Source organism: Nerophis lumbriciformis, linkage group LG34 (genome assembly GCF_033978685.3).
Source record: "Nerophis lumbriciformis linkage group LG34, RoL_Nlum_v2.1, whole genome shotgun sequence".
NCBI lineage: Eukaryota > Metazoa > Chordata > Actinopteri > Syngnathiformes > Syngnathidae > Nerophis > Nerophis lumbriciformis.
The window spans coordinates 11,152,146-11,224,234 of record NC_084581.2 but is presented as its reverse complement, the minus strand read 5'-3'; the positions used below and the strand labels follow the sequence as shown (position 1 = coordinate 11,224,234).

The 72,089-nt window shown below is 41.0% G+C and overlaps 2 protein-coding genes across 4 annotated transcripts in view; both read right to left on the bottom strand.

Moving 5' to 3' along the window:
- phip (pleckstrin homology domain interacting protein) overlaps window positions 1–25,801 on the bottom strand; it is a 49,803-nt gene extending 24,002 nt beyond the window's left edge. The window contains exons 1-15 of the mRNA XM_061929808.2: window positions 25,059–25,801; window positions 24,882–24,940; window positions 24,766–24,795; window positions 24,586–24,645; window positions 21,051–21,201; window positions 20,879–20,977; window positions 18,465–18,625; window positions 4,152–4,373; window positions 3,958–4,058; window positions 3,732–3,802; window positions 3,546–3,646; window positions 3,102–3,142; window positions 2,672–2,770; window positions 2,300–2,456; window positions 123–257 (exon numbers count right to left, since the gene is read on the bottom strand). Of these exons, the coding sequence (XP_061785792.1) occupies window positions 123–257; window positions 2,300–2,456; window positions 2,672–2,770; window positions 3,102–3,142; window positions 3,546–3,646; window positions 3,732–3,802; window positions 3,958–4,058; window positions 4,152–4,373; window positions 18,465–18,625; window positions 20,879–20,977; window positions 21,051–21,201; window positions 24,586–24,645; window positions 24,766–24,795; window positions 24,882–24,940; window positions 25,059–25,098 (1,527 nt within the window). The 5' untranslated portion in view covers window positions 25,099–25,801. The remainder of the gene's footprint in view (window positions 1–122; window positions 258–2,299; window positions 2,457–2,671; window positions 2,771–3,101; window positions 3,143–3,545; window positions 3,647–3,731; window positions 3,803–3,957; window positions 4,059–4,151; window positions 4,374–18,464; window positions 18,626–20,878; window positions 20,978–21,050; window positions 21,202–24,585; window positions 24,646–24,765; window positions 24,796–24,881; window positions 24,941–25,058) is intronic.
- Window positions 25,802–49,485: 23,684 nt separating this feature from the next.
- hmgn3 (high mobility group nucleosomal binding domain 3) lies at window positions 49,486–70,243 on the bottom strand. 3 transcript variants are annotated; one of them, XM_061929087.1, is made up of 7 exons: window positions 70,053–70,238; window positions 66,916–66,966; window positions 66,665–66,694; window positions 64,544–64,594; window positions 59,041–59,139; window positions 58,827–58,926; window positions 49,486–50,125 (listed from the first exon to the last, which is right to left on the bottom strand). In XM_061929087.1, exons 1-7 carry the CDS (start codon window positions 70,065–70,067, stop codon window positions 50,118–50,120), a joined length of 354 nt encoding a protein of 117 aa, XP_061785071.1. In that variant the 5' UTR covers window positions 70,068–70,238; the 3' UTR covers window positions 49,486–50,117. The 3 variants fall into 3 exon arrangements, with proteins under 3 accessions (XP_061785071.1, XP_061785072.1, XP_061785073.1); XM_061929088.1 differs by lacking the exon at window positions 66,665–66,694 and having other exon boundaries at window positions 70,053–70,243; XM_061929089.1 differs by lacking the exon at window positions 58,827–58,926 and having other exon boundaries at window positions 70,053–70,234.
- Window positions 70,244–72,089: the final 1,846 nt, after the last annotated feature.

Sequence of the window (72,089 nt, the reverse complement as noted above, 5' to 3'; positions counted from 1 at the left end):
GCAGCTGAGATAGGCTCCAGCAACCCCAGCTATCCCAAAAGGGACAAGCGGTAGAAAATGGATGGATGAATGGATGGAAGAAGAACAAAGGCAAATCTCTTTAGGCGGGTTGGCGAACTCACCATGTTGAAATAGGAGCGTATCTTGACTCCTCTGGCCAGGTCCCACACGATGCAATTCCCGTCATGCCCCGCTGAGAAAAGGATCCTGGGATCAAAGGGGTGCGGCTCCAGGACAAACACCTCGTCCTCGTGACCCTGTCGGGGTGAAAAAACAAAATTTAGACGCCAAAGAGGCAAGCTTCAAGCAAAACATCCCTGTGTCTGTGCGTCCTTGAATGCACCACTGGAGCATTTTTACTTGACAACAATGTGACAGCACAGGTAATGTATCATTTATCACAAATTGAGCAAATTTTGTGTATCACAGCTTATTAGGAAATATCTATTCATGTAGGGCTGGTCCAAAAAAAGATTGGAAAAAAAAAAAGATTTTAATCTCGATTAACACATGTATGCAATCCCATTTCTAAAAGTGGACGATTATCCACATGCTACATTATAAACAAATGCAACACCACCGATGCCTCCTCTCTCAACCAATGGTAAAGCGTCTTTAAAACACACAAGTCTGTTGCTGCCGCCTGCCGCATAGCGGAAAATAAAAATTATGCAGAGGAACTACTGTGTTGAAGAAAATGAAACAAATGAAAACACCAGTGGTAATTATGGATGGGCACTGAAACTCTGTTGCTTAAAGGCACCTATACCACCGTGTAAGTGCAGAATGGCAAAACTATACAACTATACCCGCAATCCTGTACAATGCAATGCTAGACCCACAAAAATTCCAGTAGACATAGAGAGATAGCAGCATTTTTTTTCTAATGTTATGCTGAATAGCAAGAATTGCAATGAGCAAAGTTCCTACTGCTCACTCTAAGTGAATTACCATTTGAATGCTTTTATTTTTTTGTATTCATAAAGTTCATTAGTTCAATAAACATTGCTTGAAAAATTGTGCTAGAGAATCATAATCTCAATTCTGAGCAAAAATAATTGCAATTCGCATTTTTGCCAAAATCATGCAGCCCTATAATAAACATAAACTTTATTATTTGTTTGTGTTACAAAATGAGTAAAGGAAGTGAACATATTGCGAGCAAATGCTATGAAATAGAAAAGGGGTAATACTAAATACGCTGTTTTTCCTATTCTCATTTGTGAAATGTAAAATTGTAAATATGTAATGTACCACATTGTAACTATATGCATGTTCAAAATATACTAATACCATAACCATTATCAGGCAAGTAAATACAGTGGTTGCCTGCGTATTTGAGATTAATTTTAAACAAACTAGCACTTTATTTGTGGGGGGAAACCCACCTATTTGTGTTTTTCTCAGGAAATATCCCGGTTTTTATGTTTTTTTTTGTTTTGTTTTTAGAAAACCCATCTCATTCACCCCCCTTAGTCTCTAACAACTTAAAAGGAAGTGATAGTACAGCAATAAAATATACAGCATATTATTAAATTATCCTATATCTACGTAACGAGGGGACATAGGTGTAAGAATGCGACGGTCTGCGTGGTTGTGGCAGCCGTAGCTCTGCAGCGAAGTAAACAAGTTACCGTAATGTATGATCTGAGCTTGTTACTAGCATTTCAACAGTCAAGAAATGTGGTTTATGTAGATGCGGCATTGAAAGAACACCATCATTTCCGACTCCTAACCAAGAGGAACCAGCAGCATGTGGAGCCCCATACCACCATTATCGCCTTTTAGAGGTAGATAGAGGTAGCGTCACAGGAGACAGAAGCGCGGTTGTAGTGCTAGCCGGGCCACGAGGCTAAAGACTAGAAGACCGTGGCTCCATTTACACTGGACACCAAATCGGATTTCTTTGCCCTCAAGTGACACACACCGGATATGTTTTTTGCCAGTCTAAAGTCACCAAAGTGCTTTAAATCTGATATTTTCGCATCAGATTTGGGCCACAGAAGAAGGTAGTCCGAATCCATTTGGAATCTGATCTTTTCAAATGTGACCGCAGTCTAAACAACCTGTTTGCGACTTTTACGTCATCTTTGGTCAAGCTACAACACCGAACCCCGACACATACATGTAATTGGCTGCGTTCCTGTTCTGTTTCCCTGTTCATTGTTTGTCTAGTCTTGAACGGAATTGTGCTATAAATCTGCATTTTCCCCCCGAGGATCAATAAAGTATCTATCTATCTATCTATCTATCTATCTTAGTTTGGGTTGCCATCATGTTGATGTGCTTAAACACATACCATCAAGATGTGGACAAGGTTTCCGCTGATGGAATTCCACACCTTCAGTGTCAAATTGTTGGCTGCCGTTATCACCGTACCGTCGTGGCAATCCCACGCCACCATGGTGACTTTCAGCTTGGTCACCTTGTCTTCCAGCGGAGGTGGGTTGTACTTCCTGAAGGAGACATTACGAATACTATTAAAACCATTTGGCCTCGCCTGCTGTAAATTTATAACTAGAAGAGCAGTCACTCAAAAACATGTTTTTTTTCTTGAGCTTAAAGTTTTATGTGCACTTTTAACAGAAACAGACATATAGACACAGGTGCGCACACCTACCCCTATTTGCAATTCCTGCATAGCAGAAAATGCAGAATTTGACTGACATACCCTGGCAATTTGGTCTGCATGTCCAGCAGAATGCTCCTCCAGCCCTGCGGATGCAGCTGCCAAATTCGCGCTGTGCCATCCCGACTGCCACTCACAAACCTGAAAAGAAACAAACACACACATTCACGCAGCAGCCACACCACTAACACAACTGTTTATAGTTGTATTTACACACAAGCTCACAAGCTCATCAAATCTAAACACAGACCTTAAACCACTCTTCTTGCAAAAGTATAAATCTAAACTTAGCCGGTGTGCATGATGGAGGTGCTTGAGTATCCCATGTTTGTGTCATGTAGGAGCTCTTGAGTATAGGTGACACTTCTGCTGACACCTTCGAGTCAGTTGTTGCAACACCCAACGACCTCGTAATTTAAAAAAACTGCAGCGTGTACTCAAAACTAACAAGTCACAAGCCGCACAAACTTACCGGTCACTGCAGTGTGAAAACTGGATGCTGTCAACTTTGTCCTAATTCACAAAAATACAGAAAAAAACGTCTTGCTCAAGTGGTGATGAAATATGACATACATCAGTACCTCAGCTTTCATTAGTAAGCCGGTCCAAAGGGTCAGATGAAAAATAAATTGTACGAAAACTGAAGCAAGTTTTCCTACAAAAAATATTGTACATCGTTTTATACCCCAGGCCCATTTAACCGTATGATAACGAAGATGGTATATGAAAACCATGGGAAAATGTTGGTAAGAGTTTGAAATTAAATTTGAATTACCGGTATACAACATGTGGGGTGTACGAAAACCGAGGTACCACTGAATTAATAACTTACGACTTTAGAAATAACTTGCTGATAGTCGCTATAGGACTTGATATGCTAGTCGAACTTAAAATTCCACTTTAAATGCTGACTCACTGTATGGGACTCCAGCTCTGAGATCTTCTCGGGTTGTCCTGAACCAAAGTAGTAGACCCTGATAATGTGGTCAGTGCTTCCCGTGGCCAGGAACATTCCACCTGCACATAACAGGACATAATTGGGCATGTAGTACTAGCATTGTTCTTCTATTTTAGGTCATGGTGGCTTGAAAGTCAGCATCACCTGCACTGAAGGACGAGCACATCATCTGGACGCCGGGTCTGGAACGCTCTGTGAATTTACTGGGCCTCTGACTGCATACATGAACAGAAAGACAACTTATTTTCATTGTCTTTCTTAATGAACAACAGTTAATTTGCTACAATATCACATATAATTGTCAAAGAACAGGACAAATAACTACATTCCAAAAAAAGTGTGCAATCGTTCATGTGCAGCTGTATCTCACCCAAACTTGAGTGTGCGTGCATCCCACTGCCAGAAACAGATGGTGCCATCAGCACCCGTGGAGGACAGGTAGCGCTTGGAGCCGCTACACAAAGGAGAAAACTGCAAACACAACCATTTTAAGGTGTATGTGCTTTGTTATAATAAATCAGTGGTTTGGAATTAAATACACTCCTACAGTTAGGCACGCCTCACCTGCAGCGAGGTGATGGACGCCGCATGGCCCTCCAGGACGGCCAAAGGCGCGCACGTCTGCAAGCACCACACTCGGATGGTTTTGTCACAGGATCCAGCGGCGATCATTGTGTTTTCGTAGCTGACCGCCATGTCGGAGATCTCGGCGGCGTGGCCCCGGAGCGTCGCCAGCAGACGCCCGTCATCTGTCCCCCAGATCTTCACCAGACAATCATCGGAGCCCTGAAGGGGAAGAAGTCAGTATGGTGACTTTGAAAGAATAACCTGTTTTTACCTAATAGATGCATTCACTGATTGATTATTTTTGTACCCTTTTGACAATGTAATCAAAAGCTAGAGGGTACCAAAATTTGTTGGTGTTGACCCATCGTCGTGGTACACATTCACAATTTTCAGCAATGGAAAAATGTATCTGTTAAAAAGAGTAACAGTACATACCTTTTTTGGTACCCTTTTCCACCTTTGAAAAGGGGTGTCTCATTACAGCTTTTTTTACTTCTGATACAATATCGATAATAGTCTACAGAAATATTGATCCAAGAGATCAGCATCAATCATACATATCTTTATTATTTTGTAGTGTGGAATGTTATAAAAGGTTTGATCAAGTGAAATTACTCAAACAAAGAACAATGAAAACACTAACTTGTTTGTTATTAATGATCTGGAACAATGTTCCCGCTAATTTTCATGTGTGTGAGCAAAGGTACAAACTCCCCGAGCATTCAGTGGACCACATGTGTGCAAACAGCATACCTGTCCCAAGCTTGACATCATAGCAAGTTAAATGTTCTATTATTACAATCAAATGACATCTGACATCTCCATTACATTATTTTATAAGTGATTTGGCCCACTAACAATGAAAATAACAATAAGAATCTTCGTTTTCATGAGCTATGAAGTAGTATTCTATGTGCGGGTGGGGGTCCTAATTTGGAAATAATGTGTACCCTTTTCAGAGATCACATTGAGCATTTAGTTCTTTTCAAACCAATCACATGTTGCACAATGAAATGTGTGCTGTAGCACAAGCCCATAATGAAGTGTATGAAGTGTACATTTCTGTAACTTTCTGTCAAAAAATTACGTAATTACAGTGTTTATTAGCATTTCTGTAATCTAGTAACGGCATTTCATGATTAATATCCATAAATTAACATTCTTAATAAATGACAGTAGAATACGCACATGTGATTGGCGACTGTGAGTGTACAGTACTTGTTTGTTTCCTCATAATAAGAGTTATAAGTATTGCACTTTCTTAACTCTGCTGCACTGTTGGCTTTAAACTAACTAGCAAAACAGCGACACATGCATAACATGCTGTTAATGACATTTAATGGCTGGGTGTGAGCTGCATCATAGCGTAATGACCTGGCATTTATAGTTTGTGTGGTGTTGGAGTGGTCTGACTTTTTGTGCGGCCATAATTGCATCAGTAGCTATGGCTCAGTCCAAATACTCCTCATTTATCAATGTAGAAAGAATAAACAGCACAGCCACATACAGTAATACAGGTTTTTAATTGTTTATTTTGTGTTTTCGCAGGTCATGAGCTTTGGGTTATGACCGAAAAGACAAAATCACGGGTACAAGCAGCCGAAATGAGTTTCCTCCGTCGAATGGCAGGGTGAGAAGCTTTGTCATTCTAGAGGAGCTAAGAGTGAAGCCGCTGCTCCTCCACATCTAGAGGAGCCAGATGAGGTGGTTCGTGCATCTGTTCATCATGCCCCCCGAACGCCTCCCTCGGGATGTATTTAGGTAGCGTTTGACTGGTAGGGGAACACGGGGAAGTCCAAGGACTTGGTGGAGAGACTATGTCTCCCGGCTGGCCTGGAAAACTCCTTGGGATTTCCCGGGAAGAGCTGGACAAGGTAGTTGGGGAGAGGGCAGTCTGGGCTTCTCTGTTTAGGCTGCTGCCCCCGCGACCCAACTTCGGATAAGCGGAAGATGATGGATGGATGTTTTTACCGCTCATTACAACAAGCCAGCAGCGCGGTTGAAGCTACTTTGTTTTTTGCCTCATCAGTAAGGTAACATCATTCATGTTTTTGAACAGTCTGTAGGTTACAGTCACCCGTTGCCATAGGTGTGTGTCTGGAAACACTTTGGGAGTTCAACATGTAACGGCGTAACTATTGGATGCATTGTTTTGAAGGGGACACGCGTTAATGATTCGCTTCAAAAACGACAACAAAAAGGATGTTTGTTGTTTTTTTCTTGATGTAGACAGACGAAAGAAAAAAAATCTCAACCGGGGCCAAACATTTTATGCGATGGTATCTTGAACGTAGACAAACATTTGTCCTATCTGCTTTACGTCACTGCATGCAAACGACAAGGGTTGATGACATAGCAAAACTCAAGCAATGTCCAAATGCCAATGGTCGTATTTTTAACACATCGCCATAGCACTAAATTCAAAAGCTAAGGAGCAGGGTTAAGAAGAAGGGGGAAGGGGAAAGAGGGAGAATTCGGACTGAACCTAAGTCTATTGAGTGCGACTGTTGGCGCAAGTGAGAGAAAGAGAGCGGCTGCAGTTGTCTTACGCTGTCTTTAAGTTAAAGAGGAGTGGTAATTGTTTTATGTCGACACCGAGTGGTCACGATTGTTCTTTAAATTAAGCTCACGACACAGACACTGTATATCTTACCGCAAGCCTTTACGTGCACTGCCTAAAAATCCTTGATTCGCGTCGAAGGCAACACAGACCGCAAAGCTGTGATCAGTCAGCTATTGAACAGGCTATCCGAGCACAGGAAAGCAGACTTTATGCTTTAAATACACAAATTATTTTAGGAAATAAAGCAACAGCGATTGAACATTTGCATGCAAACTAATAGTGTACCCAATTCCTTTGTGCGCTCTAAAAACAATGAATGTGTTTTTTCAGCTTGTGTTTCGTCCAAAAAGTGTCACACAAACAACACTATTTTTACTATTATTGCCCATCTTGTGCTAACAACATGTTCAGTTCTGACACATATTCTTTTTCTTGAAAACACGTCTTTTTCTCTACACACACTTCCTCATTCTCTGTCAATATCTTTCAATCACAAATTATTTCGGGGGAACGCTGAACAATAACACAACACATTAACTTACAGATTCACCCCTGCATGTTGTTAATTTACAATGGTTAATAGCCGCAACTTGTTCAGAAGTTGCACAGTCCATCCTCACGAACGTATTTTCCTCTGGTTTATAAGCTAAACGTCCATTAAAAGTAAACTAATGATTCTGAATGATTATTTCCACTGTCGACAGAGTTGGCGATGTTGTGGTTGTCATCACTCTTCACTAGAAGGTAAATATCTAGTTGTAACAGCTGCCGTTGCTTTCTGATCACACTGCTCCTTAGTGTTTTGGAAGAGAATTACAAGTCCTGCACCACCCTCCACCACAGAACTATAAATCAAACAAGAAGCCATCACAGAGGACGCAAGCTACGTGACGTGAGAGTATATTTCAGCCTTAAGTTGAATGTCATGATATATGTAAGTAATATCCAATTATAATGATTTGATACTAGATTAACAAATGTGCTGTACTGTGATATTGTTCAACTAGAATAGTCCATTGGAAATTTTGATTGGCGTGCTATCTGTGCCCTGAACCTCTGGCCGGGGGTCGCCGGAAGCCGCCGTACTTATTAGATGGTGCCCAGTGTCTGAATGCGTGAGTTTTAGGTGTAAATGTACAAAATGAGCCACAGAGTTAGCCTAAAACAGTAGCATGTTTACATAAAAATGTTAACACTTAGCAAGTGTGCTAACGATAGCATGATAACAGTCAGCAGGTTTCATATACCAAGTTATACGACCAAAAAGTGTATGGCTGTGGAAATAGAAAAAAAAGTGTAAAAAATAGATGAAAAAGTTAGCATGCATATGTTAGCTTGCTAGCATGCAATCATTTGCATGCTAACAGTTAACAAGTGTCACAAATCAAGTTATATGACTCTGGGCTAAACGGTAGCAAAAGTAGCTCAAAAAGTTATCATGCTAATGGTAACAGGCTAGCATGCTAACGTTAACATGCTAACAGTGAACAAGTGTCACATACCAAGTTATATGACTAAGGTGTATGGCTGGGGAATTAGAGAAAAAAAAAGTACATTTAGCAAAAAAAAAGTTAACACTTGAATGTTAGCATGTTAACGTTTGCGTGCTAACCATTTACAAGTGCCACGTACCAAGTTATTTGACTCTGGGGTAAACGGTTGCAAAACAAGCTCAAAAAGTTAGCATGCTAATTGTAGCATGCTAGCAAGGTAACGGTAGCATGCTATCAGTTAGCATGTGTCACATACCAAGTTATATGACTGTAAGGTGTATGGCTGTCTAAGTAAAGAAAAAACAAAGTTAGCAAAAAAAGGTGGCACGTTCATATTAGTATGCTTGCATGCTAACAGTTAACAAGTGGTACATATGAAATGATATGACTCTAGGGTAAACGGTTGCAAAATTAGCTAAAATAATGTAGCACTTTATGTTAGCATGTTAGAATGCTAACGTAAACATGCATACAGTTAGCATGTTTCAAATACCAAGTTATAAGACTGTAAGGTGTATGGCTGCGGAATTGGACAAAAAAATGTGTAACATTTGCACTTTAATGTTAGCGTGCTAGCATGCTAACATTAGCACGCTAAAAGTTAACATGTCACATTCCAAGTTATATGACTAAGTTATATGGCTGCGGAATTACACAAAAAAGTTTAGTATTAGCTGGAAACGTAGCCATGCTAATGTTAGCATTCTAGCATGCTAACGTTAAGAAGCTAGCACATGACTGGGTAAGAAGAAATACCAAAATGCAGTATTTGTTGGTGTAGACATAGAAAGTAGCAAGACTAAGACTAAGACTGAGATACCTGAAGGGAGGGGCTGTCACGTGACTTCATAGGACTTCATGTAATTAGATGAACCTGCCACTATTACACAATGACAGCAGTTTATGTAGGATTTGTTGAAAAACGTCAATGCCGAACAATGTCTGATTGTGGGCAAACGCTTGGAGATATGAACTTTTCGTAAAAACCGTGAGAGCCTCAAGGCTTTGAGGATCGCTCCTGTGTTGTCAGATTTCCGATAAGTGGAGAAATGGCCGAGTTAGAGCGAGTAGGAAAATAAGACATTTTGTGTTTTTTGGCGCCGACATCTAACATAGGCATCAATGAGAGATTCAGCTGACTTTCTTGGCTTTGAGGGCCAACAGAAGCCAAATGGGACACATGACCTCCATAAAAGTGACATTTTCTGAGAGAAGACATGTGTGTTAACGTTTTCACCGAAACACATGACAGTGGCATAACATATGTGGCCGTGAGGACATTTTCACCAAAAGAAAAGCCCATTTTCGGGGCTTCCACACTCTAGTAAATTAGAGACTGAAATCGTGGGTATCCCAACACCATATAAATAATGTCCTGTGATGTCCCTCAGGGCTCGATGCTTGGACCAATCCTGTTTTCAGTGAATGTCCTACCCATGCAACACATTTAAAAATATATATAATATATCGTATCATCTTTATGCTGATGATACACAAATCAATGTCCTTCTAAAAAGGAAAAGTGACACATTGTTCAAAATCACTTTTCAATTGTCTTGACGACATAAAAGCATGGTTGGCAGTAAACTTCTTAAATTTAAATGAGAACAAGACGGAAGTAATTTTTTTGACTCAAAAGTAAACCAGAATGTTCACCCCAGTGACCTGGTGCCTTATTTTAAACACAGTGTCACAAATCTTGGTTTTAAGTTGGACAATGATTTTTAAATTGGAACAGCAGATTAACTGTTGTACACTCCAGTTTTTATCATCTAAAACTTTAAGCAAAATTTAGAACAAATGTTTTATCTTTTAACGACTTTGAGCGAGTAAACTAGTTTTTTATTTTATCACTTTTGGAATACTGCAACTCCCTCTATTGCTCGATCGCAGTTACTCCAAAATGTTGCTGCTCGCCTTTTAACTGGCACTAAAAAACATGAGCATATTACCCCCATTTTAGCTTCCCTTCACTGGCTCCCAGTTCATCTTAGAATTTATTTTAAAATGTTATTGTTTGTTTTTAAATCTCTTAATGGATTAGCGCCACAATATATGTCAGACCTTTTACAAATCTACACCCCAACAAGGTCTCTGAGGTCAGCTGATCAGTTGAGGTAGAACTATCACGTGTTATGTTATCTAACATCTTTAACAATCTGCATTAATTTGTAACAGTCTACTTTTTCTTTTAAGATGTCGAAGTTTAGCGTATTAAACATTTTGACATCATTAAAACATACATTTCAAAACCATACCAAAATGTTTGTCATGGCCTGGATTGAAACCCAAGACCTTCTGCTATGCAGAGCAAATACTAATGACATCCGCCACGGAGCCACCTGAAGTGTTTACACAAAATGTGTGTTAATATTCTAATCAGTGACAGCGCATGACATGGCTAGGAATACGTTTGGGGTAAAAATTGTAAATTAAGCGCCTTGTCATTCAATAACTTACATATTCATGTGCTTCTTCACGCAAAACACCACCCCCCCATACTACTACCTCAATTTTTTTTTCAAAAGACGCCTGCTTCCGGCGCTACATTTAAAGGGGAACTGCACTTTTTGGGGGAATTTTGCCTATTGTTATCATTTTGCCTATTGTTCACAATTATTATGAAAGACATGACGACAGATGGATTTTTTTGCAATGCTTTCAAAATTTTTAATAAATGTAAATAAAAGTCCAATAGGAGGTTCTCTATTTCACCCATTACATCTAATAAATACCCATTTAAAAAGTGCCAACAATACTCTATTTACATTTGGTGATTTGAATATTAACTAAGTATTAGTGATACTGTTATTATAAGCGCTAATGCAGACAAACTACTTATAGCGGCGACGTGATCACTGCCGTTTGTGCCTTTATTTACATTATCGAGTGGTCTGCTGCTTCTTCGCTTTCCTGCACCTTGGTAGTTTATTTTAGATCATAAATCATGCCTTTCACCTGGAAAGTAGATGGCTGAGGATGTAATCCGGCCAAGTTGGTACACTTTGACAGCCATTTAGGCCCCGGAACTGGCGAGAATGACACAAAAAGATGTTTGGTCCCCCGACCCCCCACCTCGTTTCTTTGCGAGGATTCATCTAAATGGGAATGAATCTTAGAAGTCAGCATCCCAACGACAGCAGACATTGTACAGTAAGTGATGTTTTACTATGTTTGTTGGCTCTCATGAAATCTGCAGTGAGTAATCAGCGATGAGGAAAAAAAAAAAGCAAATGTCGTGATGCGTTTTTTAAATTAATGTGCCGCGTATGCTTAAAATTATCAAAACACGTAAATATTATAAATGTGCCTGTTACTACATTGGATATATACATACAATTATATAGTGTATATACAACCCTAATGCAGGTGTTTGGATGTTTTTAAGGGCTTTTTAGGCAGAATTGCGCAGAACCCACGTGTTCCATTGCAAGCAGACTTTGGAAAACATTTATTTAATATTTAGAATACATTAAAATAAATACAAACCCCAAAACCAGTGAAGTTGGCACGTTGTGTAAATCGTATATAAAAACAGAATACAATGTTTTGCAAATCCTTTTCAACCTATATTCAATTGAATAGACTGCAAAGACAAGATACTTAACGTTTGAACTGGAAAACGTGGCTATTGTTTGCAATTAGCTCATTTGGAATGTTCCAAAAAAGTGAAGTGAAGTGAATTACATTTATATAGCGCTTTTTCTCAAGTGACTCAAAGCGCTTTACATTGTGAAACACAATATCTAAGTTACATTTAAACCAGTGTGGGTGGCACTGGGAGCAGGTGGGTAAAGTGTCTTGCCCAAGGACACAACAGCAGTGACTAGGATGGCGGAAGCGGGGATCGAACCTGCAACCCTGAAGTTGCTGGCACGGCCGCTCTACCAACCGAGCTATACCGCTAAAAAGCTGGCACAAGTTGCAAAAAAGACTGAGAAAGTTGAGGAATGCTCATCTAACACTTATTTGGAAAATCTAACAGGTGAACAGGCTAATTGGGAAAAGGTGGGTGCCATGATTGGGTATAAACGCAGCTTCCATGAAATGCTCAGTCATTCACAAACAAGGATGGGGCGAGGGTCACCACTTTGTGAACATGTCCGTAAGAAAATTGTCCAACAGTTTAAGAACAACATTTCTCAACAAGCTATTGCAAATAATTTAGGGATATCATTATCTAAGGTCTGTAATATCCTCAAAAGGTTCAGAGAATCTGGAGAAATCTCTGCATGTAACACTGAATGCCTTTGACCTTGGATCTCTAAATCAGTACTGCATCAAAAAACAACATCAGTGCGTAAAGGCTACATCTATAAGTGAAAGTTAAAACTCTACTATGCAAAGCGAAAGCCATTTATAAACAACACTCAGAAACGATGCCAGCTTTGCTGGGCCCGAGCTCATCTAAGATGGACTGATGCAAAGTGGAAAAGTGTTCTGTGATCTGATGAGTCCACATTTCAAACAGTTTTTTGGAAACTGTGGACGTCGTGTCCTCCGGAACAAAGAGGAAAAGAACCACCCGGATTGTTATAGGCGCAAAGTTCAAAAGCCAGCATCTGTGTTGGTATGGGGGTGTATTAATGCCCAAGGCATGGGTAACTTACACATGTGTGAAGGCACCATTAATGCTGAAAGGTACATACAGGTTTTGGAGCAACATATGTTACCATCCAAGCAACGTTATCATGGACGCCCCTGCTTATTTCAGCAAGACAATGCCAAGCCACGTGTTAGAACAGCATGGCTTCATAGTCAAAGAGTGCTGGTGCTCGACTGGCCTGCCTGTAGTCCAGACCTGTCTCCCATTGAAAATGTGTGGCGCAATATGAAGTGTAAAATACGACAACGGAGACCCCGGACTGTTGAACAACTTAAGCTGTACATCAAGCAAGAATGGGAAAGAATTCCACCTGAAAAGCTTCAAAAATTGGTCTCCTCAGTTACCAAAACGAAATGTTGTTAAAAGGAAAGGCCATGTAACACAGTGGTAACAATGCCCTTGTGCCAACTTTTTTGCAAAGTGTTGCTGGCATTAAATTCTAAGTTAATGATTACTTGCAAAATAAAAATGAAGTTTCTCAGTTTGACCATTAAATATCTTGTCTTTGCAGTGTATTCCATTGAATATAAGTTGAAAAGGATTTGCAAATTATTGTATTCTGTTTGTATTTACAAATTACACAACGTGCCAACTTCACTAGTTTTGGGTTTTGTAAAATCCATCGTCATGTCTCTCATAATGATTGTGAACGAAAGACAAAATTCCAAAAAAAAGTGCAGTTCTCCTACAACAGTCCATCCAGCTGCTCCAACGTGGCCTTTCCAGTCATAATGAACCCCCAGGCCACATTTAAAGTCATAACACACTAATCATTACCACAATCAATCACTTATCCAAACCTGCTTTGTACATGCTCATTGATCACACACTAATTGAATGTCGCTTCTTGTAAAACACTCATCATGTCTGCCATCGCGGCAACCACCCACTTACACAGGCGAAAATAAATAAATACATATGATCTTGTGCAAAAGAATGTGGAGAATGTGAGGGAGACATTGGATGAATCTTAATTCTGGCATTTAGGCAGCGCCTGTAATAAAGTATGTTCTCCCGTTATGATGAGAGCTAGCAGGGAGAGAAGGCAGGGTGAAGGATGGGGGAGACAAGGTATTGGAACAAAGGAGTCGACGGAGGGCAAAAAACACGGCAAGAATGAGCACAGGAAGTGTACGAACATAAAGGGAGATAAAAGAGAAGTCAATCTAATGCCACCCTAACCCCTATCTACCTTCTTACCTGTGTGAAGTTGCCTCCCACCCCCCACCTTGTCCAAAATTCCCTAAACTTGTCCCAAACATTTGTGCTACAAAATGTTTTGTTTGTGCCGTTACGGTTTTTAAGTTATTCTAAAATACATTTTCTGACTAGTGATGTCATGCAGCCCCTCCACCTTGTCCAAATCACCACAAACGTGTCCCATTATTTTGTGCTACAAAACTTTTAGGTCTAAGTATTGTAGTTTTTCAGTTATTAACGTTTCCATAATCGGAATCAGCCCCACTCTTGTCAAAACTTCAACAAACCAGTCCCAATCATTTGTACTACATTTGTGGTCTAACTATTATAGTTTAAGTTATCAAAGTTCAATGTTATTACCATGTAATAATGTGTTATTCATAACTAGTCCCAACCATGTCAAAATCTACCCAAACTTGTCCCATTTGTTTTTGCTGCAAACATTGTTGGTCCAAATCAGTGGTTCTTAACCTTGTTGGAGGTACCGAACCCCACCAGTTTCATATGTGCATTCACCGAACCCTTCTTTATAGAAAAATAAAATGTTTTTTTTTCATATTATTCAAGACAAAGTTATATGTTTTTGGTAACACTTTAGTATGGGGAACATATTCTAAGTAACAAAGACTTAATTTAGAGTTATTTGGTTAAGGTTAGGGTTAGAGGGTTAGGCTTATAACAAGGCCATGCCGAATAAGGCATTAATAAGTACTTAATAATGACTAGTTAAGAGCGAATATGTTACTAATTAACATGTTAATAAGCAACTAATTAATGGTGAATATGTTCCCCATACTAAAGTGTTACCATGTTTTTTTTACTAGTGCACAAATTGAACCGTGCATGAACATCACCTTGTTCAAACAACAAAACCAACACAGTGCATAAACCCACAAGAAATTACACACCTGCAAATCAGTGTGACTTCTGCTGTTGCCGTATCCGTAATACGCCGGTAGAGAGAAGTTTTTATTTACACGATGAGTCGGGTGTGTCTTGACCTCCGCCAAACCCCTAAGCCCGACTCACCGAACCCCTAGGGTTCGATCAAACCCAGGTTAAGAACCACTGGTCTAAATATTATAGATTTTAAGTTATTAACAAAATATGGTTCATAACCAGCCCCCCCACCCTCTCAAAATCTCCCCAAACCAGTCCTAATCATGCGTGCTACATTTCTGTTGCAAAAATGTTTGGTCTAACTATTATAGTTTTTAGGTTATTATTAATGTATTAATGGTATTAATGTGTTTTTATTCAAAACCAGCCCTCTAATCATGTCCAAATGTCCCCAAGCTTGTTCCAATCTTTAGTGCTACGTTTGTGCTGCAAACATATTTGGTCCAACTATTATAGTTTTTATGTTAGTAATTTTTATGGAGCTGATTATTAATTATAATTAATAATCTTTGGGTCTAACTATTATAGTTAGACCCAAAGATGTTTGCAGCACAAACGATTGGGACAAGTTTGGGGATATTTGGACATGGTTGGAGGGCCGGGCTCGGGATCTTTCTGTGTGGAGTTTGCATGTTCTCCCCGTGACTGCGTGGCTTCCTCCCACTTCCAAAGACATGCACCTGGGGATAGGTTGATTGGCAACACTAAATTGGCCCTAGTGTGTGAATGTGAGTGTGAATGTTGTCTGTCTATCTGTGTTGGCCCTGCGATGAGGTGGCGACTTGTCCAGGGAGTACCCCGCCTTCCGCCCGAATGCAGCTGAGATAGGCTTCAGCACCCACCGCGATCCCAAAAGGGACAATCGGTAGAAAATGGATGGATGGATGGATAGATGGAGGGCTGGTTGCCCCACCTGGACCCATTCCAATTCGCCTACCAGCCCCGACTGGGAGTGGAGGACGCAGTCATCTACCTGCTGAACCGAGCCCACACCCACCTAGACAAGCCTGCGAGCAGTGTGAGGGTCATGTTTTTTGACTTCTCCAGTGCTTTCAATACCATACTGCCTGGGCTACTGGGTGTGAAGTTGGAGACGATGCAGGTGGAGGCCCCCTTGGTGTCCTGGATTGTTGATTACCTGACTGACAGACCACAGTACGTGCGACTGCAGGACTGTGTGTCTGACAGGCTGGTCAGCAACACCGGGGCCCCGCAGGGCACAGTCCTCTCCCCCTTCCTCTTCACCATCTACACCACCGATTTCTACTATCACTCAGAGTCCTGCCACCTTCAGAAGTTTTCTGATGACTCTGCGATAGTGGGGTGTATTGAGGATGGTGATGATGAGGAATACAGGGCACTGGTGGAGGACTTTGTCACATAGTGTGGAAAGAACCACCTCCAGCTTAATGTGATGAAGACCAAGGAGCTGGTTGTGGACCTGGGAAGGAGGAGGAGTACTCCGGCGACCCCTGTTTCCATCACGGGGGTCGATGTGGACATGGCTGAGGATTATAAATACCTGGGAGTACACATCGACAACAAGCTGAATGGGTCAAAACACACTGAGGCACTCTACAAGAAGGGACAGAGCCGCCTCTACTTCCTCAGGAGGCTGGGATCCTTCAACGTCTGTACAAAGATGTTCTACGAGTCCGTGGTAGCGGGCGCCTTCTTGTACGCCGTGGCCTGCTGGGGCAGCGGGCTGAGAGCGAGGGACGCAAACAGACTGGACAAGTTGGTAGAGAAGGCCAGTAACGTGGTGGGAGTGGAGGGCCTTCATACCGACAGCCATCAGACTGTATAATGCATATGTTCCTTCTTGACTGCACTTAAATGTACAGTATATGTAGTATATGTAGAATATATTTATATTATTTATATATTATATACCGTATTTTCCGCACTATAAGGCGCACCTAAAAACCACAATTTTTCTCAAAAGCTGACAGTGCGCCTAATAACGCGGTGCGCTTTATTACGATTCATTTTCATAAAGTTTCGGTCTCGCAACTTCGGTAAACAGCCGCCATCTTTTTTCCCGGTAGAACAGGAAGCGCTTCTTCTTCTACGCAAGCAACCGCCAAGGAAAGCACCCGCCCCCATAGAACAGGAAGCGCTTCACCCGCCCCCGGAAGAAGAAGAAAAAACGCGCGGATATCACCGTACGTTTCATTTCCTGTTTACATCTGTAAAGACCACAAAATGGCTCCTACTACGCGACAAGGATCCGGATCATAAAAAGACGCAATCTCTCCATCCGCACACGGATTACTACCGTATTTCACAGCAACTGATATTCCTGTGAACTGCACTGTGGAACGGGAGCACGTACGGTGAATATTCGCACCACAGGGAATGAGGAGTCATCCTTCACTGTGGTTCTAGCTTGCCATGCTAACTTCCACCCATCCAAAAGAGACCTTTCCAGCCGGCGTCATCATAAAAGCTAACTCGAAGGGATGGATGGATGAAGAAAAGATGAGCGAGTGGTTAAGGGAAGTTTACGCGAAGAGGCCGGGTGGCTTTTTTCACACAGCTCCGAAGGCGAACACACCTTCACTAAGACGGGCAGATAGCGCCGGTCGACATACGCCAACATCTGCCAGTGGATCGTAAATGCCTGGGCAGATAGTTTCGGTCACAACTGTGGTCCGAGCTTTCCGGAAGGCAGGATTCACAGAACTGCTGCACAACAACAGCGACACTGACTCCCGATGACTTCTACGAGACGGAACCGGCCATTTTTGGATCCCACGCTTGCGCAACTTTTCAATTCGGACACCGAAGACGAAGAATTCGAAGGATTTACGAATGAAGAATAACTTCAGAAGGTGAGCGCTATGTTTATTTTGTGTGTTGTGACATTAACGTTCGAGCAACATTATGTTGCTATTTATTGCTCTACACCATTTTGAATTTTACTATGTTTGTGACTGCACATTTGCGTACATTTTGGGACAGAGTTGTTAGAACGCTGGTTTTCAATATATTATTAAAGTTTGACTGAACTATCTGACTGTTTTTTTGACATTCACTTTAGCGCAGCGTTTTTTTGACATTCACTTTAGCGCAGCGTAGGCGCGGCTTTTAGTCCGGGGCGGCTTATTGGTGGACAAAATTATGAAATATGTAATTCATAGAAGGTGCGGCTAATAATCCGGTGCGCCTTATAGTGCGGAAAATACGGTATATAATATATTATATATATTATATTATTTATTCTTCTTCTTCTTGTCTATTGTGAGCGAACTGTGGTGCTGAATTTCCCCCAGGGATCAATAAAGTACTTTCTATTCTATTTTATTCTATTATGAATAATAGCAAATTAATACCATTTAAAAAAAATTTAAGTTAATAACTTAATGAAAATGGTAAACAAGCAGCAGGCAGCATTTGTGAAGCAAACGGCTACAGTTCATGAATTATTCCTTTAAACACACACACTTCTTTTTTTTTTTACACTTCCTTATTTCCCCGTCTAAAGCAACAGCCATGTTACACATTAACCAATTAAGTAATGTTTAAGTTGCCTGGGTTAAGCTTACAGTGAATATGCGGCGTCCCGTTCTGTCGAAGGTGACGCAGTAGACGGACGACAGGTGTCCCAGGATCCTCTTGTGCATCTTCATGTGCTGGTAGACAGCGGTTGGCACCAACTGCTGCAGGCGGTAGGAGCCGTTCAGTCGACGGCCGTGACATGTCTCCACTAGATGGCAAGAAAAGACGTCACATGAGGACAATGCCAGGCAGGAAACATTATTTTTTACATGGCGGAAAGCAAATTACAGCGGATCGTCAAGTCTGGGCTGTTGAACCTTCAGGTTATTTGGACCTTGAATTCTAATTTAGCCCATAAGAAATAATGAAAACAGATTTAATCTGTTACAGGGTCAAAAGTCCTAAAACATTTACACTTGTATATTTTTGAATAATTCATTTTACATAAGCCTCCCTCACACAAAAATAAAGCTACATTTATTGACCTTGAAGGAAATCTAAATAAATTAAACTGGAACCATAGTAAAAAAACGAATCTTTGCAAAAATCAATTGTGAAGCCTGATTATGTTTCTGCACGGTCACTACGCCAACCCTTCTAACATCAAGGTTAGGCGTGTGATGTGCATTTTTCTATTGAAACTCTAGGGGAGGTGTTCACAGTAGAGTACAGTCAGTAAGCATAGCTTATTAGTTTCCTTTGTGGGTGGATATGGTAATTACAAGAGCGACTGGGAGTGTTGCTGCAGTTGGAACTAACCAATCAAAGATGAACGGTGGTTAGCATGTTGGCCTCAATATTAGAATCACCATTTAATTTTTGCTGTGTGGAGTTTGCATGTTTTCAGCCTTGGTGGTCGAAGCTGTTGCAACGCAAAGGTTCGCTATTTGTTGGCGGTGCTTGTCAAACAAGGAAGGTGCATTTGGAGAGGCAGCGGCATCATCAAAAATGTCTACTAGATCGCACAGAATTAACTAGGATTGGACGATTAGAGCAAAAATTATGATCACAATTATTTTGATTGATACTGAAATCACGATTAATAAAATGATTAATCATGAATTTAAAAACATTACTATTTATTGTATTACTAATACGCAACTTTAAACATAATTTAAACGAACACCTGAGTAAAGAATAACAAGTAAAATAATAATAGCAACAACAATAAATCAAAAATAACAATCGCAATATGTAAACATTTAATCCAGTTTTCCTGTTTAAGTTTATTTGAATTCCGTTTTTTTCCTGTTACACTCTTTTTACCACTATAAAGTGTGTGCTTTTTGTGTCATGAATACAATTTGACATTTCCGTTAATTAAATGCAAAAATCCTCACATGCAATACATCATTGGACAATTTTGACCAGTAGAGTTCAAAGCATAATCTAGTTGTTAATGAATCAATAATGTACATTATGCTTGTGTAAGGTATTTATTTGAAACCTTTATTTTGTTAGTGCAGTCAGACTAGATGTTGTGCACAGCGCTATTATTGTGAAGGTGGTGGAAGTGTGCTGTTGTTCTGAGCCTGATGAGTAAGGAGACAACTTGAGGCTCTTTAAAAAAATTAAAAAAAAAAGAAGAGCAAGCTTCTCAAGTTTTGACTGTTGTCCTGTTTGTACATTGATCTTACAAGGATGATGTCTTTCACAACAACACAAGCAGATGATGAAATGTGTTGTGGGTGTATGTGTTGTTCTTGCAAACTTTAGCTCATTAGTTTAGTCGGTGTTTCAACTGGCCGTCTCACATTGTCGAATTCAGAACGGGGCGGTTGAGTGTTTTGGGCATGAATGAGCTGTACCGGACAAATTATTTTCCCAAATAAATGGTATTTTCCCTCACAATGAAAGCATTTCCCTCACATTTATGTCAATGTCCTTAATATTCTGCGTTAAACACCGTATTTAGTTTTATTGGCCAATTCTGTGATTCCTTCCACGGCTATGTGAATGTGGAAATCATGCGGATCACTGATTAGCATTAGCAATTTTACATGGCGATTTCAACACCTCCGAATTTGTTAATAAAACTACATTTAACCCTAACACTTTTTGGGGCTCAACAAAAAAACAAAAAAACTATACACTACTGCCACCTAATGTCTTCAACATCAACTGTAATTGCAACTTAATGTTATACTTGCAAATTATAAGATAATAATAAAACAAGATATAACAACTGGACAGCAGTTATCATTGTAATCAAATTTTTTAAATGTTGCAATACAAAATTTGACTTTATATTCAAAAACAATTATTTTTTATTAATATACACACACAAATACCGAAAATTGGTACCGTTTTCAATTCCCAGTTACCGGGAATTAGTACCGTATCGGTTTAAATGTGAACAGTACCCATCCCTGCTGACTATAGACCTCAAATAGAATATTGAAGAAAGATCAATGATGAACACTGTTGATTTTCAATTAGCAAAATTAGAGCGGTCCTTTACCGATGTTAGGTGGGCTCCCATAGATGATGGGGGGCTCTGGTGGTCGTCCACAGTGAAGTGCAGCCAGTGCTGAAGCCTTCCATACTACATGTTTGCAACCTTGAGCAACAAAACAACAAAAGTATATTTTGTTTAAGAATTTGGGAACCTTATAATGTGTGCATTCACTCACTCTTATTGGTGCGGAGAAGATTCTGTCTTCCGGCCCCAAGCAGGCTGGTAAGTCCCGGAATGCTGGCCGGGACATCCCGCTCGAGCAGAGGACACACTCTGGAGCACACCTGCAGCAGGTGGTCTGGAGTGATGTGCTGGTGAAGCTTCACCTGCATACAAACACACATGGTCACCTTGCAGACCATCTTTTGTATAGACAAACACATCAGCAAAAGGGCCATGAAATTAAACATTTTGTAAGGACTGTCAAGAAAGTGTCACGTGGTAAAGACACTTACCGATGAAACTGCACATAGACTTAGACAAACTTTAATGATCCACAAGGGAAATTGTTCAACACAGTAGCTCAGTTACAATGATGAAAAGTGTAAGGATGGAAAGGACAATGCAGATATAAATAGACTTATATAGCGATATGGTGCCTCTTAAAATACACCCAGTTAATTTAAAACTGGCTCCACACAAAAATTCAACAAATTATTTTGCAACGAATTCATGAATTCAACAAAACACAAACACCCACCATGGTTCCTATTGTACACACCTTTCATGAGGACAATTTCAAAGTCCAATCACAAACGCGTCCAGAACACTACAGCTGTGATGAATTGTGTTTTTAAACATAAACATAGGCTTTTTTTTTCACAAAATTCAAAGACACACTGATACTTGGCAAACCAGATATTTAAAAATAACGAGTTTGTACAGAAAACATTTATCGATTCGGCCTCAGGAAATACAATTAGTAGGGTGTTAGTGTATGTAAGTATAAATTGAACTTTTGGTAAGATATTGTGCATTTTGTATGGGTGCTCAAAAATCAATTCACATGTAAATCACAATTTTGATTTATTCTGATTCTATATCAATTTATAAATTTAAAAAACAGATTGCATTTTTTATTTTACTTATGCTAATTTCTTTTAAGAATCCCTTTTAATTAAAAAAAAACAAAAAACTATTATTAATATTACTACTGTTGCTTTGTTAATTTTGGTTTCCTTTTTCTCAATTGCTTTGTAAATGTATATCCTAAGTATTGTAAAGCTGGGATTGGGTTGAAGTTGCTCCATTTTATTTTTCTAGACTAACAATCTAGGATTTTTGTAAAAAAACAACCAAAAAAAAACCATGCTCACATACATACATATATATATATATATATATACACACATATATACACACATACATACATATATATATATATATACACACACACACACACACACACACATACATACATACATACATACATACATATATATATATATATATATGTGTGTGTATATTATTTTTGAGGAGGTTTTTAGGTCAACAATGTGTATAGGTAATATGTTAGCAGCCAAGAGAAACTTTTATAACCACTAAACTGTTTTGAAAAGGTCTTATAATTTATATACCAAATAATATATCAAAATCATATTGAATCAAGAATTGATTTTGAATCTAATTGTCCCCCCAAGATTCTGGATTGAATCATGAGGTGACTAAAGAGCCTCACATCTATAATACTTTGTGTTGCATGCTTAACAGAAATTGTAATTATTCAAAAGAAAATTAATTACATTCGATTGTACACTACACATCTGTGTAAACAGTTCTTAATAATATAATTTGCATAGACCTGTGTGTACTATATATGTGAAGTGTACACTGCTAGCAGCATATACAGTGAGTCACTCTCATCTAAGAGCTATAGCTGCTATATATATCGAAACTGTCACAGTAACAGATGACCTTACAATACGCGTTTGCAAACAAAAGGCCTCATTCTCAAACAATGATACATTTAATATAGGGATGCTTTTAAATACGACATTGTACACTACTGAGCCTAACATGACCTATTTCTGAAATTAAAGCAAGCAGTGTGAAGCATTATGTGTTTTTAGTTCAATGTGAACACGTTCAAATTAGACATGCAGCAGTGGGCAATGCTGATATAAACACACACACCCACTCCTATCAGTGCAGCCTCTGCAACACACGCACACACACAATTAATGACTGCCTATAATTACATCAAACATCATTGCTGGTACAGGACATGTGATCAGCATTTCTAAGCACATATCCCAGCGCCTCACACTCAGGTGCACGCAGCCATTATATGTACACAACCACTCACATATTCAGAACACATTGTGAAGCCAAAACCAATTTGCACCACTTTACACATCTTTAGAATTCCAAGTGTTGCAAATATGCAAACATATATTATTCTCAATACATCATGAAATTAAGTTCATGGAGATATGTTTATGTGGATGTATCATTTAGTCAAAAATAAATATGTATAAACTGCATTGCTTGTGTTCTTTTAATAATGTGCTCGAAAAATGCTAATATAGAATGCAACTAATTCATTTGCAATAATTAATTAGCCCCAATTAATAGTTTTAATTAATTCACCCCTGTGTCTCCCTAAATGCTGAACCACCGTGTGCAGCAGCAAAGAAAAATAATTAAATATATGAATAACTGATTCATGTGTGCAAACGTCACATAACCATTAGTCCAAACTATTTTTTTTTAAAAACCAATAGTTGCAATGTTTTAGATACAGTAGAAAATACAGTATTATTAGAATGGAGGCAGGCTTGAGTGGAAGGGAGTGGGCGGGGGGGAATACAGTAGGAAAGAGCACATTCACGGAAGAAAAAATATATACTTTATAATTCCACAAACATTCCACTTGTACACCATTTCATGTAACTATTCATATACAATGTGCGTATGTTGGTGTATGAGCACTGCAAGTATGCATGTATAATATTGCACTTGAAATGGTAAAAAATGTAATTTTTAAATATTAATGGATTAAATAGTAAAGGGTGTGGATTGCACATGTCGATATGCTGGCAAATATACGAGCATGTAAGAGGAGCATCAATTCACTCCACGCCCCTATGCGCCCTACAGATAGCATTTGGTACGTTTTAATTAGCGCATTCATTGATTATTTAGTATTGTGTATACAATAGTTGCACATTACCTCGCATCTTCATGTGGCATACCTCCACTTTCAGGTCAAAAAAGGAAAAGTAAAAAAGACGAAAAACATCCTCAACGACAAAGTGCTGCAGCCTGGGAGCTCCACATCAGGATTTAATCCAATTACTGTTTACATTCAGATGAAAAAACAGATGAAAACGTTCCTATTTCCCAGCAGCAGGAGTGTTGTTGTGTTCGGAGAGGGGCAGCAGCGCCTCCACTCCAGGCAGGAGTGTTGCAGGGAGTCCCTCCCCCGGATCCACGGTGCTCTCGCAGCCACAACGCCAGTGACGTATCAACAATTCCACACACTTTTAACTTCACTTTTCCTTTCAGTACACGCGTGGAGACACAACCTGCACTCGGGAGGACAGGCCAATGTTGACCCCCCACGTAATACACAACTATCTGCTTCTCGTTTGTCAAATTCAAAAAAAATACTTATTTCTTCCGAGCATCTGATTGGAAAAAATGCGGGAAATTCAATTTCTAAAGTTGCTGTGTAAAAGTTTCTCCCTTGCAGAGAGAGGCTGCCTTACCAAATTGTCATATGTCCCGGGGTGGTCCTGCCCGGTCCAGTCCAGCCTTTTGGGCAGCAGCTACCGGGAAAACAAGAATATTGTGTAAGAACCATAAAAGCATGAATAGTTGTTATGAAACGTATAAGGATGTGTTGACTTTTAAAAAGCGACATTGGAGCAGCTTAACACAGCCCTTACCTCCTGATCCTCCACCTCCCTTATCAGCGTCTGGAAACGGGGTTAAAAAGACAAGATTACGCCTTATGGCCGCCTCTGGTGTTTTGTCAAATATAGCACAATTGATCAGAACCAACCTGGGCTGCTTTTTGGCACGGCCCTGCCTCCAGAAAGCGGGCGATTAGGAAGTAGAGCTCTGGTGTGGTCGCGGGCGGAGAGAAGAGGCACAGGGTTACCGATTTCGTCGGCGTGGGAGAAAAGAGGGGACATTAACGACAACCTTGGCGCATTTTCTCCCGAGCTCCACTACTTACCAGAAGTTAGCCGTGCCATGTGATGACTATCCGAAGCCATGTTTTGTCGAGGAGGGCAGCAGCGCCGGAGCCGGGCCGCTCGGTGTCGGTAGCTGCCCTGTAGCTGTCACTGTTTATCCACCAGGAAGAGGCTGCCTCCATTCAACACCACAGAAAACAGGCCCGGCTCCACTTGACGTGCTCCTCCGCTCGGCGCCAAGTCTAGTGCGCATGAAACGGCTCAGATCACTAAACACCGCAAGCAACCACTGAAAAATAACTATACGCACATGTCACAATCGCGTGTGTGTTAATGTTATTTTTAATGGTGGACTTTGACTAAAATGTGGGTGTTTTTTTCCAAATCCCCCTCCCCCTCTAAGGAGCGAAAACGCGGAAGGATATTAGCAGTGTGTTTCACCGCTGTAGGAGAAGACAGTAATGGCAGCCGTCTCGTCGTGGATACGTTGCGAAAGTGCTCGCTGTTTTACGGCATTTGATGCGTTAATAACGACCAGTTCACCATCTTGTACATTTAATCTGGACATTTTGGACGTCATATTTGGTTCTCGAGTCCACGCGCGAGGGGATTCTTATATAGCCGCGAAGCTAGCTCTTGCTCCTTAAAAAAAATCCAACATGGCTGTGTTGTTATTTTCTTTTTAAACGTTGATTATTCTCTGCTAACACACACTAGCGCTCCGGGAGCCGCCTCGGCGTGGAAGACGTCCATGAACGTCTCTTCCGAATGCCGCCTGGCTGTAAAATGGGGGAAGGGTTGTTAGTGGAGGGGGCAATGCAGCCTAATGAAGGAAAGCATGTAACTTAGTGGAATTCCATGGAAACGACACATTTGGGCAACATTGTGACCATTACCGCATAAATATGAAGACAGCTCACTTGACTCAAAAGCAGTTTAATTTATTACAAAGTCTATGAAATACACATTTTAGAATGTAATATGACTGAACATTAGGGTAGGAGGAGCGATCCAAATATCTATTGTATCAAGTCCTCTTCTGTTTATTTTGACAAATTGTTCTTGTGCCATGTATGTTGATACATTGTTGATTTTGATATTTTTGCCATTTCACTGAATCGGTGGTGATTTGTTGATACTTGTAATTTTCAAAACAAATGTACATTTTGTCTTTGTTGAAGTCTAATTCTGACAATACACATAATGAATTACTTGAAATGTGACTTATGTAATAATACATTTTCTGTGGGTGTGTTAACAGGACTGAGTGAAAGCCCAGGGACTAAAATGCATTTTGACAAACCTGTTTTTTTAAGAAAATAAACAAAATATGGTTTGGAAAAGGAGTAAAACCTTGAAATTACATGTGTCAATGGAGAAGAAATAAGAAATACATTTCTTACTAAATGTATTTGTTCTTTCCTTTTTGACAGATAAAAAATATATATTGAACGCATTTGCATATCTTTTAAACTTTAATATTATCTAACAATGCAACAAATATACTATCATACATTTTAAACTTTGTGTTAAAGTTCAAATAAAGAGACTAATAATAACTATCTGCTTGACTTATGGTTTGAATGCAATTTATCCATCAAACTGTAGATTTTATGATAAAAACTGACAGCTTAGTTGCCACAAATTTAATGTAAAAAAAGCTGTAGTACAGTTTTTCCGTTTACAGTAATATACTGTTACACCAACCTTAATTTGTACGGCAATATTGTGGCCACTGAGCTGCCAGTTTTTTACTGCAAAATTGAAAACTTTTTTTTTTACAGTATGTGAAAAAAAGAGAATAATCAAATCCATAGGCAACTGTGTAATAATATAATTAGGTCGTGCACACACACACACACATACACAGCCCTCTGAAGGCCGCCATAACTTTTTTTTTTTTAACATGTCCTGCCCAGTTACTCAGGCAAATCAAATTGTTGCTGTCGATGGCCATATCTGCTGTACTGTATTGCATTACAAAATATAAGTGTGGGATACTTCTCTTGTTGCCTTGTTTGCATTTGACTTAATAAGGGGGATATTAATTAAGTGGATATATTTAGTGTTTGGCACAGCTGGACCAGAGCAGGAGGGGATAAAAAGAAGAAAAGAAAAGAAGACAGAGAGGAACATTGTGGGATTAAAACAGAGACAGCAACAAAACAAAACAACAGAACAACATCAGCAAATACAATTTACAAATATGATACCAAAAATTATAACGAAGAACCAGTTAATGAAGTAGATAGTAATAACCGACTTCAGATAAGCGGAAGAATATGGATGGATGGATGGATGGAGAAATGACAATGAACATTATTGCACTCCAAATGGAGCAATGAAAATACCAATAGAAATAACACTATTGATAATGAATAATAATGACCTCTATTATGAAAATTACAATTGTTTTAAATGCAACAATACATAAATGGAATGAATACTTGAATTACAAAGGAAGCAGATAAAGAGGAGCGGATTATAATTACCTCATAGAGTGTTATGGTAAAAATAGGTTAAGCTATAGCAGTGTGACGTGTTTCAACCCAGTTTCCCCTGGGGCCGGGGGGACACTGTTAATATATGTTTAATGAAATGTGATTATATGCATGAGTGTATGTGCACGTGTATGTATGTATGTTTGTACATCGAATGTGTGCGTGTATATATGGATATTTGTATGTATGTGCGTATGTACCTATGTATGTGCATATGTACAGTATGTATGTATGCATGAATATATGTCTGTATGTATATATGTTTGTATGTACAATATATTTGTCTCCCAGTAGGTGCGGGAGCCAAAGTGCGGCCCCAGCCACCCAGAAAGCCCAACCCACAACAACAGGTGCGATGCCCAGGTAATAAGGGACCGTCGGCCATAACCGTGATGTGGCCCTTAGTGAAAACAAGTTTGACACCCCTGGAGTAACACAATTATGTTAAAAATATAACATTTCCTAAGGATTGAAATTAATATATTTCATAATAAAGTCTACTCTAAGGGAGCAGGGACAGGCAACAAATGCTGGGGGGGGGAAAGCGTAGCAATATATACCCAACAAGTTGGAGGACTTGTGAGCACACTGAATAGGCGTGCAGTTACGAGTAGGAACTACGTGGAAAGATCCTGCACCAAACAGGTGCGTGAGGGGAGACTAAATAAATGAAGGTAAATTGGCTACTGTGCTCGTCACTCCCGCCTTACCTTGGGTACGATGGAAACTAAAACAGAAAAAGGCACCAAAACCAAAATATGTAACAGGTTGCACTTTATTTAAATAAGATGTGCATTGACCATTAATTATTGTTTACTTGCTTGTTTGTATCCACAATTTATTAATACCTAATTCCCTTTCAAGAAATACCAGGAATATAGGAAACTTCACCTGCAGTGTCCAGTATCCAGTATTTATTTCACAGTGACACTGGTTGATTTCGAATCACTGAACCGTTTCGGATCGTATCATTCTAAAAATATAACATATTTTCTGAATGTATCAGCAACCATTGTTAAAATGAATCGTTACCCCCCAATATATATATATACATATACATATACATATACATATACAAAACACAAAACCAGTGAAGTAAGCACGTTGTGTAAATCGTAAATAAAAACAGAATACATTTATCCATCCATCCATCTTCTTCCACTTAGACGGGGTCAGGTCGCGGGGGCAGCAGCCTAAGCAGGGAAGCCCAGACTTCCCTCTCCCCAGCCACTTCGTCCAGCTCCTCCTGGGGCATCCCGAGGCGTTCCCAGGCCAGCCGGGAGAGATAGTCTTCCCAACGTGTCCTGGGTCTTCCCTGTGGCCTCCTACCGATCAGACGTGCCCAAAACACTTCCCTAGGGAGGCGTTCAGGTGGCATCCTGACCAGATGCTCGAATCACCTCATCTGGCTCCTCTCGATGTGGAGGAGCAGCGGCTTTACTTTGAGGTCCTCCCGGATGACAGAGCTTCTCACCCTATCTCTAAAGTAGAGCCCCGCCACCCGACGAAGGAAACTCATCTTGTCCTTTCGGTCATAACCCAAAGCTCATGACCATAGGTGAGGATGGGAACGTAGATCGACCAGTAAATTGAGAGCTTTGCCTTCCGGCTCAGCTCCTTCTTCACCACAACGGATCGATACAGCGTCCGCATTACTGAAGACGCCGCACCGATCCGCCTGTCGATCTCACAATCCACTCTTCCCTCACTCATGAACAAGACTCCGAGGTACTTGAACTCTTCCACTTGGGGCAAGATCTCCTCCCCAACCAGGAGATAGCACTCCACCTATTTCCGGGCAAGAACCATGGACTCAGACTTGGAGGTGCTGATTCCCAAAACAGAATACAATGATTTGCAAATCCTTTTCAACCTATATTCAATTGAATAGACTGCAAATACAAGATACTTAACGTTCGAACTGGAAAACGTTGTTATTTTTTGCAAATATTAGCTCATTTGGAATTTGATGCCTGCAACATGTTTCAAAAAAGCTGGCACAAGTGGCAAAAAAGACTGACAAAGTTGAGAAATGCACATCAAACGCTTATTTGGAACATCCCACAGGTGAACAGGCTAATTGGGAACAGGTGGGTGCCATGATTGGGTATAAAAGCAGCTTCCATGAAATGCTCAGTCATTCACAAACAAGGATGGGGCGAGGGTCACCACTTTGTCAACAAATGCGTGAGCAAATTATCGAACAGTTTAAGAACAACATTTCTCAACAAGCTATTGCAAGGATTTTAGGGATTTCATTATCTACGGTCCGTAATATCATCAAAAGATTCAGAAAATCTAGAGACATCGCTGCACGTAAGCGATGATATTACGGACCTTCGATCCCTCAGGCGGTACTGCATCAAAATGCGACATCAGTGTGTAAAGGATCTCACCACATGGGCTCAGGAACACTTCAGAAAACCACTGTCAGTAACTACAGTTGGTCACTACATCTGTAAGTGTAAGTTCAAAAGTTCAAAAGCCAGCATCTGTGATGGTATGGGGGTGTATTAGTGCCCAATGCATGGGTAACTTACACATCTGTGAAGGCATCATTAATGCTGAAAAGTCTCATACAGGTTTTGGAGCAACATACTGTATGTTGCCATCCAAGCAACGTTATCATGGACGCTCCTGCTTATTTCAGCAAGACAATGCCAAGCCACATTCTGCACGTGTTACATCAACGTGGTTTCCTAGTAAAAGAGTGCGGGTACGAGACTGGCCTACCTGTAGTCTAGACATGTCTCCCTTTGAAAATGTGTGGTGCATTATCTATCCATCCATTTTCTATTGCTTGTCCCGTTCGGGGTCGCGGGGGTGCTGGAGCCTATCTCAGCTACAATCGGGCGGAAGGCGGGGTACAGTTCCCAACGTGTACTGAATGTTGTTAAAAGGAAAGGTCATGTAACACAGTGGTCAAAATGCCCCTACGCCAACTTTTTTGCAATGTGTTGCTGCCATTATATTCTAAGTTAATGATTATTTGCCAAACAAAATTAAGTTTCTCAGTTCAAACATTAACAAGCTGGTCTTTGCAGTCTATTCAATTGATCAATTGAATATAAGTAGAAAAGGATTTGCAAATCATTGTATTCTGTTTTTATTTACAAATTACACAATGTGCCAACTTCACTGGTTTTGGGTTTTGTATATACATACAGTACACACATACATACATACCAGTGACGTGCGGTGAGGTTCATGACTGGTGAGGCACTGACTTCATCACAGTCAGATTTACAAACATATGAACCCTAAAGACTTTCTTATTCACCATTTGATTGGCAGCAGTTAACGGGTTATGTTTAAAAGCTCATACCAGCATTCTTCCCTGCTTGGCACTCAGCATCAAGGGTTGGAATTGGCGGTTACATCACCAAAAATTATTCCCGGGCGCGGCGCCGCTGCTGCCCACTGCTCCCCTCACATCCCAGGGGGTGATCAAGGGGATGGGTCAAATGCAGAGGACAAATTTCACCACACCTAGTGTGTGTGTGGGACAATCATTGGTACTTTAACTTAACTTTAACTTTACACATACAAACTGTAGCACACAAAAAAGCACATTTAATAAAAAAATTAAAAAAAACCGCTATTATGGTCTTACCTTTATGTAATATATTGGGTTGGAGGCAATAACAAGGCAAGGTGATGAAGTACGTCTCTTTACTGTAGACTTCAGAACAGACTCAACACACTTGACGTCAGGTGCGCAACACCACGTAAATCGTTGGCCAACCAAAAAGTAACCCCAGTACGCTATAGCCAACATTAACCAGGAGATGGCGACAGACAAACATAGATCACTCTATTACATTCCTCCCCTTTTAGAAATGTAGAAGTTACTCAATAGAAATAAACAACCCAACCAAAAAATGCAGCAGCTCAATAAGAAGCCAAATGTTACGATCCGCTGCCCGGATCATAGTTTGTTTATGTTTCTCGTCACATATGTTTTCAGCACATTTGATTTTGTTTGTGTTCAGTTGCCATGTCAGCTGATTACTTTCACCTGCCTCTGGTTAGTGTTCGGGACGCGCACCTGTTGCCCGGGCACTAATCAGAGGGCTATTTAGTCTTTGTCCTGGCCTCACTCAGTCTGGCTTCCTAGTTTGTTCCCATACAACTGTTAACGACTACTTTGATTCTGCTAGCTTTTCACGCTATGCTATTTTTTCCTGCTAGCTCCCACGCTAGTCCTTTTGTTTTGCCTTTTGTGCTACATGCATGTTTTTTGTTTATCCATCATATGATTTATATTTAAAATAAATCATTTTCCTACCTGCAAGCTGTGTCCGAAGCCGTCTGCATCCTTGGGAGAACCACACCCGCATCACTATGCGACCAAGTCGTTTCAGTACGAAGCCAGCAAAAAACAATTCTCCCGCACTGGCTAACGAGGAGTTGGACGAAGGTACGCTCATGGTGTTGCGAGCGATGGAAGCCGAGACGCTTCGCTATTCGACGGAGGAGAGGTCGAATCTCATGTGGGGACCTGGAGGCTCTCTTATCCCCATCGATTCCCTCTGGTCGGAAGACATCGCCGCTACACCGCAGTACCGTGCGCGCCGTCAAAGACGGAAGCCGGCCAGGAGGTCTTTCCCTCGCCGCCAAGACGCGCCGCTCCTGCAAACTCCTCCCCCGGACCGAAGCAAGCTACATGCAGCTCAAACTCCCCCTCCTCAGATGTTTGGCAACCCCATCGACCACTTCGCCAAAAAATTCTCCGATTGGGCTGTAAGTCACATGGACAGTTGCAACAGTGATGTCATGTCATTGGCGCCTCCCGAAGAGGTAACTCCGCCCACTTCTGATGACATCATTGAACAAGATTTTTTTTTTCCCTCTTCTAATTCTTTCTGTCAGCCAATACCAAATGATTTTCATTCTAAGATAAAACATTATCAGGACATTTTTGCTAAGTGTAAATCTAGTCAGTCACATTCTGATTTTCAAACTCCACCTCCAGTGACTTTGTTTCCGCCCCCAGTGACTATTGCTCCGCCCACTGCACATATTTTTTCCCCCTGTGCTCCCACCCAATCTCAAGTGAGGAGTAATAATAGTCAATTTGGACAATTTAAAGAAGAGTATACCCCCCTCCATACCTCCCCCCACCCACCCTTGAAGACGGTTCCAAACCGCAAAGAGCGCGTCTGGTATCCGCGTCTTGAGGGGGGGGCTAGTACTGGGAACTGTGCTAGTGCGGTGGCACAACTTCGGGGTACTTAGCCGCAACCACCTGCACGGCCACCGCCACCAGTTTTTCGGCGTGCTAAGCCGCAACCTCCTGCACGGCCACCGCCACCAGTTTTTCGGCGTGCTAAGCCGCAACCCCCTGCACGGCCACCGCCACCAGTCTTTCGGCGTGCTAAACCGCAACCTCCTGCAAGGCCACCGCCACCAGTCTTTCGGCGTGCTAAACCGCAACTTCCTGCAAGGCCACCGCCACCAGTCTTCCGGCGTGCTAAACCGCAACCTCCTGCACGGCCACCGCCACCAGTCCTTCGTCCTGCTAAGCCACAACCGCCAGCTAGGCCACCTCATGCTGCACCTCGGCTAGCACCTGTTCCTGCACCTCGGCTGACACACCAAGCTTTGTCTCCAGTACCTCCACCACGCCAAGCTCCACCATGCCAAGATCCAAGGCTGGTTCCCACACCAGCGCCGGCTCCAAGGCTGGTTCCCACACCAGCGCCGGCTCCAAGGCTGGTTCTCACACCAGTGCCGGCTCCAAGGCTGGTTCTCACACCAGCGCCGGCTCCAAGGCTGGTTCTCACACCAGCACCGACTCCAAGACCAACCCCTGTCCCGGCTCCAAGGCTGGTTCCCACACCAGCGCCGGCTCCAAGGCTGGTTCCCACACCAGCGCCGGCTCCAAGGCTTGTTCCCACACCAGCGCCGGCTCCAAGGCTGGTTCCCACACCAGCGCCGGCTCCAAGGCTGGTTCCCACACCAGCGCCGGCTCCAAGGCTGGTTCCCACACCAGCGCCGGCTCCACGGCTGGTACCCACACCAGCGCCGGCTCCAAGGCTGGTTCCCACACCAGCGCCGGCTCCAAGGCTGGTACCCACACCAGCGCCGGCTCCTCGGCTGGTACCCACACCAGCGCCGGCTCCACGGCTGGTACCCACACCAGCGCTGGCTCCACGGCTGGTACCCACACCAGCGCCGGCTCCACGGCTGGTACCCACACCAGCGCCGGCTCCACGTCTGGTACCAGAACCTGCACCCGCTCCACGGCTGGTACCAGAACCTGCACCTGCCTCCACGGCGACGACGTCTCCTCCTGCCTCCACGGCGACGACGTCTCCTCCTGCCTCCACGGCGACGTCGGCTCCTCCTGCCTCCACGGCGACGTCGGCTCCTCCTGCCTCCACGGCGACGTCGGCTCCTCCTGCCTCCACGGCGACGTCGGCTCCTCCTGTTTCCACGGCGACGTCAGCTCCTCCTGTTTCCACGGCGACGTCTGCTCTCTCCTCGTCTTCGTCTCAGCGACCTCGAGTGGTCTGGCTGCGCAAGCGGCGCTCTCGGAGGTTTGTTTATGGACGCCAGTGGCGCAAACAGCAGCGACACCCGAGACGTAGTCGTAGAACTCTCCGGCTGCTGAACTTCTGGCGCCACTCACGCCCACCTTCTCGGCAGCCACGAATGTGGCCTTTCCGTGGTCGCCCGCCTCGCCTGCGGCAGCGGCGTTCCACTCGCCGCCGCCACCTGACTCTTCCCCGGTGGATTCGGGGACACGTGGCCTGGCGACCCACCACCAAATCCTCCCTCCACCCTCCCTTGACTCTCGAACTATTTCTTGTTTTTTTGGGTTCTAGTTTTATTTTGTGTCAAGGGACATCTGGAATCTGTCCTTTAAGGGGGGGGTACTGTTACGATCCGCTGCCCGGATCATAGTTTGTTTATGTTTCTCGTCACATATGTTTTCAGCACATTTGATTTTGTTTGTGTTCAGTTGCCATGTCAGCTGATTACTTTCACCTGCCTCTGGTTAGTGTTCGGGACGCGCACCTGTTGCCCGGGCACTAATCAGAGGGCTATTTAGTCTTTGTCCTGGCCTCACTCAGTCTGGCTTCCTAGTTTGTTCCCATACAACTGTTAACGACTACTTTGATTCTGCTAGCTTTTCACGCTATGCTATTTTTTCCTGCTAGCTCCCACGCTAGTCCTTTTGTTTTGCCTTTTGTGCTACATGCATGTTTTTTGTTTATCCATCATATGATTTATATTTAAAATAAATCATTTTCCTACCTGCAAGCTGTGTCCGAAGCCGTCTGCATCCTTGGGAGAACCACACCCGCATCACTATGCGACCAAGTCGTTTCACCAAAAAGTGCAAAAACAATAATATTCGTGTTGGAGGAGTTGTGAATGAATGAAATATGAAATCAGTGCTGCGGTCTGCGGGTGTACCTAATGTTGTGGCCCTGCAGTCATTCACAACTCCTCCAACACGAACATTATTGTTTTTGCACTTTTTGGCTTCTTATTAAATCACTTTTTTAAATAGATTCAATCTTGCACCTGGAAAGTTTAAGTGTGGGCTTTAGTTGATACAACACTCCCGTCAGGGGGTGCATTCTACGGCGAGAGTGCATTCTCTACCACCAGGAGGCGGGATTACTGCGAGCCTCACACAGTGCGTCTTTGCAGCAGTTTTATGATTGCTCAGCACAAGAAATACGTTACACACATACAGTTGTTGACAAAATACACTCAGCTAACTAAACTATGGAAATGTATAATATAGTTCATATAGCAATACGGTCTCACTGCACAGCAGGCCAGCAGTTAGCCGAGTCCGCAATCAATGGTGAGGCACAACTGAGTGACGTGCCTCAACTGGCTGCTGATCACCGCACCGTCCGTCTCTTCTCAGTATTTGAACGACAAATGTGAAAATTCAGCGATTTTGAATAAAAATAATATAAAACTGGTGAAGTTGAATGGAAAATAACTTTATAGTATAATCACTGGATACATTTAACAATTTAATTATTTTTTTTTCTTTTTACATTTTTTTTCTTTCCATGATGGCAGGTGAGGCCCCCGTCACTGATACATACACACACACACATACATACTCACATATACATACATATATGCATAAATATGTATATATTTTAAACATACATATACCCATATATACACACATGAACACACACACACATCAGTCTTAGCTGTCCATCGATGTACAATGATGACGCTTGCTCCATAGAGGGGAGGGGGGTTTCAGCGATTTGCCGCTGTTGCCACTTGATGTGGCTGTCGAGGCCAATGCGTGAGCCGCACTTTCGTCCCCAGATGGGGCAGGGGAGCCCCGACGTTGGGGGAATGCTGGGCACGTCTCTCAGACCTTTGCTGGTTGCTGTGGTTTATTTGGGATGTTACTCTGGCACAAGCTAAGCAGTCACATGCCAGGGTTTCAAGCTGCATGGGGTTGATGGAAGTGCGCTTCAGAAGGTCCATGGTGTAGTCCTTGTAGCGCCTCGTTGGTCCACCAGCAGCTTGCTTCGCTTCATATAATTGGCCGTAGAGGACTTGGCGGGGCAGGCGGTGATCAGGCAAGCGTATGGTGTGTCTTAGCCACCGCAGGTGTCTTTTGGCCACAGCTGCTTCCATACTGCTGGATTTGGTGCTCTCCAGAATCTCATTGTAGGGGACTCTGTCTTCCCAGGCTAAACCAAGGATTTTCTGAAGGCAGCAGATGTAGAAGGCCTCCAAGTTTGCAATTTTCTGCCTGTATGAAGTCCATGTTTCTGCCCCGTAAAGCAGAGTGGACACACATACTGTGTTGTAGACGGCGACCTTGGTGCTGACCTTCTGGTTGCTGTTTTCCAAAACCCTGCTGCGCAGGCGTCCAAAGGCTGATGAGGCTTTATTCATGCGGGTATGTATATCTATGTCGAGGTAGCAGTGGGAGGACAGTGTGGAGCCAAGGTAAGTGAAGTGATTAACTGTTTTGATTGGGACGCCATTTATATGGAAACTGTGGGGTGACAAATGTTGGGTAGTGAGTTGGGACATGACTTCAGTTTTTTGAATGTTGACCTGGAGACCAAAGGACTGTTACAGAGTGGAAATTGTGTTGAGGGCATGCTGCATGAACTGAGGGTTGTGCGTTAACGCTGCACAATAATCCACGTATTGTAGCTCGCAGATTTGGCAGACCTTTGTCTTGGTGTGGGCTTGGAGACGGCGAATGTTAAAAAGACTCCCGTCAAGGCGGTATTCGAGGTGAACACCGTCTTTGTGATCCAGGCCACAATGGAAGAGGTAGGTGATGGCAGAAAGAAGGAGATTGAACAGTACTGATGTCAGGACACAGCCTTGCTTCACTCCAACATTTACCTTGAAGAACTCTGATTGGAGCTCTCCAGTGAGGACTTTGGCTTGCATCCCATCATGCAGTTGCTGCAGGATGGAGAGAAACTTGGGTGGTAGTCCAAGTTTGGACAGTTGTTTCCAGAGCATCTCACGGTTAATGGTGTCAAACACTTTGCTGAGGTCGATGAAGGCTATATATAGGTCTTTGCACTGCTCTCTGCTCTTCTCCAGTAACTGCCTTAAGACAAAGACTACGTCGGTGGTGGATCTTGTCTTCCGGAAGCCACATTGTATCTCTGGTAGAGCAGCTTCCAAGCCCTGCTCCTTGAGTCTCTTGAGCATGGTCTTTGCCAGCACTTTCCCTGCGATGGAAAGATGGGAAATTCCAAGGCTGTTCCTACAGGCTGCTTTGTCACCTTTGTTTTGGTAGATGACCACAATGTTGGCATCCTTCCAGTCCTGTGGGAGGGTCTAATGTTCCCACATGTGTGAAATGAAGAGGTGCAGGCGACGTGTAAGAAGATATCCGCCATACTTCAAAACCCCTGCCGAGATACCATCAGGTCCAGCACTTTTGTTGTTCTTCAGGCCCCTGATGGTTTCACAGTACTGTGGTGGAGAGTCAAGGTGCATGATTGGAGGGAGGTCTGGGAGTCCATCCAGGATGTGGAGGTCAACAGGGTTGGTGTGGTTGAGGAGAGTCTCAAAGTGATTTGCCCAGCGGCCAATGATCTCCTGACGGTCCTTGGAAAGGGTGGTTCCATCAGCTGAGCGGACAGGGGAAAGTGTCAGCTTCCTTGGGCCATATAGGGCTTTGATGGCATCATAAACGCCCTGGGTGTTGTTGCAGTCTGCAAGGTTCTGGATCTTGTTAGCCTTCTGCACCCACCAGGTGTCCTTCATGCTCCGGAGGGCGCGCTGAGTAGCGAATATTGCGGCAGCAAAGGTGGCTTTCATGGAGGGAGATCCAGGGCAAGACAGGAGAGCTTTATGTGCTTGGTGTTTGGAGTATACGAGTAGCTGTATTTTGGCAGAGTTGCAAGCAAACCAGTCCTGGTGGTGTTTCCTTGAGTGGCAGGGCGCCACTGAGGCTGCACTATGGATGGCATTGCGCAGAGCTGGCCAGTCAGTGGATTCCTCAGGGATCTGATCAAGGTTGCTTGCAAGGTGCCATCGGAGATTGTCTATAGTGCTGGAGCTGTTTATTGCTGTGCAGTTAAGTTTCCGGTTTGGGGCTGTCCTTGGACGACGGGTTTGGATGGTCATGAGGAGTTTGGTCCTGACCATGAGGTGATCGGTCCAGCACTCTGCTCCGCGCATGACTCTGGTGGAAAGAACATTCCGTTTGTTCCTTTGCCGGACAATTACATAGTCCAGGAAGTGCCAGTGCTTTGAGCGGTGGTGATACCAGGTTGTTCTGAGCCGATTTTTCATCTGGAAGGTGATACATAGGGTGCTATATTTTTTCTTGTATTTTCGACCGCCAGGGGCATGCTCTGAAAATTGCGGATTATCGTCCAGGGTAGGAGAAGCAGACCATTTTTAGACCACCTTTTCCAGGTCTATCTCCTTTCAGGGCAGAGCAGCTTAAGTGCAGCCTCTCTCCCATGCACCTTCAGCTGTAAAAATAAAAATAAAATAAAAAACATGGTGTCAATGTAGATGCACTGCACGACTGCTTCTAAAATGCCAATAAAATGGTACGTCTCTGTGGAGAGGCGGGGCCGGTAGTCCGACAGCGAGGCAGGGCACACCGGAGACCGCCAAAGGTGACGGCGAGGAGGCGCGGACAACTAGCAAGCAGAGAGGCGAAGCGCGCCGAGATCGACGCTGCAATTATCACCAGGTGCGTGGAGCGCCCAGCTGGGCACAATTTAATAATAATTTCCAACTGGATAAAAGGGCGGCAGCCGGAAACGTCAGGGAGAGAGGTGGAGATCATAGACGAAGCCAGAGAGAAGCGCATGTGGAGCGAGAGCGCAAGAGAGCAAACGGAAGACGACGACGCACGCGGCTGAAAAGCTGGAGCGGAGGAGAGAGGCAGAAAATGGCAAGACTGAAAAGCATTTTCTCATTGAAAAATAAAGAAGTCTAACCTGCTCACAGAATGTTGTTCCTTGATGGTCCAGTAAATGACACAAAACGCGCCCACTAATAGTAGACACTATTTCATAGGTTGCATACACTGTTTAGTGCGTGGTATTTGGATCATTGTAAATCAGGCCTTTATTGTAACTAACAACCAAATTCTATGAATAAGGCAATGTTACCTCTGTCTTAATACAGAAAAATAGTGCTAGAGCATGATGGAGTAGTGTGTACACATGATGCTCCCTTCACATTTCTGAGTGCCCCCTCATATTAGCCTACCTAAAACCAGCCCTGCCCAAGAGGCAGTTGCTTTTGATGGGTATTTCATTCTAGGAAAATACTTGAAACATCTGCGTTTGTACGCGCATGCTCCATGACGACGGGTTGCAGACATCGACAGAACACCGGCATTCTCCATTCCCCAAGCTACCTTTTTAAATATACTGTATTTCCAGGTTTTTTTTCACTCATCGATGCACTTCAGAGTGTTCAGTTCTGCTCATTCTCACTCATTCCAGTTGTTGCATATGTTTTGATTTAAAAGGATCCCTTTCTGGGTTGTATACCCACGTGTTGAGACTGGCTCATGTGATACGAAGGGTCCCCTGCGGCAGCACACACTCACTCAACAGATCTGGTTTTCAATCGCGTAATCTAGGTGTGTTAATGCGACTTTTCAGAAGCCAAACATGACCAGATGAAGGTGTTTTAATGGATTGTAGGATGCTTCCTTTGACCCAAAGTATTTGGAAACATAGTCAGAGTTTCCCATTTAAAGGTAAGACTCCCAGTTTAGATGCTCCAACCTGAAATACAACACACATAAAAGTGCAGGACAGTTTGCTTAGTACAAAATAGTTAGTTTTACAATATTATGCACTTAAAAATGGTATGTCCGGGAGACACAAATGGCACCGATTTAGTGGAATAACCTTTTACGTATTCGTACGGTGACTGACAAGGGAAAAACGCATCAAAATGTTCCAAACACAGAAATGATCCAAAACCAAAAATAAACAAAAGCCATAAAACAAATGCAAAGAGAAAATGCTGCAGATTGAAAAATGTCGCAATCATAAATGATGCAGCATCAAAAAAAAAAAGGCAAATTGTTTCAAATGCCAACACTAAACAACCAGAAGAAGACGAGAGAAAGGCAGGCCAAGTTCTCGGAACTAAACAAATGTTTGAAGACAACCAAAGGAGCTGATAGATGTCGGTCTCTAAAGACATGATCAGGATGCACAGAGATATTTTTATTTTTTCAATGTCTTCTTTGCACACTTGGCCATAATATTTTACAATATTATATGGAAATCATGTTCATGTATTGAGTGTTTATTTGATTGCAGGATTTTAATTTGCACTTTTTCTTTGACTCTTCTTTGACTGTGTTTGAAGAGTCATGTCCTATCAGTTACCATAGTGGAGATCTTTGCAGGCACAAGATCCAAAGGATTTGAATGAAAGTCAATTGAAGCTTTTGCTTTTGTTTAGTTATTTTACACTATTGTGTCATTTTTGCTGAACAATTGTATGTAAATAAAGGGAATAAGTGATAACAACTGTACTTTGTTGTTATTGTTATCATATATTAGCATTTTACTGTTGTATACTGTATGATTATTAAGTATAGTATTACATTTTTCATAAATCAGTTGTTATTTTTGTTTATAACATGTACACAAGTGCATAAATAATTGACAAACATGCAGTATCATTGTGCACATTCAAGTGATTTACCTCCAAGACTGCAATGCAAAAAGAAACAGAGATTTAATAGTAAGAGGTGAAATTGATATGAGCAAACTGGTGGGAAACATCTGGCACATATCACGTCCATTGTTGTCGAACAATATGCAACTAACTACACAGGGAAACAACAATATGTGTGGCTGTAAGAAAAGCTGTGCATTAGTGATAATACAATGAAAGTCAGAGCACCAATACACTATTCAGTTGTGTTCCCTGTAACTGATATTTCTATATCTAGTTATATATATGGTGCACACTTTAAGTCAAGCAGAGGCCATTTGACCTAATATTATTGTGTAAAATGTATAGCATAAGCCCTTTGTTGGGCCGCGACCGCCACCAAGAGGGCCGCCAAAAAAATATCTGTTTCTCAGCTGTGGTTTGTATGTATAGGCCGCAGCGCTACTCAGTTGTAATACACTTTTCCACCACTTGTGGCAGTAATGACATTACCAAACAAACAGAAAAAGTCTGGAGCTAAAGTCACATAGAAGGTTTTTTTAAGCACAAAAATTATGACTTAAGTTGTTCAGTTCAGTTTCAGTTTATGTTGAACATGCATACAATACAATGTATGATGCATCACACATTTCCAGTTGTTTCATTACAGCATGTCTGAAAAGGAGTAGGAAGAAGCAGAGCTTCTCCTACCCCTTTTTATGCCATAGCAATTTTATCCAATTTCTTTGTTCTCTGTAACAGTACAGTGAACAAATACATAATAAATAAATAATATACCATAGTAAGCAAACATATATTAAATACATAAATAATCTCTGTCTCAATAAAAAATTTTTTAAAAAGGGTTCAAGATCCATCCATTTCCTACCGCTTATTCCTTTTGGGGTCGCGGGGGGCGCTGGAGCCTATCTCAGCTACAATGTTCATCATAATTCTTGTTCGGTGTACTTTGTGAACACTTGTAGTTTGAACAGTCTCTCAAACTGAATAATTTTGGTGCTTTGTTTGATTTCTTTGGTTAATCCATTCCATAATCTAATTCCTCATACAGATATGCTGAAGGTTTTAAGTGTTATTTTACATTAGATTTTCCTCTAAGGTTATATTTCTCCTCTTTTGTTGAGAAGAATTGTTGTACATTCTTGGGTAGCAGGTTATAGTTTGCTTTGTACATCATTTTAGCTGTTTGCAAATGCACCAAATCGTTGAATTTCAATAATTGTGATTTAATAAATAAAGGGTTTGTATGTTCTCTATATCCAACATTACGTATTATTCTAATTGATCTTTTTTGTAACACCGTAAGTGAATGAAGCACACATTTGTAGTTGTTTCCCCATATTTCTACACAATAACTAAGATATGGTAACACTAGCGAGCAGTAAAGAATATGAAGTGATTTTTGGTATAGAACATGTTTTGCTTTATTCATTATTGACGGGTTTCTTGCTACTTTATGTTGTATATTTTTTACATGAGATTTCCAGTTCATTTTATCATCTATTATTACATTCAAAAATGTGTTTTCTTTGACCCTTTTAATGCCTACTCCATCTATCTGTATTTGTGTTTGACTTTCTCTTCTACTGTTACCAAATAGCATTATTTTAGTCTTACTGAGATTCAAAGATAGTCTGTTTTTGTCAAACCATCTTTTTAATTTGTTCATTTCTACTGTTATTATTTGTATTAGCTTCTGTGTGTTCTCTCCTGAACAAAATGCTGTTGTGTCATCTGCAAATTATACTAACTTTAAGTCCTTTGTAACTTTAAAAATGTCGTTTATATAGAGATTGAACAATTTTGGTCTGAGTATTGATCCCTGAGGTACGCCACAAAATATGTTCAGCTCTGTAGAAGTGTGTTTGCCTATCTTCACGTATTGCTTCCTGTTGGTTAAGTAGCTTATTATCCAATTCAAGACCAACCCTCTGATGCCATACCGTTCAAATTTGTTTATTAAGATTCTGTGATTGATTGTGTTAAATGCTTTTGTTAAATCCGTATTTGTTTTACTATCTATTGCATTTGTGATCTCTTCCGTTATTTCGATTAAGGCCATTGATGTTGAGAAGTTGGCTCTGTATCAATATTGGTTATCTGTGAGTGTCTTGTTTTTATTTATGAATTTGTCTACTCTGTTGTTAAACAGTTTTTCAAGGATTTTAGAACTTTGTGGAAGTAGAGAAACAGGTCTGGAGTTTGTAAACTGGTGTTTGTCTCCAGTCTTATAAATCGGTACAATTTTCATTTTATCTGTTTGAAATGATAGGTGAAGTTGTAAAAAGACCATTACTAGGAAATGGATATCCCAGGAGAGCCCAACTTTGAAGCAATGGATGGAAACAACAATGGACATATATAAAATGGAGAAGATAAATGATAAATGAGTTATACTTGTATAGCGCTTTTCTACCTTCAAGGTACTCAAAGCATTTTGACAGTATTACCACATTCACCCATTCACACACACATGGCGGGAGCTGCCATGCAAAGCGCTAACCAGCAGCCATCAGGAGCAAGGGGTGAAGTGTCTTGCCCAAGGACACAACGGATGTGACTAGGATGGTAGAAGGTGGGGATTGAACCCCAGTAACCAGCAACACTCCGATTGCTGGCACGGCCACTCTACCAACTTCGCCACGCCGTCACTGCCTTTATTAATTAAAAATTGGAGAAATTGACTTGACTTTAATTTTTTGAATTAGTGATTGTACTGCAAAAAAATATATATATATATATCCTATATCCCTATATGTGTATATGTAGGTATGTATAAATATATGTTTATATATGTATATGCATGTATATATATATATATATGTATCTGTTTATATTTTATTTTATGTATTATTACTATTAATGTATTATTATTTGCTTTTTTTGCTGTTGTTTTTGCTTTGTTTATTTAATGGATGTATTTATAGATATTACTTTGTTTTTTTTGTTGTTTCTTTCTTTTTTGGGGGGGGGGGTTGGTATGGATGGGATATAAACAAAAATATTTTGACATTTAGGGCAGACAATAGATATATGATTTATGTGAATATGATGTGGTGGATAGGAATGTCTGATGCTGGATGTCAATAAAAAAAAGAAAAAAAAAAAAAAGAAATGATAGGTAAAGCTGTATTTTTATTTGCACTTACATTTACATTTGCACTTACATTTTATTGACAGTTTAGTTTAACATATTCATTATTAATTTGGTTTATTTTAGCACAACTTAATCATATGTCAAAGACATTTTTTTCAGTTATTTATTTATTAGTCCCTTTGAATTCAGTACTTATTTTTCCTAATCAGCCTGACCTAAGCCTGAGGTTTATGTGCTAAATAAACAGTAATCTTTGTGATTAACACATGGTTTCATATCATTTGACAGGGATGCAAACTAAGTATATTAAATATAATTATTGAATACGATTAAAATCAAGAGTAAGATTACTAATTCAGTGTTCATTTTTGAGTGGGTCCCAGGCCCCTCTGTAGTGGAAAAGTGGGGCCCAAAGGTAAAAAAAGATTAAGAATCCCTGGTACAAGCAGTGCTGAACCCCACGGCCACTAGGAGGCAGCCTCTCTCTCTGTCTACCAGTGAGTCCATGCTCATGTGTTGATTTGTAATCACATTTCTCTTACTGTGATAAATCCTAAATTCTCAACTTTCACCCGCCATTGAAAAAACAAATTGATATTCTATGCTGATCCATCACATGACAATTCACTGTACATACATCACGTAAATTACAGGTGAAGGTATTACGTCTGCCACAGCTGTTATGGGAACGCCTCAGTGTGCCCCGGTAAAACTGGAAGAGGTGGAAGGAGACTTGGTAGTCCGGCCTTCCCTATTGAGACGGTGGATAAGCGGGGAAAATGTATAAATGGTGAAGAGGACTGTTTGAATACCAAGCCTGTTGTGAAGTTTATCATTCAGCTCCTTGTTGAACATAAAGTATTGACGCATTGAACAATTGTAAATGTGTATTCAGAAGTTTAGAGACAGTAAACTTAACTTCACCATCCCTACGGGGCAAGGGTCTCAAACTCGATTTACTGAGGGAGCCACTGGGCTGCACAACCAATTCACTTCAGAATCAAGTTTTAACCACTTTCCTATTTTCACCATTTTTAAATGAAAACCAAGGCTTCTCATCGAATTTGTTGGAGCTTGAGAGGTGCTGCAAAGAGTAATGGGCGAAACTGCCCAAAGATCGGTGTGCCAAGCTTGTGGCATCGTATAAAAAAGGGACTTAAAGCTGTAATTGCTGCTAAAGGTGTATCAACAAAGTGTTGGGCAAAGGCTGTGAATACCTATGTACATGTGATTTTATCTATGGGCCTACATGTGTACAAATGGACCCGATAAGGACCCTTTATAATAATAATATTATACTATTATACCTTATACTATTATACCTTATAATTGATATTTATATTAATATGAATTATCTGTCATTTAGCTGGGGACACCCTACAACTACCTCTAGTGGTCCTTGCACCCCACTGTATGTACTTATTTTAGTTTGCCTTTTCTTTAGCCCACCCCTCTAATGTTATTAATTTCCTCTGCCTACAGTAAAAAACAAACAGCATCTATCTATATCTTGACACAAAACAAGGACTTGTGTTGTTTGGCAACAGTTGGTAACGGTTATGTGCAGTAAAACTTTCCATGAACTCATCTCACCACTAGAGGTAGTTGTAGGGTGTCCCCAGCTAAATGACAGATAATTCATATTAATATAAATATTAATTATAAGGTATAATAGTATAAGGTATAATAGTATAACATGACCCTTCTGTTCCTCTGCATTTCTCTTCTGTTTTCCATCAGTTTGAGCCGGTGTCCTTTTCTTTTTTAAGTGACACAGTTAGTCATATGAAGCCCTCTGGTTCTCCTGCAGACGCCCTCCCACCTCGCCTGTTTAAGGAGGTACTTGCTACTATTGGATCAAGTGTCCTTAACATTATCAATAGTAGCCTATCTTCTGGAATAGTTCCAGTAGAGTTTAAACATGCAGTGGTACGACCTCCATCCATCCATCCATTTTCTACCGCTTATTCCCTTTGGGGTCGCGGGGGGCGCTGGAGCCTATCTCAGCTACAATCGGGCGGAAGGCGGCGTACACCCTGGACAAGTCGCCACCTCATCGACCTCTACTTAAAAAACCCAGCCTCGACCCCTCTCTCCTCTCTAACCTCAGACCTATCTCTAATCTTCCATACATTTCCAAAATATTAGAGAAGGTTGTCTACAGTCAGTTGTTGCCCTTCTTAGAGGATAATGGTATCACTGAGCTGTTCCAGTCCGGTTTTAAAGCCCTCCACAGCACAGAGTCAGCACTTCTAAAAGTTTTTAACGATATCCTCCTGTCCACTGATTCTGGTAAATATGTTGTCCTGGTGCTTTTAGATCTGTCTGCTGCGTTCGACACCGTCGACCACGCCACCTTAATCACTCGTCTTGAGAACTGTGTGGGCATTAAGGGCGCCGCCCTCAACTGGTTCCGGTCGTACCTAACCGACAGGAGTTTTTGTGTAAAAGTAGACAGTTTTATGTCGTCTACAGCTCCTTTACCACATGGGGTCCCCCAGGGCTCAATCCTTGCCCCAATTTTATTTGCGCTTTACCTTCTCCCCCTTGGTTCTATTTTTAGGAAGTACAGTATTGCATTTCATTTTTACGCCGATGATTGCCAGATTTATTTTCCCATGGCACAAAATAACACGGTTCAACGTCTTATTGACTGCCTGCACGACATCAAAGTCTGGCTTTCAGCTAACTTCCTGAGCCTAAATGAAGATAAAACAGAAGTTATGTTGTTCGGTCCAAGTCGCTCTCCCTCCCCCAACGTTGACCTCGGCACTCTGACCCCGTATCTCAGTGACTGTGTCACAAACCTGGGGGTAAAGTTTGACTCAGATTTTAAATTCGAAAAACAAATCAGCAGCGTCGTTCAAAAAAGCTTTTATCAATTACGCCAAATAGCGAAAGTGAAACCGCTTCTATCAAGACATGATCTTGAGAAATTAATCCACGCCTTTATCTCGACTCGTCTTGATTACTGTAATGCCCTGTATGTAGGCATTAGCCAGGCCTCCCTCGCCCGCCTGCAGCTCGTGCAGAACTCTGCTGCTCGTCTGCTAACACAGACCCGCAGACGTGAGCACATCACCCCTATTTTAGCGTCCCTTCACTGGCTCCCTGTGCGTTACCGAATCAATTTTAAACTCCTTTTATTTGTTTTTAAATGTCTAAACAACCTCGCGCCAACCTATCTCTCCGACCTCCTTCAGCCTTACTGCCCCACCCGATCCTTAAGATCAGCCGATCAGCTGCTGTTGACGGTCCCTGACACAAAGCTGAAGCTTAGAGGTGACAGAGCTTTCGCCGTTGCTGCTCCCAAGCTCTGGAACGACGTACCCCTGAGTGTTAGACAAGCCTCCTCTCTTCCTGTTTTTAAATCTCTCTTAAAAACATACTTTTATTCCATGGCTTTTAACACTGAGTGATATCCATCCTGCAATGGCGCCCCATAATACACCTGCTGTGAACCTGTTTTTATGTTTTTATTTATTCTATTTTAATTATTTATTTTTTATCGTGTTCTGTTTGTGTTGTGTTGTGTTTGCTCGGTACTCGTTTTATCTTTTAACCTGTTCATTGTACAGCACTTTGGCTACCCCTGTGGTAAATTTTAAATGTGCTTTATAAATAAAGTTGATTTGATTTGATTTGATTAATGTGTGTTATTAAACTTGTGTTGGACGTCTTGGATGAAGAGAGCTGTTATGGTTTTGGTTTACAGAGTAAACAACTAAAAACTAAGGTTTTGGTCATTGTTTTCTCTAAATGCATACGTTTGTCTGAATATGGCAAAGAACACGCATTATTGTGGGTTTCCTGCACGTCATCTTCATCACTAAAGGAAAGATCTAATCTGCGGAGAGAATCCCTCTACCATTATCAAGTATATATACTGTATATATTTTTTGAGTCGTCAGCTTGAAGCGTCCCTCTGTCTCCGACTCCCTCGTTGACATGTGACGTGAATGCGTGACTGTTATGATCTTGCTTCCTGGTTTCGATAACCTGCATTATCTTGCCTCTTATTGGCCAGTCCATAATGTTTCACCCTAACTTTAGCCAATTGTGATTCATCATACGAACACCAACCAATCACCATGGATTTTCTCCGTACATATGGATGTTCTCATTCATCATCAGGTCATTGATTTTTCTCTGTATTTTTTTTGCCTGGATTCGCAGTCCATTTTCTCTTTTTGTAGCTTTGATGAAAGCTACATTGCTACATGGGTCTAAAAGTAGCTAAACTACGGATATCACTACTTGTTCAAAAAGTAGAGAAGCTGCCGCCAAGCTACTGGGAAATGTAGTTAAACAACGTAGCTTTGCTATATGAAGCCTGTTACTGCCCATCCCTGCAATCAACCAATATTCATGTTCAGGTACCACACATGATGATTCTCTCAGTACTTGTGTATTGGTGACATCCAGACTCTCACAGTAGCTACTGTATAATTCCGGACAATGTGACCACCAGTAATAGATTTTTGTACACAGTACACTGCAAAAAGTCAGTGTTCAAAAACAAGAAAAAAAAAATACAAAAATTAGGAGTATTTTATTTGAACTAAGCAAAATTATCTGCCAATAGAACAAGAAAATTCGGCTTGTCAAGACTTTCCAAAACAAGTAAAATTAGCTAACCTCAATGAACCCAAAAATACCTTAAAATAAGTATATTCTCACTAATAACAAGTGCACTTTTCTTGGTAGAAAAAAAGAGACCTTTTTGCTCAATATGTTGAAAAATATTCTTAAATTAAGTAAATGCTAGTGCCAGTATCTTGACATAATGATATGCGCTGAGCATCATGATTTTTTTTTTTCATGCTTGAAGTAAAAAATTATTACTTTAAAAAAGTAGTTTTATACTTGTGAGTGTTGATGACACAGCTTTGCATCAGTTGATATTCTAGTTCAAGCATGTTTTACTCAATATAGGTCATAAAATCTTAGCTACAAACTGTGATATCTTACTGATATAATTTAGGACCAAAACCCTTAAAACAAGTAAAACACTCTAACATAAAATCTTTTTAGTGAGAAGAATTATCTTATCAGACAGAAAATAAGCAAATATCACCCTTATTTGAGATATTTAATCCTACTTAGATTTCAGTTTTTGCAGTGTATCTTTTGTCATTTTTGTTTCACCCTCATTGTAAAAACTAACATGCGGCAAGTATGAATGAAGACTTAGCTGTGCAACAAAGCGACAGTACGGTTTGGGGTGGAGGCCCGGCACGAGCAAATGCTGACCTTTCATTTCCTGACACAGCAGTTGTGTTTGTCTCGGCCACATGGCACCCCAACAACCTGTCACATACACACAACAAAAGAGAGATACATGGCCGCACAAGCACTGACTTTGTCAAAAGGCACTCTGGAACACACACGGCAGCACTCTGAGATTGAATAGCAAGGGTCCACCTCTAATTTGTTTGCATTTATATTTGAACATTCTTAGCTGTCATATAAGTGTAAGAAGAAGTGAACCACACAACATGATTATCCTTAACTTAGATCACAAGTGATGTACAGTACAGAGACAAAAGCGCTTTGCAATTTCATACTAAGCAGCAAGAAGAGTGTTGTTTTGCTATATCCATTTCCAGGTCTATGGTTACTCTAACATTTATATTTTTTGCTGGAATTTTTGAGAAAGTTGAATGGTCACACGGTTTGCTAATAATGCAAAATGAAGTACACAATAAAAAAAAAGTTAAAGTCACAGAGAAAAAACAATTAGTCAAGTTTTTATTTTATTTGAAAATACTCTGCGAACAGAATGAATACCCCAGTGAAGCCAATTGAGGCGCTCGGCTAGTGGAACACAAGCACCGCTGCTTATTGCTATGTCACTCTGCGGCAGGAAAATTGAACATTTGGGAAGGAGTAAAGGAGCATACAAAAGGAGCTATGGGCCATTCTAAAAACCATAAACTGTAAAAATGCTGCAGATGTTCTCTGTCTTTTTTGTTCTTTCAGTGCTCTGCAATCAAACAACACTTCCTCCCAGATACAATAAAAGGGTAAGCAACCTTAGCGGTCAGAATGGAGAACATCTGCAGCTGTCTAATCATAAAAAAAATAACACACACTAGATGTTGCCACGTAGCGTAAAAGTGAGAACGTACTGTAGTGTAGCAAGAGGAAGTCGAGAGGAGTGTGGACATAAAGGGTATTTAGGGATGCTGGTCATTCATCTCTACCATTGAATCACAAGTCTACAAAAAATCAGTATGGTACAAAAAATTGTCGGTTAGAAAAGAAAACAAAACTTTGCCGCCGTGGAGAACGAGGCAGGAACAAGTGGCGTCCTTTAACTTCACTCCTTCTCCTCAGTTGCCTCCTCAGCTGCATCACTTGCCTGCAGGGAGGAGAAGTTGAAGAGATAATAGTCACGAGTCGCAAAAAGGCCTTTTGAGAACACTGCAAATACTTTGTCAAATGGCTGTTTTAAAAGTTTCAACTTCACTTCATTTCCTACAACAATTGAAGTAATTTCATCACAGTATACCAGATACAGCAGCACCTCGGTTAGCATACGACCACCTTTTCAAATTATTCTATTTTCGATTACAGTTTTTGTTGCTGTGGTTTTCCTATAGCCAAACAGTGCAGTCCGCAAGACATCACAAGTTTAACTAAATGATTGGCCCGCAGCGGGTTTTTGCCTATATTTACTGCACTATTGATGATGTTGGATTGATATTGCTGCCCTCTTGTGGGCAAAGATAGAATTTATGGTCAGTGACCACAAATTTAATTTAAAAGTGACTTGAGCACAGCATTAATATACATACTCAATCCAAAAAACTTTTCCCACTCGTCGTGTGAATTAACTATAACCAACAAATAAAGTCAACACACAAACACACACACATCACCTCCTTCTCATTGAATTTAGTGGACATTATAAAACACGTATATATAATTTGAAATTACACATATTTAAATCAATGACAGTGCATGATGATGATATTTCTGATTGATTACAAAACTTTAAGGAGGTTGTCAGGGAAAGAAACAAAGTAGGAGTTGAACTTTCACATACTCCTAATATTCAATGTTTTATCGTTTATACTTCATATTGCATTGTTGTCAGTGATGCGTCCAATGTTAAAGTTGAAGTAGTTCAAGTTATGTGTTGCTGTTCAGTCTGTTATAGCTTGCTTTAATCCAGCGGTCGCCAACCCGTCGATCGCGATCAACCAGTCGATCTATGGGAACTTACCGGTTGAACGCAAATATATTAGAAACAAAAATGTATTAATATGACATCAGTGACACGCCCACCCACAGGGTACATCATCGAGCTGCAACAATGCATTAAGGCTGACTGTTGCAACAAAACCGGACACTTTCTAGCATCCAACATCAAACAACTCTTCCCTCAACTAAGACCATCATCGCTCGCCTGCGACGGGAAGCAAACAAGCCTAGAGTTTGTGAATATTGCTCCAAAGTACGGATTTTGTGTTGATTTATATACAAAAGTAAACATTGACATGTGCAAAGATTGTAATATATGATAAAACAAGGCAGCAGCTCAAGAAGGACTTCCTCGTTTATCCCCTCTATTATCAAACAGGAAAAACCCGGCAGGTGAACAGCTGATTTTACTACGTAAGACAACAATGTGACTCGCATCCCATATGTAACCATAGGATGGACAAATATACAGTCGTGGTCAAAAGTTTACATACACTTGTAAAGAACATAATGTCATGGCTGTCTTGAGTTTCCAATAATTTCTACAACTTATTTTTTTGTGATAGAGTGATTGGAGCACATACTTGTTGGTCACAAAAAACATTCATGAAGTTTGGTTCTTTTATGAATTTATTATGGGTCTACTGAAAATGTGACTAAATCTGCTGGGTCAAATGTATACATACAGCACTGTTAATATTTGCTTACATGTCCCTTGGCAAGTTTCACTGCAATAAGGCGCTTTTGGTAGCCATCCACAAGCTTCTGGCAAGCTTCTGGTTGAATTTTTGACCACTACTCTTGACAAAATTGGTGCAGTTTAGCTAAATTTGTTGGTTTTCTGACATGGACTTGTTTCTTCAGCATTGTCCACACGTTTAAGTCAGGACTTTGGGAAGGCCATTCTAAAACCTTCATTGTAGCCCGAGTTAGCCATAACTTTGCCACTTTTGACGTGTGTTTGGGGTCATTGTCCTGTTGGAACACCCAACTGCGCCCAAGACCCAACCTCCGGGCTGATGATTTTAGGTTGTCCTGAAGAATTTGGAGGTAATCCTCCTTTTTCATTGTCCCATTTACTCTCTGTAAAGCACCAGTTCCATTTGCATCAAAACAGGCCCAGAGCATAATACTACCACCACCATGCTTGTATGGTGTTCCTGGGATTAAAGGCCTCACCTTTTCTCCTCCAAACATATTGCTAGGTATTGTGGACAAACAGCTACATTTTTGTTTAATCTGACATCTCATGGACAAAGATATGACCTTCTGGAGGAAAGTTCTGTGTTCAGATGAAACAAAAATTGAGCTGTTTGGCCACAATACCCAGCAATATGTTTGGAGGAGAAAAGGTGAGGCCTTTAATCCCAGGAACGCCATTCCTACCGTCAAGCATGGTGGTGGTAGTATTATTCTCTGGGCCTGTTTACAGAGAGTAAATGGGACATTGAAAGCGGAGGATTACCGCCAAATTCTTCAGGACAACCTAAAACCATCAGCCTGGAGGTTGGGTCTTGGGCGCAGTTTGGTGTTCCAAAAGGACAATGACCCAAAACACACGTCAAAAGTGCAAAAGGAATGGCTAAATCAGGCTAGAATGAAGGTTTTAGAATGGCCTTCCCAAAGTCCTGACTTAAACGTGTGGACAATGCTGAAGAAATAAGTCAATATCAGAAAACCAACAAATTTAGCTGAACTGCACCAATTTTGTCAAGAGGAGTGGTCAAAATTTCAACCAAAAGCTTACAGAAGCTTGTGGATGGCTACCAAAAGTGCCTTATTGCAGTGAAACTTGCCAAGGGACATGTAACCAAATATTAACATTGCTGTTTGTATACTTTTGACCCAGCAGATTTGGTCACATTTTCACATCCATAATAAATTCATAAAAGAACCAAACTTCATGAATGTTTTTTGTGACCAAGTATGTGTTCCAATCACTCTATCACAAAAAAATAAGAGTTGTAGAAATTATTGGAAACTCAAGACAGCCATGACATTATGTTCTTTACAAGTGTATGTAAACTTTTGAGCACGACTGTATATATCATATATACATTGTGTATACACATACTGTATACATCTATATAAAATGTATCATGTATGTATATAATATATAGATATGTACACATATATACTGTATGTATAGACTATATATATATATATATATATATATATATATATATATATAAATATATATATATATATATATATATATATATATATATATATATATAGATATATATAGAGACTTCGCCTCAGACTACGACTCAATCACAGGCAACGAAAGAAACATCATCATCCACGCAAAAAACTCCATTCTCATCCAGAACAGTACACCATGGCAAAAAAAGAACAATGCAACATTTGACGTCACTATGGGAAGTTTTGACGGAGCAGAAACGTGTGAACTCGTTGGGAGTTTCCTCCTCTCCCAGCTCGCTAGCCTCAATCTGAACCTTGGTATTTACCGTGATGACGGACTGGCAGTGTGTCGCGCCTCGCCAAGGAGCAGCGAGAATACCAAGAAGCGCATATGCCAAATTTTCAAAGAGAACGGCCTACGGATCACGATTGAAGCCAACAAGCAAACCGTCAACTTCCTTGACGTCACTTTCAACCTGAGAAATAACAGCTACCAACCATTCACGAAACCCAACACAACACTCCAATACGTGCACCATGACAGCAACCACCCACCCACCACCACGAAAAGAATACCTACCGGAATTAATAAAAGGCTATCGATGCTGTCATCTAGCAAAGCTGAATTTGACCAAGCAACCCCCCTGTACCAAAAAGCCCTTGATGAAAGCGGATACAATTTCACCCTCACCTATGAACCCACGCCAGGAAACCAGCCAAAAAAGAACCGAAAACGAAACGACATCATCTGGTACAACCCCCCATACAGCAAAAACGTCTCAACTAACATTGGACACAAATTTCTCAATCTGATTGACAAACACTTTCCCAAAGACAACACCCTAAGAAAAGTATTCAACAAGAACAACATTAAATTGAGCTACAGCTGTATGAACAATATACGACAAATCATCTCAAACCACAACAAAACAATTGCAAATGAGCCGTCGGCCCCCGGACAGAGCGACTCCAAAACCAACAAAGGCTGTAACTGTCGAAAGAAACCTGATTGCCCTCTCAACGGGGGGTGCTTACAAACATCAGTTGTCTACCAATCTAAGGTAATACGCAAGGACATTAACACATCCGACACATATGTAGGATTAACCGAGGGAGAATTCAAAACCAGATGGAACAATCACAAGGCTTCTTTCAGGAACCAAAACCTGCGGAATACCACAGAACTCAGCAAACACATTTGGGACCTCAAAGACAATAATGTTGAATATTCAATAACATGGCAAATTCTTGCATCCAGCACACCTTACAATAGTGGTAATAAAAGATGCAACCTATGCTTGAAAGAGAAACTGTTTATTATTTACCGTCCAGACCTGTCATCCCTCAACAAGCGCAGCGAAATTGTAACAGCATGCCGCCACAGACGGAAACACCTCCTAGGTAACACATGAGCCAATCACCACGCCCCTACGCCAGCCTGTACCCACCCACTCTGTGCCCTATATAAACCATGGTATGTGAATGCTCCCATTAAAATCTCCTGATGATTGAGGGAACCCCCCCTCATGAAACAGGCCTGTAGAGATGAAATAGTCTTGTGATTTTTTTTCCCACACATACATATATATATATATATATATATATATATATATATATATATTGTGTATGTGTGTGTGTGTATGTGTGTGTGTGTGTGTGTGTGTGTATACTGTATATATTGTTACTTTATATGTAGTCGGCCAGTTTGTTGTACTTCATGTCCCGTCCTAGCATTCTCGTTCCTGATCAGCCTTGTTATCGACCACTGCCTGTTTTTGGATCTTGTCGCCTGTCTGCTACCTTTTGGATACCTTTGCTGTACTGGACTGTCCTTTGTGTACCAACCCTTTGTAAACTCACCCTAATCTTGTCTGTAATCTTTGCCTTTGTGTCCTTCCTCTGTCAAGTATCTGACAGATTGAACTGGCCAGTATGTATACAGTGGAGTTGGAAACAGGGCGCGGTGCACTCAGAAATCAAGGTCAACGAATAGTTCGGCAAGAGGAACAGCTCTCTGCTCTCAAATGAAATGGCCTCAAGAACTTGTCAGCGCGGCAAGACTCGATGGCGGCAGATTTAAATGCTCAACTCAACACCTTGTTGATGATGCTTCATACCAACGCATTTCCTGCGGATATTCCTATGGCGCCACCTTCACCTCCACTCATTCTGGCTTCCTCATCCTCAACATCAGCTCCCCCGCCCGCCACATGTTCACCGCTGTTAAGACTGGAGTGGTTCTTTGGTGAGTGGAGTGATGTACTCCCATTTTTGACAAAATGCAAACTCCACTTTGGACTACAAGCCATGGCATTTACCACTGATCGCGCTCAGGTGAATGGGGTTGTTGTTCTGAATCATCTACCACATATGCAGCATTTGCGAGGGCCCTGGAGCAGGTGTTTCAGCGCCATCCACCTGGTAGGGAAGTGGCTTGCTTCATCCTCAAGTTACGTCAGGGCTAGCGCCATTTCAGTGTTTATGCCATTGAGTTACGCACACTTGCCTCTGAGAGTAATTGAAACGCTTTGGCACTGCTTGAACCATTTTTTGGGGGGGACTTTTCAATTACATCAAGGAACAAATGATCCCACTGGACCTCACTGAAAACCTCAAGGACTTGATCGCACTTGCTGTCAAGATATGACCAGCGCCTGCGTCCCCATGGAGACCCCGTTGCAAGTGTCCACAGCCAGCAAGAGGAAAAAGCCCCTCAATTCCCCCACACTTGGAAGAACACCACCCGCAGCCATGCCTTCTCTTGCGCTGCCATCGAATGAACCCATGCAATTAGGCCTGACACGGCTTAACCAAGAAGAGTGCACACGCAGAAGGACAGAGGGAAAGTATTTTTACAGTGGTCAAGGGGGACACCTAATGACAAACTGTCACCTCAAGAGGGCCAACTCAGGGGAAATTGCGCATGGTGGATTGGGACTCACCCTAAGCGATCCTGCTCCTTGCAAGCCATTAGTACAGTTTTGCTCACAGCGTGCCACTGTTAAGGTTCCTGCCTTTTTGTCTCCAGTTCAGATGCTAACCTGATAAATCTCTTGGGGCACTGGCTTTCAGGACAACTGTTTAAAGGAGTCCAAGTTCACCTCTACAAACAAGCAAAAGGAGATTGATTTGTCCTAAGTACTTGCCTGCTATCACGATCTTGCACCTGTCTTCAGTAAATCCATGGCAAAGTAATTTCCCGCTCCCCGTTCTTATGATTGCTTCATAGACCTTTTACTTGCCCCCCCCCCCCTATGGGGAAGACTTATTCTTTGTACATGCCACAGCGCCGGACCATGGAGAAGTACATACAGGAATCGTTGGCATCGGGAATCATCAGATCTTCGTCATCCCCCACTGGTGCTGGATTCTTCTTTGTTGAAAAGAAAGACAAGACACCTTGACCCTGCAGGAGCTGAGGCCCTTGTCATCTCCGCCACGGCCCTGGTGCCACATTTTCTTGGACTTTGTCTCAGATTTACCAAACTCTAAAGAGAAGACTGTAGTTTTCACAGTAGTAGATAGATTTTCGAAGATGACACGTTTTATTCACTTTGTCAAAATCTCCTCAGCTAAGGAAACAGCCGAGGTAATACTTAATCATATATTCTGTACCTCTGGTTTCCCTCAGGATGTTGTGTCCGACCATGTCCCCAATTTGTCTCCCTTTTTAGGAAAGAGTTCTGTGTCAGGCTGGGGTCAACGGTCAGCCTCTCTTTTGGGTTCCACCGCCAGTCCAACAGTCAAGCAGAGACATTGAACCAAGTACTGAAGACCAAAGTACGGTGCCTAGCGTCTCTGAATTCCTTGGCATAGGTCAAGCAACTTGTATGAGTGGAGTTGACCCATAACACCCTTCATCCACTGGTTTGTCCCTTCGTCATGTTATTTTTGGTCATCAGCCCTCTCTATTCTTCTTGCCAATCGCAGACTCTACAGTTCCCTCTGCATTGGTCTTAATGCAACGCTGTAAGGAAACCTGGGAGCAGGCTTGCAACACCCTTCTGCACCAGTCACAGAGCTACAAGGTCGCTGCTGACCACAAAAGAGCACCTGCCCCCCAGCCTATGCTGTGGGCCAGAAATGTTGGCTATTCTTCAAAAACCTCCCTCTTCATATAGAGTCCAAGAAGCTCGCACCCAGGTTTGTTAGACCCTTTCCATTATCAAAAATGATTTACCCAGTTTGTGTCTGTCTTAAGCTTCCCAGGTCCATGTTAGTTCACCATCGTTTCATGTTGGTCAAGTATAGCCTGCCAAGTCCAGCCCAATGGTGCCTCCCACCTGCCCACCTCCATGTGCCAGGCTCATGGAGGTTGGCCCAGTTTACACCGTCAAAAAGCTCTTCGCTGTTCGACGCTGTGGGTGTGGTCTTCAGTACATGGTGGACTGGGAGGGGTAAGGGCCCAGAGGCATGTCAGTGGGCCCCTTCTCGGTTTATCACCTCCAGCTTTCATTCTGCTCATCCTGATGTTCCTGGACCGTCAGGAGTCGGCCGTTGATGTAAGAGCTCTGCCATCTTTTCCATTTTGGTCTCATCTTGGACAATAACATTTAATTTGAAGATCATGTCAAACATATCACTAAAACAGCCTACCTCCACCGAGGAAGTCGTTGTGGCTTGTGCAGCCCTTTGAGACACTCGTGATTTAGGGCTATATAAGTAAACTTTGATTGATTGACTCTGTGCTTCTCTGTCTCCACCCAGGTGTTCCTAATCATTGTCTGTCTGTGTCTGCCCAGGTGTTCCCTATCCTGGGGTCATCACCAGCTCCATATATATCCCCTAGCCTTTCTGTCGTGTGCCAGTTTGTTGTACTTTATGTTACGTCCCAGCATTCTCATTCCTGATCAGCATTATCGACCACTGTTTTTGGATCTTGTCTTCTGCCTGCCACCTTTTGGATACCTTTTCTGTATTGGACTGTCCTTTGTGTATCGACCCTTGCCTGGTAATAAACTCACCAGCATCTTGTCTGCAAACTTTGCCTTTGTGTTCTTCCTCTGTCAAGTCCCTGACAAGTTCCACATTTTACAACTGTCTGTATTACTTTATTTAAAATATTACGATAATCGATATTTGAAAGTTTCTTCATCGATTTAGAACTGTCAACGTCCCAAATGTAACGCATATAAGAATTGACTATTTCCCCCACCCCTTGAAAAACACTATGGAATTCAAGAAATAACTCGGTCTCCCCTCCTCCCTCTCATCGCCGTCTTTGCTAACAAGAGTCTTTATATGTATTTTGCTTAGTTTTCTGCATGTAAAACTATCGTTATTCTCTATAAATGAGTTTTGTGTTCATAGTTTCGGGTGTCTCAACGGATTAATTTGATTAACATGATTTACAATTTGGTCTTTGTCTGACCTTCTGGAACAGACTACTAACAAAAATAGAGGTACCACTGACATGACAATATGTCCCCTAGTGGCTGTGTGCTGCATGCGGCAAAAGCAATTGGACTCGACATTGGACAAACATCCTCTTTCAGCAATGCAATGACATCACCCTTTTTCTTTACATAAGCTCACCTTAGATCTTCTTGCAAAGTCCAATATTTCCAAACTAGAAAACATTCAAAGCTGAACCGTTCCACATTTCATTGAAAAATGTGTCTGTTTGGCAATTGTTATTAATTTAGTGTCTAGTATGAGTTAGTACAGCACACACTCGCACACCAGTGTGGGTTAGGAACACACGACCATACCCTTAACGCTGACTGTTTCACTCTGCCCTCGCACTGATGTCAAGGAGGGAGCTGTGCTTCTGATGGATGACACACTGACAGACGGACGACACACAAAGATCTATGTGCATGCGCATGTGTGCATACAGTACATGTTTTCAAACACAAATCGACACAATATTTATTAAACTTTACCAATGGCCTTCTTGGATGATACAAAGATTGTTTTGCATACCTCATTATCTTTGGCATCTCCATTCTGGGCTGGGCCATCTTCCTTCTTCCCCTTGGTGGTGCTTTTCTTTGCCTTTGCCCCCTTTTCATCCACCACCTTCTGCACAAAGGGCATCAAATCAAATCATTCAAAGCTCAGTCAAGAATTTTGCTTATCAAGACTTTTGTCAATCACGCTGAGTTTGGATTTTACTCTGTGGCAAAACCCAGGATGGGGAAATATAATTTTGGATGCTGATGCTAAGTTTGCTGCCGAAACAGGTTGCAGCACACGTCAAACGTAAATGTTGTTAGCTCGTCAATAAATGTGCATTCCAAAAATTGCCATGTAAGCGCATGTAACAGCCAATCAGCAGTGCGTATTCAGAGCGCATGGAGTCAGTGCTCCTGCGGTGGGGTGAGCAGAAAGTTGTTTAGCAGGTAAGCATAAGGCAGCGGACTCTCCCCAAATTATAATAAACACCTCCCAGTCAACTACTAGTAACATCACTATGAGCCGATGACGTTCTAGAAACATAAGCGGCAGCTCAGCTCGCTCGCAGTCCTTGAGGTGAAGGCTAATTAGCTTTTAGCGTAACGTTAGCTAATTTTGCGGTGTGTGTGCGTGCGTGTGTTACAAGCATTATTGACCTACAGTTAACAACTAAGTTATTTCACTTTACCTTTTTCTGTGTTGATTGAGCTGTGTTGAAGCAGCAAAAAATTACATTATGTTAAATGAAGAGTTTCCTGAAGCTGTCTATGATAGTTGATATAATAATGTAACTGCATCATAAAGCCTACATGAAGTCCATGGTGTTCAGGGATGAATAGTCTCTCCTATTGCTATTGTACTATTTTTTCAGCTATAGTTACATTAATCATTGATATGATCCAGTTTAAGAGGTTGTTCAAAATAATAGTGCTTACAGAGTACAAAGAAGAAGAATTATGAGAAATACTTTCAACCTTTTGAAAATAAGATATTCTTCATCTCAGTATGTTAATAATGACTGAATTAATTAATTAATTACATATTACAAAACTGTTGTATACTAATTCATAGATGTTATTGTATTATATAAAAAGGTCAGTAAATGATTCAATATATTTGTAAACACTTTGAAGTGGGAAAGGGGTAGGATTAAATAAGCTTTGCTTCTTCCTACTCCTTTTCGGGCATGATGTAAAATGAAATGATATGAAATTGTGTGATGTATTATGATGTAAGTGTGTTCATGTTCGAAATAAACTAAAGAAAGAAAGAATCATTAGTAATGTAGCAGCCTAGTTTTGAATGGCAGGGTGTCTGCTATCACATGTTGATAAAAATATAACATTTACATAATAACAATCAACTACAGGCTTCCCAAATGCTGTAATAAATTAAGCATGATGAGTTGAACATATGTCAGCATGTGGCCCCACTTTTGACTCTTTTTTTCAAACGCTTATTGCAAACACTTACTTACAGTAAGTCATTAAATTTACTTTGTAAGTCAATATTTTGTAATTATTTTGACTTAGTAAGTCATTATTTTGTCATTATTTTGACTTAGTAAATTACTGTATCGTATTTTTTGGAGTATAAGTCGCACCGGAGTATAAGTCGCACCTGCCGAAAATGCATAATAAAGAAGGAAAAAAACATATATAAGTCGCACTGGAGCCCGGCCAAACTATGAAAAAAACTGCGACTTATAGTCCGAAAAATACGGTACTAAGGCATGTGTATTGTTCTAACAAGAATACTAGAGTGTAGATACAAATACTAAAAAATTATTCTGCTGCTTGCGACATCTCACTGCAAAGCTCCAGGGGTAGGGATGTCCCGATCCAGGTTTTTGCACTTCTGATCCGATACCAATAGTGTTTTTGCATTTCCGATCCGATACCGATAGTGACCGATACTGGCCTATCCGAGCATGTATTAAAGTTTAAAGTTATTTAGCCTACTTAGTTGTCAGAATCATGTTGAAAAGGGTTTTGGTACTCTTGATAACAACTAACCAGCTGAATTAGGGGAGTTTGAATAATACACAATGGTTGGTAACAAGAAACTGACCTGTTTATTCAAGGATAAACACAAAATAGACAAAATTATACATGACAAACAGAAATGGCATCATTGAACTAGGGCTGGGCGATATGGCCTTTTTTTAATATTGCGATATTTTAAGGCCATATTGCGATACACAATACATATCTCGATATTTTGCCTTAGCCTTGAATGAACACTTGATGCATATAATCACAGCAGTATGATGATTCTATGTGTTTTGATTGATTGATTGAGACTTTTATTAGTAGGTTGCACAGTGAAGTACATATTCCGTACAATTGACCACTAAATGGTAACACCCCAATAAGTTTTTCAACTTGTTTAAGTCGGGGTCCACTTAAATTGATTCATGATACAGATATATACTATCAGATATATACTATCATCATAATACAGTCATCACACAAGATAATCACACTGAATTATTTACATTATTTATAATCCAGGGTGTGGAGGGGGGCGCCTGATGTAAGTGTCAAAAAGACAGCCAAAAGAGTTTGATATGAGAATAAATCTAAAGTTAAAATATAGGGTAGAAATGCACCCATTTGCAGGAAATGTAGTCTTGATTTTCAAAATGTTCTTTCAAGGCTTGCATGTCTACATTTAAACATTCTTCTTCAAACTGCATTAATATATGCTACTTTTAAACTTTCATGCAGAGAAGGAAATCACAACTAAAAAAAATCACTAATTTTTTCATACGTTGTTGATGTGGAAAGTTTTGCCTCTGCATTTGGATGGTGTGGATGTGTGGCACCGAATGGAGATAAGCGTCTCGACAGACGTCACAATATTTGAACAATGATGACGAAAACTGTTGTCTCTGTCGTGTCCGTGTGTCGAAAATTGTTATGCGCTTATTTTTTTATTTGATTTTGTGCGTGGCATAGATTTGCCGTGCGCAGAGGACGCTTGAGCAGGCGCGCACCTTAGCGGCTGCGCTAGCATCACAGCTAACGTTAGCCATGCCGCTACCTCGCTCTCTGCTGGGAGAGGGCGTATACGTATGTGACGTATGACGTGACAGTATGTGACGTGTGTAAGAAGGTGCGCTCGCTGTCTGTGAGAGGGAGACACAGGAAAGAGTGAGAAGAGCCTGTCGTGTAATGCCAGCAGCTAAAAGCAACTGCGTGAGAATTGTGGATGTGTTGAAGGTGTGCTGGAAAATGTGGAACGGAAATTACGGAGCAGCAGAAAAGTGGAATGTATTATTTAAATAGGTGCGTTGGAAAACACGGACCGGAGGTTTTTTTTAAACTGGATCTGGATCGGCATTTTCCCATGCCTTGCCGATACGCAATTTTTGGCAAATATCGGCAGCCGATCCGATCCAAATATCGGATCGGGACATCCCTATCCAGGGGTTCCCGACCCACTATTTGAGAAACACTCGAAAATCAGATTGAAAAAACTTAATGAATCTTAAATTATGATTATTTACTGGATATTAGGAATCGGGCAATTTTCATAGAAAAGTCAATGTCAATCACAAATCTTTAAAAAGCTTATCCTCTCAGGCTGATCCTTTTTTATTTTGTGGTCCCTTGGCTGACAGAGGTGGCGAGCAGCTAACTGTGTATGTCCATACATAGTTGTATATCCATGCACAGTGTGGAGCCGCTCCCCCAAGTTAATAACCATCACCCTCTTTGTGGAAAATAAACTGCTTTTTAAACATGTTACATGGCAAGTAAGAGCAAGCCAGGAGGAGGCACTCTAATTGCTCATCTTGCCGCTAAGCAATCTTGGAGCAACACAAGAAATAAGAGCTTAATAAACTTTAAAAAGTCTAGATGCAATCACGTCACAGCAGATAGTAAGCAGCTATTAACAGGAAAGTAGATTACTACGAGTCGAGAGAGAGGAAAATGTGGCAGTGCTTTGTTAGTATGTAGCAGCCAGGCTACACAACACGTAAGGAGAGGTTGCATCGATTCATAAATCGGTGGTATTGATACCAAGGAAATATCAGTATATGAGCAACACTAAAGTGATTAGATACATTGTTTTGATTTTTGCAAAATCATTTTTTGGCTCGTTGATGTTACAAATTCAGGGTATAATTCGCTAGACACAGGATAACTTGAAAGGCAAAAACAAAGGATTTAGATGAGCAGTAGATAGTAGTTTTTGCTTTTTTTCGTTATTGTGTGCCTTTTACTTTGTTTAGCTCAAACAATTGTATGTACTGTAAATTACGGACTAAAAGCTGCTACTTTTTTCCTACTCTTTGAGCCCTGCGGTTTATAAGGCGTAGCGGCTAATTTATGTATTTTTCTTTGCTGACTGCCAAAACAAAAATAATGTAATTAAAAAAAACACAAAAACAAGCAAAAACACTGAGAAGGTGTTTTACTGTTTGTGCTATGGTGCCATCTTTTGGATGAATTCGCTCATTGCAGGTGCTGCAGTGTCCTTCTATTTGGTGCTTTCAACAGTCGAGGTAGAAGTGGCGTTCAGTCTTCCTGCCATCCATTGCGTTTTTACTGGTATGGATTCTTCATTCATTACTCCAAGCAACGTTTGTAAGTTTTACAGTATAACTTTAACAATTCATACTTACTAAACCGTCCCATGTGTGATGTCTGTAGGGGTGTTTTCATGCATAATTGTACGTGCTATCGTAATGAAATGAAGCTAGCGTCGTTAACATTAGCTAATATGCCAACATGTTTACGAGTGTCTGTGTTAGGAATATCAACTTACAACGGCATCCTTTTTGTATTGTTTCAGTTTCATAAATTCCTCAGTAAATTCACCAAGACGTCACCGCAGAGTTATTGAGCCGGTTTAGCTGATTGGAGAGCTAACTTCTGCAGCTAGTGGGTCCATGACAATGGCTTCTGTTTTGTTTGATCAACTGTTTTACTACCGTGTTACAGACACTATTTGGAAACAATTATAGTCTGTAAATGATAATTTACAGAATCTTACTGTGTAAATAGCTCATTTTGCAATGTATATATCTGCGGCCCATATATATGGAAAACTTTTTTCCCCAAAACATTTTGTGGGTGTGGCTTATTCCAGAAAATATGGTAATAAAAGGGAATAAGGAATCATTTTAAATAGTGTTGATATTGTTACACTGTCAATTGCACTAACCATGAATAGATAAAAACGTTTACAGTTAATATATGTGATTGGTATCGGCCAATCTCACTCATGAATGATCAGTGTAGGAATCGGTTGCATAAAAAAACCCTAATTGCAATATCCCTACTGTTTTTGTTCATACCAAATAAAATAACAATATTTTGTACTTTGAATAAATACAAATATTGAAAATGTTAGCTGTCCTGCTTTTAGCTTCCAAACCAGTTCATTCAGACATTTTGTTGACTCTCTTACAGGGAAAACACACTTTATACCACAACTGAACGAACAAAAACTGTAGTTATTTATTTGAGTTATCGGCACATTGTTCATGACAGGTTGTGTATGTGTTTTTTTTTCTTACCTTGAAGATGACCTTCTTGGGCTTGGCTTCGGGCTTTGGTGGCGCAGGCTTCTGCAGAATCAACAGAACCTTGTTAAGACTGAGCCAGCTTGTTGCTATCATTTGTTTTTTGTAAGTAACTTTAATTGTACTTGTAAATTAAGCTAAAGGCACTACTAAGAAACTCATCCAAGATTAGGGATTCCTCAAAAATTAATAGACCGCCATCCACAATAAAGATTATACAAACTCTTTAATATGCAACATTTTCCTAATTATAGAAGTAATAATGACATGCTTTCAAGAATGCAACGCTTTCCAGTATAATGATAAACCGTGGGAAAATTTACAACAGTTAGTACAGAGGAACATTGATTTACGAACCCCTCAATGTACAAACTTTTCAATTCACGAACCACAGATTGAATAAAAATATGCTTTGGTGTACGAACATTGTCTCAGTGTATGTAGGTTTCATCCACCCATGTTGTGCCTCTCAGGGCAGCTATTTTGTGCACATCCATTATGGACGAGCTGATTGATCTTCAGTGCTCATTCAGTCAGCATAGTGCCTCTGTTAGCTACTGTGCTACTTAAGTGTTTTTTAGCCTTTTTGCAACATTTTCTAGTTTTGTTAGCATGATATGAGTCCAAAGAAAGCAATGGACAAGTGATGTGCGATTTTAAACATTCAAGAAGTATCCACAGTGTTGTGGATCCACCCCTGCCCCTCCCTTTTGCTGCAAATCAAGATTAACTGACAAACTAAAGTGGACTTAAGTTGTTTCCCCCCCAAGAACTTGTAGTGACCCAGCTGTTAAAGTTATGGAATTCGGAGATTTCAAACTGTGAGTGCACCACAGGGCTAGTGACATTGTGTGTGCGTGTCAGCAGGCTGCAAATAAAAACAGTTCAGCTAGTTGTTTGGACTTTGTAATTAAATAGAAAGTTGATCCATCACCCCCTTGTTATGTTTGTTTGATATACAGTACGGTATAGTGCTTTATATTGTGTTCAAATGTACAAACTTTTACTAAAATATGGACTTTTGTCGAGGCTGGAATACATTATTCATGTTTACATTGTTTCTTATTGAGAAATGTTCTATAATATATGAACTTTTCTATTAACAAACTCTGTTGAAGAACCAATTTTAATGATTGTAAAATGTGATTGATGACAGCACTTTGAAAAACTCAGCCATACTGCTCATTTCCTAGACACTTAAATGTTTAAAAAAACAAAACTTGGTAAAAAAAAACAAAAAAAACAAAAAAACTTAAATGTGTGTAAAACTACTTTTTGAGCACATTTAGCAATACCTTGAAATAATAATGATAACCGTGATAATTTTGGTCACAATAACCATGATATGACATTTTCATAGTGTTACATCCCTACTTGCTTTGTAGCCTAGTACTACTATTAAAACAGCATATCAGTCATTTTAATTGTTAAAAAAGGTAAGTTAAAAGGCTACAAAGGTGAAACCAAGGAACATGCAACAGTACATAAAAATACACATGCACAAACACCATGCAAAGAGTTCCACATGTATAGAAACAGAAGCTATGTGGTGAAGCTGCATGATCCTAGACTGCAATGCTCACATATCTACTACCATTGCAGAGTGACAGGCTTCCACATCTTTGAGGAAGACTTTTGACAAAATTCTGGAGTTGTCTGTGGACATTTAGTCTGCCTGTGAGGTCAGAGATCACTGTTGTGGACCTGAGACTGGCCGTCCCAATGGACTTCCGCCATTGGACCACGCTTTGTGCACTATGATCACAAAAGTGTCTTTGTGAAACTTCAAAATGTATTTTTGAAAGTACAATTAAGACTCAAGGCTCCCATTCAACCTCTGATTAGTTAACTAAATGATACATAGTTAGTTTTGGTGAATTAAAACACATAATCATGCAGCCTTCAATATCCACAGGGTGTTGCTTACACCACATTGGACCACGAGTGGACTAAAGACAACAGCAATAAGACAAGAATACGAGACAATTGTAGACGCTGTGTGTAACCGGTGGATGACTCAACACTGAGCTTGTGTTACTGGGCCTTGTGGACGGGATGCAGGAGGAAGGAGAGGATGGAAGTGACGACAGCAAGGCTGAGGGGGACCAAACTTACCGCTGACAATCTCTCTGACTTTCTGGTGGGCTACCGGAGCAAAAGATGATCAATGAGAGAGAGAGAGAGACAGTGACAGAAAGAGAGAGGAGACATATCAGTTGTACCACAAGAGTCTTATCTTCAGCTGATCTTCTTGCTGACTGCATGTACAGTACGGCTTCTCAGGATGAGGCCAAATCATCATGCAGACATACATTTTGCCAGCACTGCACACACACACACAAACACACACACACGGCAAGGTTTACCTCTTGTTTTGTGACTTTGGAGGCCTCTTTGCCCTCAGTACCCTCAGAAGACTGTAGGGCCCACAACAAGAGATGGAGGAAAGGTTAAAATAGTGACAGCTAAGGCCAAACATTTTCAATATGAAGGAAAAGTATGATAACTCGCTAAGTGTATCAATCAATCGATCAATCTAACTTTATTTATAAAGCACTTTTCATACATAAAAGAAATGCAATGCAAAGTGCTTTACAAAGTTAAAAACAATACCCCGATGACCCAAATCACCCATTATCACATACGCACGCATGGACACAGATACCAAACACAAACGCACACACAACACACACACATATGCATCTATATGAATGCAAGGCTGAGTACAGAGGAGACATGTGAGTAAACACTATCACAGGAGCCATCCCACCATGGCCACAAAGAGCCCCCACAGGACGGACGATAACCCCTGAGGCAGATGGCTCCCTCTGAGGAACGTTGGTAAGTACAAAAATAAGTTTAGGGTGGTAAACGACCACAATGTATCCGACTTAGACAAACTATTTTTTAAGTTTTGTTACAAACACACAGAACAGTTGCTACATCATCTCAATATACTTGAGGTATGTCGGGGGCTAAATGCTCCAATTACCTGGCAGAATCCTATGGCCACAGGGTGCATGGTAATAGCAGCTGTGGCTGTAAGCAACATCCTGACGTTGTTCTTTTTAAAACTTGAACTCCACAAGATGACAGTAGCCGCAATTGAAGTATGAGCAGCTTTATCTGTCTCTGCATCGCTATTACAACATTATTGGTGCTGTTTTGTGTAATATGCAGTACTTGCTAATAAACAGCCATGGGGTCAATAAGAACAAAATGTCATGCAAATTTTACTGAATCGTTGTTAAAGTTTTAAAATGTGGTTATACGCAATCATTTTCATATTTAGGCAATAATAGCCTCTCTGTGTCTGCTTCCAATAACCACTGTCTCTTTACGGTTGAGCTGCACTGTAAAAATGTTCATTGTAAATTCACAGCAAATTATTGGCTTGTAATTGCATTACTGTATAACATTTACAGTAACTGCTAAGCTGAAATTTCACAGTTGATTACAATAAAGTTACATCTAAATGCAACTAAACTAAATTTCATAGTAATTACAATAACTGCAATTGTAGTTTTATTGTTAATTACTCTCGTTTTAACAGCATAATGTCAGTTACTGTACAAGAGTGTGCAACGCAGTCTACGGAACCCCTTAGGAGACAATATTTTCAAAGCTATAAGACAGGGGTGTCAAACTCATTTTAGATAGGGGGCCACATGGAGAAAAATCCACTCCTAAGTGGGCCGGACTGGTAAATTTCAGATTGTTTTCTTTGTTTAAAAATAGAACAAGCACATTCTGAAAATGTACAAATCATATTGTTGTTGTTTTTTTGTTTTTTTACACTTACATGTTGTGGTTAATAGTATTATATCTTTATTTGTCGTTATTTATACTTTCTGAATAAATTATGTGATAATGTTAATCAGTCAACTCATTGGTATCAAGATAAAACAATTATATCAAAATCAAATTACAGCATGTTATTTATGTAGTTTACTCATTTTCCTCAACTGATGTACTAACATCATGTGTTTTTTTTTTGTGTTTTTTTACATATGTAGCATCATCTACAAAGATACAAAGAATTGCTATTGTGACATCTAGTGGACACATTTAGAACAGCGGTTTCTTTCATTCAAAAATTTCGGCTCATTTTTATACTTAGCAAACTCATCCCGCGGCGGATAAAACCGGACCGTACGTTTGACACCCATGCTATTTACTCTGAAATAACAGGTAATTGCTGTGAAATATAAGGAAATTGTCATTTTCACAGGACTTTGTTTACTATTAAAGCAAAATTTGATTACACCATTTTACTGTGAAAAATACTGTCAAATGCTGTGAAATCCTGGTATTTTTTGTACAATGTATATAAACTGTATAAAATAAATGTTCTCCATTTTTAACAGTCAAGCAAAGCAATACGATACAAAGTTTCCGACTGCATCAATGCAACATTTAAAGTTAAAGTACCAATGATTGTCACACACACACTAGATGTGGTGAAACTAACCTCTGCGTTTGACCCATCCCTTTGTTCCACCCCCTGGCAGGTGAGGGGAGCAGTGAGCAGCAGTGGTGGCCACGCCCGGTAATGATTTTGGTGATTTAAAAGGTTAAAAAAGTTAACGTACCAATGATTGTCACACACACACTAGGTGTGGTGAGATTATCCTCTGCATTTGACCTATCCCCTTGTTCCACCCCCTGGGAGGTGAGGGTTGAGCAGTGAGCAGCAGCGGTGGCCGTGCTCAGGAATCATGTTTAGTGATTTAACCCCCAATTCCAACCTTTGATGCTGAGTGCCAAGCAGGGAGGTAATGGGTCCCATTTTTATAGTCTTTGGTGTGACTTTGGGGTTTGAACTCACAACCTACCAATCCCAGGGCGGACACTCTAACCACAAGGCCACTGAGCAGGTATTTGATGGCCTTTATTTCTTATCTCGACCATGAAATTAAAGATGTTTTGTACATGTTATGTTACGAAACAATCCAAAAATATAAATGCCACAGTGAGTATTGGGCAGCATGGATGCAATCAGCCCTAACTTGATGTGGGGCAGCCAGGAGGTGCCAGTGTTGGATTAGGATGGGCCCAAAATACCAATCCCCCCCACCCCCCGCCCCCCTGTCCTCTCAAACACAATATCGCACACACGCAGACACGTACACGCACGGACACGTTCACGCGCACACTCGCACACAATGGTAGCATCCACAAAGATGCCAATGCTTATTGCATCACATCCACGGAGGCCTTCATTTATATAATCATTTTTAAAATGATTATCTTTTAAACGTTTTAAATGGTCTCATGACCGCCATCAGCCCATATATGCATTTATCCTCTCGTCGTGTCCCCGTGACATTGTGACTGTCCACGAAGACAGACAAAAAAAAAAAACAGCTAAATGAGGATGAAAACCACGAAAGTATGGCGCTGAAAGATCATTTAAAGCAAAATGACGTCTCTTAGCTTTCCCTGCACGCTCATTGCTTGTTTTTTTTTTTCAACCGCTTAAATTGTGAAGAAAAAAACTCACCTTCCTTTTCGGCATTTTGCTCGTCAACGACCCGGCAAGGCCACGCACCAAGAGAGATGTAAGGTCCAAAAAGTCCACAACGCTGTGCGGATTCCAAGTAGCTTGCAATAGATCGATCGATATGTAAAAAGCACCTTGGCTAATATGTTGATTATTATGCACTCCCTCCCTGCCTAAAAAAACCCCCCTATGAGCCCCGCCACGCCATTGGCCAGCTACGGCCAAATCTTCTCCTGTGCTGACTCCTCATTGGCTGACACTGTCTCCATGTAAATACTAGCGTCATGGCTGCTTGATTGACAGCCATGACAAGCTGCCCCTGATTGGCTGTGGCCTTTGGTGTCGACCCCGCCCCCACCCGCTATGTGCTCGGTGCAAAGCAATCGCATAACAGCAGCCGGGTCTCGGTGCATCTGGGTAATGTAGGACTGTATTGTTGCAAATAAAACACACAAAAGGACCATACATTTGGACATGGTGCCAGAACAACGCCGAAATAATTGTGTGCTGCGCATTTTTCACCAATCGTATGTCATACTATAAACAACACCTTGGAGGGAATCCATCATTCTGTTTGAGGTTTATTCACTAATGACCACAAATAGCCATAAATAGTAAGAAAACAACCTCACTTATAATACAACAGTTTTTCATGCTTAGTTAGCGTTTTGTAGACTGCTACACAAATTATAGACACAATAAAAACATTAGGAGTGTAAAACTTTGGGCACCTAACATTTGACATTTGGATCTGATTCGGATTCCTGGGGGTGACTATTTAATTCAGAATCGATTTTCAATTCAAACCGATGTTTGCATAGTAATATTTGGTATACTACCTTTTTCAAAACAGGTTAGAGGTTAGAAAAGCTCCTTCTGGTTGCATGGAGATGGCTTTAACACATATTTAAAAAAAAGATTCTTATAAAAAAAATCAAAAAAATCTATTTTTTGTACATTTTTGACAATTATGAATTGGTTTAGAATTGGGGTAGAGGAGGATCGATTTTTTGTGCACCCCTTAAATAAAGTTGTGCTCATAAGTTTACATACCAGGGGAGAATTTATGATTTCTTGGCCATTCTTCAGAGAATATGAATGATAACACAGAAACCTTTCTTCCACTCATGCTTAATGGTTGTGTGAAGCTATTTATTGGCAAACAACTGTGTTTACTCTTTTTATATCAAAATGACAAAAGAAAGTACCCAAATGACCCTGATCAAAAGTTTACATACCCCAGTGACTTTGATCTGATAACATGCACAAAAGTTGACACAATCAGGTTTGAATGGCTAATCAAGGTTCCAATCCTCACCCTGTGACCTGTTTGTTTGTAATTAATGTGTGTGTATAAAAGGTCAGTGAGTTTTTGGGCTTCTGACAGACCATTGCATCTTTCATCCAGTGCTGCACAGATGTCTCTGGATTCTGAGTCATGGGAAGGCAAAATAATTGTCAAAGGATCTGCGGGAAAAGGTAATTGAACTGCATAAAACAGGAAAGGTTTTAACAAGATATCCAAGGAATTGAGAATGCCAATCAGCAGTGTTCAAACGCTGACTAAGAAGTGGAAAATAAGGGATTCAGGTAGACCAGCAAATATTTCAGCCACAACTGCCAGGAAAATTGTTCGAGATGCAAAGAAAAATCTACAAATAACTTCAGCTGAAATACAAGACTCTCTGAAAAATTGTGGTGTGGCTGTTTCAAGATGCAAAATAAGGAGGCACTTGAAGAAAAATGGGCTGCATGGTCGAGTCGCCAGAAGAAATCCATTGCTGCGCAAATGTCACAAAGTATCCCGCTTACATTACGCCAAACAGCACAGAGACAAGCCTCAAAACTTCTGGAACAAAGTAATTTGGAGTGATGAGACCAAAATTTAACTTTTTGGCCACTTGCCCATGCAGCCCATTTTTCTTCAAGTGCCTCCTTATTGTGCAATTTGAAACAGCCACACCACAATTTTTCAGAGAGTCCTGTATTTCAGCTGAAGTTATTTGTGGATTTATCTTTGCATCTGGAACAATTTTC

Bases quoted from the DNA above. Each gene is read 5' to 3' on its own strand.
- hmgn3 (XM_061929087.1), bottom strand. The intron at 64,595-66,664 runs GTAAGTTTGGTC...TTGATTCTGCAG, and splicing joins AGTCAGAGAGATTGTCAGCG to AAGCCTGCGCCACCAAAGCC. The intron at 58,927-59,040 runs GTATGCAAAACA...GCATGCACATAG, and splicing joins GAGATGCCAAAGATAATGAG to ATCTTTGTGTGTCGTCCGTC.